The 72,089-nt window shown below is 36.0% G+C and overlaps 1 protein-coding gene across 2 annotated transcripts; it reads right to left on the bottom strand.

The window, feature by feature from the left end:
- Positions 1–26,666: 26,666 nt before the first annotated feature.
- LOC145266601 (fructose-bisphosphate aldolase A-like) lies at positions 26,667–64,719 on the bottom strand. Of its 2 annotated transcripts, XM_080122467.1 has the most exons (5): positions 64,588–64,653; positions 64,023–64,133; positions 46,497–46,721; positions 36,149–36,239; positions 26,667–27,442 (listed from the first exon to the last, which is right to left on the bottom strand). In XM_080122467.1, the coding sequence occupies exons 1-5, from the start codon at positions 64,636–64,638 to the stop codon at positions 26,766–26,768; spliced, it is 1,155 nt and encodes a 384-aa protein (XP_079978593.1). In that variant the 5' UTR covers positions 64,639–64,653; the 3' UTR covers positions 26,667–26,765. The 2 variants fall into 2 exon arrangements, with proteins under 2 accessions (XP_079978593.1, XP_079978602.1); XM_080122476.1 differs by lacking the exon at positions 64,023–64,133 and having other exon boundaries at positions 64,588–64,719.
- Positions 64,720–72,089: the final 7,370 nt, after the last annotated feature.

The following is a 72,089-nucleotide window of genomic DNA, read 5'->3' as shown; positions in this document are numbered from 1 at the left end:
AGTCATAGCTAGTCATAGCTTGCAGCATCTGAAGAACAGATACTACACTTTGATCTTGACCAAAAGGTTCGAAATGTGTAAATTTTTCATATTCAAATCTTGTCCAACTTTTAAGATGGTGAAGAGTAAATCCAACCTGCTACAAACCGTAGACAACAAAATGTTGTGATTATCTTGTGGTTCCGATACTTCACCCTTATATTGGCTAGCATATAAGGTTGAAATAGAAAAAAGAGTTTTACATGCAATTTCTGATTACAGTGTGTGAGTCACGTTGATAACACAGCTAGCACTGCAAAGTTGTTTCTCGTGCGTTGGGCGTTGTTGCATGGAGATTGTTCGCTTATACAGTTGAATGGAGGCACGTTGGTGTATGAGTGCACTAGTTTAGAGGGTGGTCGGTGGACGGATGTAAATTCCGTTCCTTCTGTAATTTTTCACATTAATTTGAAGCCCGTAGCTGATGCGACTGAAATGTAGAGCCTTCGACTACTGGAAAATACTAAGGACACGAATGAGTGATTGAGCGAGGGACAATCACGAATAAGTTTGGGAATTTTATTTCTTTCAAATCTCGCTATCATTAAGCAATACAAATGGTAGGGTGGGGTAGCTTTCATCAGCAATCACCCCTAACCCCTAGCCTCTCGCTAGCATGGCAGCAGTCAGGTTGACAGCAATGTACATGCGGACTTTTTGTGACGGTCTTCAATTTTTTTCTATGATTTCGCCAGTACGAAGGCGTTTTATTGCTCCGTTGAAATCTAAACGTCATTTTGTTTTATTTCTCTTTTAATTAAAAGGAAAAAAGGCCTCATTCGTTATTGTTATTTTTATGGAAAACGAATTCCCGTTCTTTTTCCTTTGGTATCGCCCGAGGCGAATATTCTTTTATACCCATTTTCTGTACAACCCCTTACAGATTACAAAGATGAAGCATTAGTTTGCAATGGTGATCTGTCTGGATTGATTAAAAAAAAAGACTGAATTGCTTGAAGAAAAGGTTATAGCAGCACTAAAAAATTACAAAGAGATACTAATACCGTTAGAAAACAACTGGTGACACTGGAAGAAAAAAAGGCAGCGAAAATGGATGAATATATTAAGAGTATGAAGAAACAAGTAGCGGAAAGAAAAAAATGGTTATGGATGTTTCCATTCTTGATATGCGACGATGTATGTATGCAGATAGAGTCGTAATTCCGCGAGCGAATCTTAAAAGAATTTCATATGGGCAATCCTGGAATCGCCAAAATTAATGCATCGATGAGACACTTATTGGCCAAAACCTGGACGAAGACATTAAATGTTTGATAAGGCAATGTAAAAGATTCCAATCAACAGCAAAAGCGCCATCAATAAGGACTCAATCTTAGCCGAAAACAAATGTACTGTGGACACGGATTCATATTGATTACGCAGAACCATTGAATGGATGCTATTATCTAGTAATCGTGAATAGTTTTTCGAAAAGGCTTGAAATTTGTAGATACAAACACCCAACAGCTTCGAACACTATAAAGGCGTTAGACGAAGTATTTAGTCATTTTGAACATGCAAAAATACAATTGTAATGGGCAATGATACAATGGACTACTGTGATACTAAGGATACTACAATGATACTAAGGACTACTGCGAATCGTTGACAATTGAACACGTCACAATACCAGCGTACAACCCTAGACGCATCGACCTAGCTGAAAGGTTTGTAGATACCTTAAAAAAAGCATTGACAAAAATGACTATATCGACACGGAAGAAAAAGGCATTCAAACTTTAATAATTTATAGAGTAACACCTAATCCAAATAATAACGCAAATTTATCTTCAACTGAAATAATGTTCGCAAGGAAGTTAAGTGTTCGATAGAATATTACCAAGTAATAGGAAGAAAAATTAAAAGTAATAAAAAGTATAAAACGTATGAGAACGGCGATAAAGTTTTTTTGGGTGTTCAGGGAAGTGTTTTTTGAAGGACGATATAGTCTACAAAAGAATGGAACAAATGGTCTATATAATAACAGGAACTACATTTTTCCATAAAAGACATATAAATCAATTGAAACCCTAATACATGGAAACAATAGAAAACAATACTGACTTACCAATGGAAATGTTATACGACACTTTCCAGATTACACTCCCTCCATTAATAATGATGTACCGATGGAGTTAACATCAACGCCAAGATTTGCAGATTCTTCAAAAACTAAATGGACACAAGTTCAAATTATGAGGAAAAGTGAGAGAAAAAGAAAAAAGAATGAATGTTTATTTTTAAATTTAAAGAAGAAAAATGTTAGAATTTTGCTCGGAAGAAAGTGTTATAATGAAAAACCTAGCATCCCTCTAACACTCATTGGAACGACGACTCGACTGACAGGAAGCTAGAAATGAAGAGAGTTTAACAAAAATGGGGAAGTAACTCTATGCGTTTTGTCGGTGAAACGATATTTTAACCTTACCCACCGATATATATATATATATATATATATATATATATATATATATATATATATATATATATATATATATATATAAAAAATTATCGCTCTAGAAAAAAAGGATGTGATTCCATTTCCGTTTGATGAAAACCGGTTTTCTTTTCGTTGCATAACATCTATTAGTTGACCAGTCATGTACAAATCCCAAGAGCGTTAGGAGCCTTCTATCATGTCTGAAAGTGACACAATGAGATCGAAGATGCGCCGCTGTACAACTCATGCTCTCTACCGATTCAAATTATGACAACAGAATTATTGCCAACACTCCCAAAATGCAAATCCTGACAGTTCAACGCTTGAGAGCACAGCTCAACGAAGTTTCCGGCCACGGTTATGGTCTTTGGTGTTGTTTCAAGTGAGGGCCACAATATGCCACCTCACATCTTCGAAATCGGCTTGAAAGTCAGCACCAAAATGTACCTGGATGTGCTGAAGAGTGTGGTGATCCCCCTTCTCCCTCGAACTGAACCCGCTGGTATACTTCGCTTGGTCATACGTCGAGAACATCTCCAACATGACTTCCCACAACACCAAAGCCAGCCTGATCGCCGCCATCTGCCGAGTATTCGCCAAGCTCCAGTCAGCGCTTGTGGAAAAGACATGCTCCTAGTTCCGGATTATTATTTGCTTATATCGAAATCCACTATATATGTGAGGTGAGAAACCATTGCTCCAAACAACAAGGTACTACAACAGGGCTAACTGTGAAGCCATTAGAGAACACATCCAATTTGCCCCATGGACCGATATCTTCCCTCTTCCTGCTAAACAGTGTGCCAATGAGACGAATGAATGGTGTAAAGCGGGCATCGAAGCACATGTTCCCACGCAGAGTATTATAGCAAGCCCCATTCATCCCCATGGTTTACTACAGATTGTGCAGCTGCCATTGCACAAAGACAGCATGCATTCTGCTGGTTTGTACGTCATAAGTAAAATACAAATAGGCAAAAATTAGTAGATGTTAGAAATCATTGTAAGAGTGAAATAGCAACAGCCAAAAGAAAGCATACTGAAATAATCAGGGAACGCATTGAATCGCCAAAGATAGTAACTCGTGATTTCTGGAAAATCTATACTATTTTAGTGAATAAAGGACAATCAGTAATTCTTCCACTGAGCAACAACCAGAAGGTTGCATGCACGACAATGGAGACGGCGGAACTGCTTGCCCAGCGATTCGCTTCCAACTCCACCTTAGAGTCAACAAACAACTCCCTCCCAAATTTCCCTATACAGACTGAAGCCGTATTAAATAATGTAAAAATCACTCCATCTCATATCCGTGATATCATATAAAAACTTAGACACCTTGAAGGCGTGTTGGCCTGATCTCATCCTTGAGAATTAAGAAATGTTCAGCCGAGTTAGCCCCCATACTTTCTAGCTCTACAATAAATGCCTTACTGAATCTTGCTTCCCTAATAGATGAAAGATGGCTTCTGTGGTATCAGTGTACAAGAATTCTGTTGAAAGAACAGACCCTTTCAATTATCGCCCCATTAGTTTCCTTCCACTATTCGCTAAAATCTTTGAGACCTTAATTAATCAAACAGTAGTTCACCACCTCGCAAAAGCAAATCTTTTTTCTGACAAACAGTATGGATTCAGGCAATGTCGTTCTACTGCAGATATTTTAACAGTTATCTCTGAACGCATTTATTGTGTACTGGATAAAGCCCTTGATATATTGAAGACTTTTGACAAAGTCTGGCGCAAAGGGATGCTCATGAAAATTAAATCGTACGGGATAACTAGACATATGCTAAATATAATTAGATCCTTCTTAGACAATAACAGTATACACTTTGTCATTGAGGGACGTACATCCAAGCAGCATAACATTAATGCGGGGGTGCATCAGGGATCGATACTTGGACCATTATTATTCCTAAACAACGTCCCTGATAATATTGTGTCCGAGATGGGTATATTTGTTGATGATACAACGCTCTATAATATGCATGAGGGAAGAGGAGATGTACATAAATCTAAGACAATAGCAGAATCGTTAGAAAATGACCTCCAGACTGTAGTGGAATGGAGCCGCAAATGGATGGTAACATTTAATGCTAGTAAAACTAAGCTGCTCTCCTTTAACAATTACAAGACGCCTCTCCAACCCCCTATATCCACGACAAATAGCACTCTACCTGAGAATTCTGCCTTCAAACTCCTCGGCCTAACATTTGCGGGCAATATGAACTGGAACAATATATAGAGGACATTGCAAAGGCTGATGCAAAGAAGGTGGGTTCCCTCTATCGAGCTAGAAGAATAATCACACCTATGATTATCCTTTACCTCTACAAAGCCACCATTCGCCCATGCATGGATTATTGTTGCCACATCTGGGATGATGCATCTACAACTAGTTTTTCCCTCTTTTTTTTTTTTACACCACTTATCAAGGCCCGGAAGCCACACGGGGATAAGAGTTATTGTGTGTACAGTACGTTAGTTTTGGAGATCTGATGAAGTGTCTTACTTAAGGAGGCGGTTAATCAGGAATTTGTTAACATTGGCCTTGAAGACATCCAGGTTGTAGTCAGGAGGGAAACAGGCAAGCGGAACAGAGTTCCACAGGCGTGCACTTCTAAGAAAGAAGCTTTGTTCATGGAATCTACGTTTTCATTTTGGCACAGATAAAGAGTGGGGAAAAATTTTTGACAGTGGTTTCAACTAGATGGGTGTTTTTCGTGAAAGATTGGCGGGGGAGGGGAGGACAAGAGATTGGAGTTCAGACGAGCACCTGACATGGCTGTAACGATAAAACAAAGACAGGCTCGCAACGTCTCTCCTGTGGGAGAGAGGTTGCAGGGAAGAGAAAGGGACATCACCCACTAGGCCACAAAGCCTATTTTGTACTCTGTCAAGGCAGGATAGGCTGTTTTTAGCAGCTCCTGCCTAGATATGGCAGCAGTACTCCATCTTTGGACGTACTTGGCTTTTATACAGATAGAGAATTGCATCAGGGGTGAGATATCTTCTGGAGCAGTAGAAGGATCCCACCATTTTTCCAGCGATCTTGGCAACTGACTTGATGTACGTATTCCATTTCAGGTAAGGGGTAAAGGTCAAGCCCAGAAGCTTGTCAAAACATGGAGCTTCCCCTAGACGAGAGCCACCCATATCAATTGATGCCAGATGGGGATCAGAGCGTTGATGATGTAAAGATAGGAGCTTGGTTTTAGATGCATTAAAAGTAACCAGCCACCTCCTCCCCCACTGTACCACGCACTCAAGATCAGAGGAGAGAATCTGAGAGAACTTTGTCATTTATGGCCTTTGATGTATTGCCATAGATGGTCGTGTCATCAGCATAGATGTCAACGAATGATTTAAGTATGTGTTTTGGGAGATCATTGATGTATATCAGGAAGAGAGTTGGGCCCAGGATGGACCCCTGAAGGACTCCAGCATTAATATTGATGGCCTCTGATTTCTGCCCATCAACTACTACTCTTATGAGCCTATCGGAGAGAAATGATTTTATGATCAAGAAAATATTTCCAGTTATACCGTAGCTGGACATCTTGTGAAGTATGCCCTTATGCCATATCCTATCGAAGGCCTTTGATATGTCAAGAGCAATTGCCCTAGCAATTGTCAAGAGATTCGCTAATCCTATGAGATATAACAGTTAGCACATCTGCTGTAGATCTGGCAGAACGGAAACCATATTGCATGTCACTAAGAAGGTTATTTCTACTGAGGTGGTTGACTACTTCTCTATTTAATATGGATTCCAGCAGCTTACTCATGACACACAAGAGACTTATTGGTCTGTACTGAGAGGGAGAGGACTTATCACTTGAGTTCTTAAATACAGGGCATACTGATGAGGTTTTCCAGTGTGTTGTGAAGCACTTCTCTTTAAGGCAATGCTTAAAGAGTTTTGTAAGTATGGAGGCAAGTTCTAGTTGAAGCTTTTTCAGCACAATGATTGGAATGCCATCAGGACCAGTTGCTTTACGGGAATCAAGGTCCTTTATTAACTTGGCGACATCACGCACAGATATTTGTATGTTGCAGAGCGTGTTGTCCGTTATAGGAGGAAATACGGGGAGTTGATGGCCTTAGATAGGGTCCAAAAAAGATTTGTCAATCTAATCGGTCCCACTTTATCAACTAAGCTTCAGCCCCTGTCTCATCGCCGCAATGTTGCATAACTGTGCCTGTTTTACAAATATTTTAATGGAATGTGTTCTGATGAACTCGTTTCACTTGTACCCCCTCGACGTACATATCCGCGACAAACACGCTTAGCAATAAGATCTCACCTCTTCACTGTTGATGTCTCTAAATGCCAGAAAGCTTTCTATTCTAATAGTTTCTTCCCTCGAACAGCTACACTTTGAAATTCCCTTCCTGTTGCCTGCTTCCCTGGCTGTACTGATATGCAGAAGTTTAAATATAACATAAACAAATATCTTGTTAATCTTTCCTCGACATGGCCCCAAATAGTAGCCCCTTACATCCAAGTGGCGATATGCTTTGTAAGGGGTGAGTAAAAAAACAAATGTGGGTGTGTACACTAACTATTGCTTACACAACAGCATTACTTCCATCAAAGCCTTCATCAGATGATGACTTTTGGGTCCGAAGCATCAGTTCCACTAACCCAGAGTGTCCCAGCTGTGATGTATTGTGAGATGCTGCTGGACTGTGTTGGATTGTCATCTTTTTATAGGATTGCCATATCCACGCTGATGAAAATAGAGCCTTGTCTTGTATTTTCTTTATGTTTTTTCTCGTCTGATACAGAAAAGACCAAGATTATTTAAGAACGTTTTTGTTGAGCCAGCAATTGACACCATTAGCGATTACTACGTTACCACTTTACATTCATTAACCCTCATCCTCAAATGGCTTGCGGTCCTTGATAAGTGATTCCAAGTAAACAAAAAAAAAAAAAATTAAAAAAGTAAAATAAAACCTCGGCAGCCGCCTCGATAGGGAAATACGGTAGTTTTTTTTTAGCAATTATTCTCGTAGGTCTTCATATTCTCCCAAATTGCGCTAGTGTGTGCAGTCAAAATCAAGAAATGATTATGAGTTGTTTTTTTTTTTTGTTTTTGTGTGTGTGTGTGTGTGTGTGTGTGTGTGTGTGTGTGTGTGTGTGTGTGTGTGTGTGTGGAGAACTGATAGCAAGAGAGCTAAAAACGGGGTTCGTTTGTATTTAGACGTGGTATTCAAGTGTTATCAGATACGACGTTTAACTCGACTCTTCAACTGAAATCATAAATATAGCATTAAATTTACGTATAGTCAATCTTTTATCTTATATAGTCAATCTTTTATCTTTTGTGGTCATTGTTATATAGAAACAGTCTCCAACCAAATTGTAAATTGTTTAGATGTTGCTTTCAATAAAAATCTACACGTAAGAAATTTGGCGACAAAAAAGACTACTTGAAGATAAGAGTGAATGAGTCTGCCACGTCGACCGTGAGACAACACTGTAGGGATTGGCCACGATGATTGAAACCAGGCAGAATCTGCTTCTTTAACACAATATCAAGTGATATTTATTTAGCAAATGTGTGGAAAGATGATACGATTGCCAAGGTTATTGTAAGACAATAGCACTTGAGTCAAGTGTCAGTAAATAAATTAGATCAGAGAAACTACAATGGTCAACTGTGACAAGTGGATTTATGTAAGTTTTGCTTAGAAATAAACCAACTAGAAAAATGTTCATCGAATTCGTTGGATGCAATTGAAAGCAATGATGTGGAGTAATTAACAACACACACATTGACTCCGGCTCATGTAACTTTTTTTGCGTTGCCTCCTGCCTCAAAGTTTTGGAAAGTAGAAAAAATAGGAATGGAGTATACAAAACGAAGAGGAAATGCGGTTATCAGTAGAACAAAGGAATGGAAGTTGTTAATTAGGGTTAGGGTTAGGGTAGACAAAAGAACTCTGGAGTGTGGTTGTAATAACGATGTGGCAGTAACGGCAACACAATACTATAAAGTTGCGTCCCGGCTGACTATGATATGGTCGTATTCAAGTCCAATGTGAACAGGTTCTTTTTTTTTATTATTTATTATTCCATTTTCACCTAAAACAAGCCACAATGCCACTTTGATGTAAGGGGCTACTATTGGGAACAAAAGTTGCAGGAATACTATGTAGGGACTTGAGCAGCAAGATGTCTGCTCACATTACACTTGAACTTCTGCATGTCAGTACAGTTGGGGAAGTAGGAACCTGAAGGAGAGTTTCAGAATCTAGCAGTTCTGAGGAAGAAACTATTAGAGTAGAAGGCCTTCTTACATCTAGGGATCTCTACTGTGTAGGGGGTGGGACTTTGCTGCTTCTCAGGTTTGTCGGAGGGTATTTACATCGAGATGTACAAGGGCTTATAGTTCGTCAGAGCATCAACCATTAAAATATTTGTAGAGCAGGTAGAGGGATGCAACAGAGGTTGAAGGTTTGATTGAGAAGGTTTCTTATAATTATTGAAGGAAACAAGTTTAGTCTTAGCAGCATTGAATGTGACCATCCATTTTTGTCCCCATTCCACTACAGATTGGAGGTCATTCCCTAGTGTCTCTGCCATTTCCTAAGATTTGTATTCATTTGTTTTCCCCTCGTGCCTGTTATGGAGCGTGGTGTCATCAACAAATATACCCATCTCAGAAACAATTTTATCAGGGAGGTCATTTATGAATATCAGGAATAATAAAAGTCCAAGGACAGACCCCTAAGGTATTCCCGCATTTATATCATATTGTTTAGATGTATGATTTTCGAGGACAACTTGGATTCTTCTCTTATTTAAGAAAGATTTAACTACATTATGTATTCTTCCAGTGATAATGTATGATTTGATTTTCCTGAGAAGACCATCGTGCCATACCTGTCAAAAGCCTTAGATATATCTATGGCTAACGATTTATCTTCACCTGCTTTGTCCAGTGAATGGTATGTATGTTCAGAGATTAAAGTTAGGATATCTGCTGTGGAATGGGCTTACCTAAATCCATATTGTTGGTCGGTCAGAAGTTTAGCATCTGTAAGGTGATGGACTAGAGCTTGGTTAATTATGAACTCAAATATTTTGGTGAAAAGCGGGAGGAGGCTAATGCGGCGATAATTTAGTGGGTCAGTTTTTTCGCCAGGATTCTTGAAAACTGGTACTACAGAAGCAGTTTTCCAGCAGTCAGAAAAGCAAGATTCGTTAAGGCATTTATTGTAAAGTTTGGAGAAGACTGGAGCAACCTCAGCAGAGTATTTTTTAAAGATCACATCCGAGATGAGACTGGGTCCACATGCTTTTGAGGTGTCTAGTTTTTTTATGATATCATGCACCTGACAAGGGGTCATTTTCAGATCATCTAGTGTGGCGTCTGTCCGCAAAGGAAAGCCATGGAGGAAGTAGTTTGCTGGGTCCTATGTAGAGTTTGAGGCAAACCGACTAGCAAGCATATTAGCCTTCTCGGTTGCCATGGAAACAACTTTATGATCGTTGCATAGTGAGGAAATTGTTGATTGTCCATTATTTATTGCACTGTTATAGATTTTCCAGCAATCACAAGTTCCTAATTTCTGTGCTTCGATGTGTTTTCTGGTGGTTTCGGTATATTCTCTCTTAACTGACACTATTTTTTTTTCTTACAATTACTTCTAACTTTAATAAACCTTGTCATGGACTTATGCATGCTGCCTTTGTGCAATGGCAGCTGCACAAGTAGAAGTAAACCATTGGGGAGGGTGGGGATTGCTATAGAATTTCCACATGGGAAATGGAAAAGTCATCATCTAAAGTAAATAATTATCAAATGTCCATTATGTTAACTATTTATCCTTTGTTGTGTTGTGGGGTGGGAGTGTTTATAATAGAAGAGATTTATTGTAATGGAGTTCTATTAACTATTAACCCTTATCCTTGAGTGGCTTCCGGGCTTTGATAAGTGGTGATTATATGAAGTAAAAAAAAAGTCGTAAAATGGGATTGGAAAATCAGTGCTCCAGGAGGGGAGCAACCTGACCTGCAAAAAAAATTCTTCGGCACCCCCGTCAGCGTTCCCCGGTAGGGGCGCCTCAGGCGATCAGCGATAAACTAATTCATTCTGAAAGAGAGAATGCAAAGCCTGAGAGGGTGGACCTCCTAGAACTGCACAGGACCAGCATCATGCCACAATCAACATGGAAAAGTTCATTACAAGAATGGTCTAAACACTGTTGATTTTGGTGCCATGGCAAAAACATTAGCAAATGTAAATTGTTTAGATGTTGCTTTCAATGTATATAGTGATTGTTATATAGAAACAGTCTCCAACCAAATTGTAAATTGTTTAGATGTTGCTTTCAATAAAAATCTACACAAATTTGGTGACAAAAAAGACTACTTGTAGATACGAGTGAATGAGTCTGCCACGTCTACCGTGAGACAACACTGTAGGGATTGGCCACGATGATTGAAACCAGGCTGCTTCTTTAACACAATATCAAGTGATATTTATTTAGCAAATGTGTGGAAAGATGATACGATTGCCAAGGTTATTGTAAGACAATAGCACTTGAGTCAAGTGTCAGTAAATAAATTAGATCAGAGAAACTACAATGGTCAACTGTGACAAGTGGATTTATGTAAGTTTTGCTTAGAAATAAACCAACTAGAAAAATGTTCATCGAATTCGTTGGATGCAATTGAAAGCAATGATGTGGAGTAATTAACAACACACACATTGACTCCGGCTCATGTAACTTTTAAAAGATCCGTTTCGCTTTGGTTGCGACTCTAGCATAATAATTCGCCTTCAATTCTAGCAATAATTTATATATCTATATAATAAAGTTAAGCCGGTTGGATTTGCAAAGTCTGTCAACGATGTATTTTCTCCTATAAAACCAGTATTTCGTTCTGAATGATCAGGAAATTACGGAAATTATTTGTCCGTGTTTTTATTTTTTTTATTTTTTTTTGTATTTAGAAAAAGAGAAATAATTAACACAGCAAGCAGCTTATGTGTTACACTAACCTGTAAAAATATATTTGGTAATCAAATTCCTAGATGGAGTTGAAAGCAATGACGTGGAATCGATAATATAATCCAATGTTTCAAGATATTCATTTGAAAGCAAGAATATTCTAGCTCAAAAACTTTACTAAAACTCACGAAATTTGAAAAAGTTTGACTTTTTCTCAGATTTCTGAAATTTTGAAAGGTTTGATTCGAACTTAAGAAATCTGTTAGTTCTGTGTATTTGGTTCGCTTTTTTGTACCCTTAATGTTCACCCTTTGAACTGTTGGAACGGCGAAATCTACGATCTGGTAGTTTTTTTTTTTCTTGTTAACTATTGTAACATCCGGTATCTTATCTTGGATGGATTTATCCGTTCGTACTTCCATAGTATTTTATGATTTTCGTTTTCAAGTACTGCTACCGGTTTGTGTTGGAATCATTTATCTGTGTGTTCTCTTACTGATCAGAATTTAGTATTAACTATTTTAATTTTTTAATTTAAAGGTGATCGTCGTATCTTTTAAATCAGTTTAGTAAGATATATATATTTTAGTGCACCGTTTATTATGTCATCAGATAATGCTATTTAGATGCATTTTCTCTTGTTAAGCTATAATATAAATCTGACTTGTCTGTATAAATGTATGTATGTATGTATGTATGTATGTGTGTGTATGTGTGTGTATGTATGTATCTCTGCCTAAAACTTTTGACAGAAGCGACAGATTTTCACGAAATTGGTATCGTTTTGAAGCTCGACCCTTCAGACGACAAATATCGAAAAATTGGCTAAAAACATTAATTTCTTTCACCCTCAACCGGGCAGTTTTTACACCGATATTTTCGAAAGTCATCCCCTCTTTTCGATTGACTAGCCTTAATTTAAAACTTCGCCACTTCTGGTTTTCCGATGAATGCAACAGCATTACGTCACGTTTTTTTTTTAATGCTTTTTTCTTCCTTCTCAGTACGGGTTCAAGCCTGCCTGCCTACAACCACTTTTTTTTTGTTGCCTAACACACACCTCCAAATCCCTGGGCAACATCGGGCACCTAGGCTAGTATGTAATAAGGAGTATACCAAAAGAAGAGGAAATATGTTTATTAGTAGAACAAATGAGAGGAAGTTGTTCACTGGAATAGACAAAGGAAAACTCAGATGCAGTTGTAATGAATTATTTAAAAAATCATCGTTTACGTTTTTAGAATTCCACGTTAATGGACGAAATGTAAAGAACCATGCAAAAATGATGAAATAGCAACATTTTGGTATCAAATATCCTTTTTAACTAGAATTTTTGAGATAAGGATTAATCATATGCATTGTTTAGATTTATTGGACTACTGTTCTCATCTTGAGTGTCATTTTCACAATGTTTTGATTGATCTAACCTCTACCCTACTTCAGGTGTATATTTTCGAACTCGAAAATCTGCACGGAATTTCAAATGATACCTTTTATTTAATCCACGAGGATAGCATGCTCTCATTCCGTCAACTATGACTGAGTAGAATTCTTAAGTACTGAGGATTGAACCTCCTCTAAAAAATTCAGAAACATAGCCAATTTTAGTTAGAATTAACTAGTTTTATTCGGGGTTAGCTAATTTTAGTTATAGTTTGTTACTTTTAATCATAGTTTGTCAATTTTAATCATAGTTTGTCAATTTTAATCATAGTTTGTCAATTTTAATCATAGTTTGTCAATTTTAATCATAGTTTGTCAATTTTTATTGATTCTTTAAGCAATGAGTTTGCTCTGACGTCAACTCTGACACATTGAAAAAAAAAAGATTACAAAAAACAAGTATGGACCGAAATGACATTTAAAAACTTTATTTTATTTGTTTCTGTTGAGATGTGAAAGATTTTGGAACATCCCGTTTAATGTTTTTCTTTTTTAATGGAAAGTTTGTTACTATACTGCTCTTAACCTAACCCTAACCCTAACCCTTAGCTAATGTCAAAACTAAAGGAAGAGATAGTGTCCGAGAGAACGTTCTCATGACAACAGAACATATACTACACTATCCTCTTAAAAGCAGACATAATGGTGCCATGATGAACGAACATATACTACACTGTAGTTTTGGAGGATGAAATCATGACAACAAATAAAAGAACAGATACTACAGTCAAAATATCATGTAACCTTGTACTTGTTGTAGCATCCATTCTGGATGGGTTGAGCTGACTTCCAGCACAAGAGGAAGTTACTAGAGAATATAAAATTTACAATCGGTTCTTAGTCGTATGGACAGCATATCCCAGATGTTAGTTTTGTAGTTTTTCTTTGAGGGAGAATGAAGAAATATATCACTGTTGGCCAACATAGAGCGCCTGGCATTCCTAAGTGTCACTCATCTAGTATTGACTAGGCTGAACATTGCTTAACTTTGGTAATCTAATGGAAATCAATGTGTCAACATGATCATGCCACAAAAATATCACTTGGTTCGTAATAAATGGAAGATTCCCTTATAATATAATTTATAACATAACGATTACCTTTACCAAGAAGGTTATATATTCGATTACCTTTACCAAGAAGGTTATATATTCGATTTGTTTGCATCAATTGCTTGACCAATTGTCAGAATACTTGGTTAAAATATTGCCATAATGGGAATCTTCACTCCACCTCCTCGCTATTGGTAAATACTCAGAGCTAAGAGGAACGTGAAGTAAAGATGCTTTGTTATCAAAACCAAAATGCTCCACTGGATTTTGAGAATCTCTCTCTCTCTCTCTCTCTCTCTCTCTATATATATATATATATATATATATATATATAAGTGGAAATGTCTGTGTGTGTGTGTGTGTGTGTCTGTCTGTCTGTGTACATTTCCCTTCCAAATAACTCTGTCAATTTTCGGTCTACAGACTCGAAATTTGACATATGGGGTATTGAGATTTGGGAAATCTTTTTAATCGGATTTCGGTCAGAAATTTTGCTGTTAAGGGGCCAAAGTTCAACGATTTGACCTTCGAGAACTCCTTAAAACTCCTCCGCCAATTTTGGGTCTAAACACTTAAAATTAGATTACTTCGATATGGATCTAATTTTATAATCTGATTTGTGCCCAAAACAATAAACGTTAAGGGGTCAAAATTGGGGTCAAAGTTTTAAAAAAATTGATCTCTGCGGTTTCTAGCAAATAAGTCAGCCAATTTTTGGTCTAAACATTTGAAATTTTACATAAAATGTATTCAGACATAGGGCAAGCTTTTTAATCATTTTTTTTCTGAAAATTTGATTTTCAAGGGGTTAAAGTTAAAAAAATTTTTACCTCTGCGGTTTCTAGCAAACTATTAAGCCAATTTTGGGTCTAAACATTTGAAAATTTACATAAAGGGTATTCAGACTTTCAGCAAGCTTTTTAATCAGTTTTTAGTTGGAAATTTGACTGCCAAGAGGTCAAAGTTGAAAGAGTTGACCTTTGCAGATTCTACCAAACTCCTCCGCCAGTTTTGGGTCTAAACGCTTGAAATTTTATATGTAGGTTACTTGGATATGGATCAAACATTTTCATTTGATTTGAGCCCAAAACAATAAATATTAAGGGATTAAAATTAGGGTCAAAATAAAAGAAAATTTGACCACCGCGGTCTCTAGCAACTTTTCACTATGGTAGGTATAGAAAGGCATTACCATACATATTCACACTTTTTAATATATACATATGCACACTTTTTAATATATACATATTCACACTTATTAATATATACATATGCACACTTTTTAATATATACATATGCACACTTTTTAATATATACATATGCACACTTTTTAATATATACATATGCACACTTTTTAATATATACATATGCACACTTTTTAATATATACATATTCACACTTTTTAATATATACATATGCACACTTTTTAATATATACATATGCACACTTTTTAATATATACATATGCACACTTTTTAATATATACATATTCACACTTTTTAATATATACATATGCACACTTTTTAATATATACATATGCACACTTTTTAATATATACATATGCACACTTTTTAATATATACATATGCACACTTTTTAATATATACATATGCACACTTTTTAATATATACATATGCACACTTTTTAATATATACATATTCACACTTTTTAATATATACATATGCACACTTTTTAATATATACATATGCACACTTTTTAATATATACATATGCACACTTTTTAATATATACATATGCACACTTTTTAATATATACATATGCACACTTTTTAATATATACATATGCACACTTTTTAATATATACATATTCACACTTTTTAATATATACATATGCATATAAAGTTATGAATAGTACATAGGGCCCGAGCAAAGCCGGGCTGAACTGCTAGTATATACTATGAAGAAATAAAAGCCAGATATGGCTTTGTCCCATCCTTATATTTTTAGACACTCTCAAAATATTCTACTGGAATTCTCTTTCAATTTCATATAGTGAGGTAGTTTCAGGTCTTTGGTTAAAACAAGTTTGGGTTTCCGTTTTGCAATATTTTGTTGTATCGTTTATCACTATCATTATTTGTACTCACGAGGAGTTTTCACACAGGTCATTATCAGAGATTGCTCACTGACAACAACCGGTGGTGTTCCTTTGGGTCTGGGTGGCAACAAGCATCCCCAAATTTCCAGTACTCCCCACCCCTTTTGATAACCTCTGCAAATGAATTTCTCATATACCTTCCCAAAATCCCAATCCTCTCTGCACTCATCCAGTAGAGGCCTGGTTAATGCTCTTTCTTCTTGGTCGTTGCATCCTCCTTGACCCTTCTCGTCTATTTGGTGTGATACCAGTTGATGCTGACACAGCAATTTTATAGTTGGGAGGGGATGACGGTAGATGATTTAATTTTGTGATTTCACTTTTGTTTCCATGTGGTGCTCCTCTATCTTTTTTATTTTACTTCTGTTGTATTTTCTAAATGGTCGATTAGCGTTTGTAGCTCATGTGGATTAGTTTATGCACTCCAGGGTTTTCCTTAAGATTTCAGCCGTTTTCATTATTGTTATCTGTTGTATCTTCTCAATCTTCCCCTTGATTCCAATTTCTCCCATTCTGTTTTTTTTTTTTAAGTTTTTTTTCAAGATTGTTTCTAATACGCTTATGATTATTGATGTTATCTTGCCTTTCTTCATCTTCCACATCCCTTTCAGTTCTGTGTATTTTCTTCACTTCTTTGTATCCTTAATATTCACCCTATAGTCGGCTGAGACGGCCAAATCTACGATTTGGTAATTTTTTTCTTTTAGTTAACTATTATAACACCTGGTATCGTTGCTTATACTTCCATGTCTCATAGTATTTTATGATTTTCGTTTTCAAGTGCTGCTATCGGTTTGTGTTTGTACCATTTATCTGTTGTTTGCATAATTCCCAGTGTACTGCCTTCCTACCTTGTCATGTCTATTCTTATATTTTTTGGGGGCTTCTTTGCTGCATTCACTTAATATGTTGTTTATCGTTATGTCTCTTTGTCCACAGAGTTTGCATTTGCTGTTTTCTTGCGTCTTACTGATTTTCGCTTTAATATAGTTACTTCTAATCGTGTTATTGTTGTGTGGTTGTTATTAGTGATTCAGTTTCTTTGTTTAGGTGTCCTTTCGTAGCCATATTCGTTTGTGTAGCTGTTTCTCTTCCCATTTTTCTTTTCTTGTCTTATACCTTGTTCTATTTTTTGTTCTTCACATTATTCTTTCCTGGAACTGCCCGCCTGTTGCTTTCACTGGCCTGCCTCCCTACTAATTACAACATGGTAGCCTCCTATTTCAATGTAAACAAGGTATTTTGGAGCCGTCTCATTAAATAATCCAAATTCTACCCAATCTACATCATTAAAGATGACTATATTCATTAACCCTTATGCTCGAGTGACCTTCGGGCCTTGATAAGTGGTGATTCTCTTGTAAAACAAACTATTTTAGATACTATGCATAACAGAACCTATGACAAGTTTTGTGAGTGACTTCAGTTGCTAAACGACTCTGGACGACTACATACCAATTGAGAATCCATTCACGGCAATCAGTTTGACAGAAACTGAGATATTTCGGTCACTTCATATCTGTTGGCTGCTCAGATTATTCTTTCTTTAGAGGTGCTGGCTTAATTCTCCTCAACTTTCCGACCTTGGTGCATATCTTTCTGCGATGAGAAGGAATTACATACTAGCGGTATTTTTAATTGTTGAAAAAAGACTTCAAACTGGTATATAATAGTCAAGAGTCATTTCTCAACAATCAGTTTGGCAGAAACGAGGCCATTTTGGTGACATTTTATCTGTTAGGCTGAGGTAGTAGACCTGGGTAGTGGTAGGAGGTCCACCATCCCAAGTTTGTCTTTTCTTTTTGGGGAGGAGATAGTTTGTTGCTAACTCTCTAAGGTACCTTGACTGGAGAATATCTAGTTTTGGAAAAGTTTTTTTCACATACTATTCTAGATATCTATAAATATACCACCATGTTGTCTTATTTATTATTGACCTTTCAAGGTCACAACATTAGCGACGAACACCCGGTCTCATTGGGACACAAAATAACCTGAATTATGTTGCACTGGTAACGACAACTTGGACTTATGTCATGTACAACATAACCATTACTAGAATTGCAGTGTTTGGTTTTAGATAAAAACACTTGAGTGGTGTGCTTGAAAAAAATGTTGATTTAACAGTAATTTAAATTTGAAAATCAAATTAAATGAAATTAACTTCATATTGCAGACGAGGATTTTTATAATACAGACTCTGGGAATTGGGCCAATTTAAAAAAAGGTTTATTTGCTATTAAGAAAGTTTGGTTTGGTTGACCATTCCAAATTCATCACTTACATATTGCCACCAAAATTACAACCTTACATTTGTTGAAGCAATGCAATTATCAATTAAATTGTTTAGCGCCTCTTTTCCAAAATAAGGAACATAAACGATAATTTAGCTAGTGAACAAATTCTGCGATTATTTCAAATTGTCAGAGTTGAGAGCTAACAATTTTAAATTTCTAATATTCACACAGGGCTTAGTATCGAATACAGACGCTGAAATCAGACGAAGGATTCTTAACAAACTATCAATAATAAACTCAGGGACATAAGTTGAAGGGATACTATGTAGGGAGTTGAGTTGAAGGGATACTATGTAGGGAGTTGAGCAGCTGTCTGTTCACATTACACTTGAGCATGTCAGTACAGTTGGGGAAGTAGGAACCCGAAAGAGAGTTCCAGAGTCTATCAGTTCTGGGGAAGAAACTATTAGAGTTGAAGGCCTTCTTACATCTAGGGATCTCTACTGTGTAGGGGTGGGACTTTGCTGATTGTAGGGTTTGTTATTTACATCGAGGGGTGCAAGAGCTTGTAGTTCGTCAGAGCATCCACCATTAAAATATTTGTAGAACAAGCAGAGAGATGCAACATTTCGTCGATGGGACAGAGGTTGAAGCTTAGATGACAATTCAGGACCTATCAAGTTGGTGACTCTCTTTTGAACTCTATCCAGGAGTGAGAGACAAGTAGCAGATGCACCATCCCAAATATGAAAACAATACTCCATACATGAGCGAATGGTGGCCTTATAGAGGTACAGGATACTTTCGGGCATAAGAAACTTTCTAGCGTTGTAGAGAGAGCCCACCTTCCTCACAACAGCCTTACCAATGCTCTCAATGTATCTGTTCCAACTCATGACCCCCGCAAGTGTTAATCCGAGGAGTTTGAAAGAAGTACTTTCAGGTAATGTATCTTTAGCCATAGCTATTGGTGATTGAGAAGGTTTCTTATAATTATTGAAGGAAACAAGTTTAGTCTTAGCAGCATTGAATGTGACCATCCATTTCTGTCCCCATTCCACTACAGATTGGAGGTCATCCTCCAGTGTTTCTGCCATTTCCTTAGATATATGTTTATTTGTTTTCCTGTCGTAACTGTTATAAAGTGTGATGTCATCAGCAAATATACCCATCTCAGAGACAATTTTATCAGGGAGGTCATTTCTGAATAATAAAGGTTCAAGGTTCGATACCTGAGGTGTGCCTGTATTTATATCATATTGTTTAGATGTACGACCGTCGGGGACAACCTGGATTTTTCTCTTATCTAAGAAGGATTTAATTATGTTAAGTATTCGTCCAGTGATAGTATATAATCTGATTTTTCTGAGAAGACCATCGTGCCATACCCTGTCAAAAACCTTAGATGTATCTAGGGCTACCGCTCTACCCTCCCCTGCTTTGTCTAATGTATGGTATACGCATTCAGAGATTACAATTAGGATATCTGCTGTAGAACAGGCTTGCCTAAATCCATATTGTTGGTCGGTCAGAAGTTTAGCAGCTGTAAGGTGATGGACTTGGTTTATTATGGACTCAAATATTTTGGCAAAAACAGGAGGAGGCGAATGGGGCAATAATTTAATGGGTCAGTTCTTTCACCAGAATTCTTGAAAACTAGTACCACAGAAGCAGTTTTCCATCAGGCAGGAAAGCAAGATTCATTAAGGCATTTGTTGTAAAGTTTGGAGAGGACTTGAGTAACCTCAGCGGAGCATTTTTTAAATAGCACAGCCAGGATGAGATCGGGTCCACATGCTTTTAAGGTATCTAGGTTTTTTATGATATCATGCACCCAAAAAGGGGTAATTTTCAGATCATCTAGTGTGGCGTCTGTCCACAAAGGAAAATCAGGGAGAGAGCGGTTTGTTGGGTCCAATGTAGAGTTTGAGGCAAACCGACTAGCAAGCATGTTAGCTTTCTCGGTTGCCATGCAAACAAACTGATGATTGTTTGATAGTGGGGGAATCGTTGACTGCCCATTATTTACGACACTGTTGTAGATAGTAGACAAATTTTTGTATTCCCATGCATTTTCTGTTTGTTTCGGTATATTCTCTTTTAGCCGTCACTATTTCTTTCTTACAATTATTTCTTGCTTCTATAAACTTTTTCTCTGTTTGTAATGGACTTATATCAATTAAATCTGTGGTACACATGCTGCCTTTGTGCAATGGCAGCTGCACAAGTAGAAGTAAACCATTGGGGAGAGTGCGGTTTGCTATAGAATTTCCGCGTGGGAACATGTGCTTCAATTGCAGTTTTCAATTGCAGAATACAGAATAAATACACATGAGGATTTACAGATTTTGGGATAGAGTTTAGGGGTACAAAAATTGGAATAATGTTTATCATGCAAAACAGACACAGGCAGTGGTCTGGAGGCTAAGTATCTATTGGACATAATTGGATAGCAGCGCCATTTGATTAGTTTGGAGAGAACATATGAAACATCTATTCAGTATAGATTTAAGTAGCGATATAACTATGAAAATACATTTCTATGCAGGTATAACTGGAAGTAAGGTATAAGCTATCGAAGATCCAGTATAAGTAATTTGATATAAAATAGTATTACGGACATACTTATAGCATATACGAAATTGTAGATATTAAGTATATTACTTAATAAAGTTATTCTGCACTTTAACGTTTAAAGATACTTCTCGTTTTATTAGATTCAGAAATGTATTTTGCGTAATCATTATTAGCAGTTTTTTTTTCTTATATTAATTGGCTTAGAAGAAATAGTTTGTACTAAGGATAAAATAAAATTGTTAATGTACATCAAAAGGATGGTACTAGGGCATTGGTTAGCGCAGAGATTTGGCCGTGACTAATCAGTTTAAAAATAGGAAATTAATCTATCATGATTTCTATCTATTTTTGAAGGATGCACAAACTGTGGAATTGTCTTCCGTTTTCCTGCTTTCCAGCTGATTACAAAATGGTTGTCTTCAAGTCTAACGTAAACAAGTTTTTGATGAGCCGTTCCATGTAAGTTAACAAATTTACCGAATCTCCATTACTAACGATTACTATATTGTCCAATTTCTACTGTACCCTCTTTAACCCTTATCCTCGAGTGGCCTCTTGGCCTTGATAAGTGATGATGCCCATGTAAAAAAAAAAAAGGGAAGAAAAAGTGGGGCCTTAATGACCATGTGCGTGCTTTTCAATGGGTAATTTTTTTCCTTGTATTTAATTTGAAGGATGATTCTTGACTTCTTTTCTAATGCTTTTTTTTTTTTTTTTTTTACATAGGCATCACCACATTATCAAGGCCAAGAGGCCACTCAAGGATAAGGGTTAAAGAGTGTACAGTAGAAATTGAACAATATAGTAATCATTAGTAATGAAAATTTGGTAAATTTGATAACTTATATGGAACGGCTCATCAAGAACTTATTTACTTTAGACTTGAACACAACCATATTGTAGTCAGCCGGAAAGCAGGAAAACGGAAGACAATTCCACAGGCGTGCAGTTCTAAGAAAGAAGCTTTGTTCATGGAATCTACGTTTAGGTTTAGGCACAGATAAAGAGTGGGGGGAATTATTGATAGTGTTTACAGCTAGACGAGTGTTTCTTGTGAAAGTTTGGCGAGGGGGGACCATAGATTGAAGCTCAGTCGAACACTTTCCATGAAAATAACGATACATCAGAGACAAACTCGCAACATCTCTTCTGTGAGATAGAGGTTGCAAGAAAGAGAAAAGGACATCTCCTACGAGGCTACGAAGTCTATTTTGAACTCTATCAAGACAGGCCAAGTCTTTTCTAGCAGCTCCTGCCCAGATGTGGCAACAGTATTCCATCCTTGGACGTACCTGGCTCTTATATAGATAGAGAATAGCATCAGCAGTGAGATATCTACCGGATCGATAGAAAGATCCCACCATTTTTCCAGCTGTTTCAAAATAGACAAACTCGGTTTCCACTGTTAATAAATGCTAGCAAAAGGTAACACATTTTCTCTAAGTCGAGAGACGGAAATCTGGAAACAGTTAAAAGCAATTAGGCAGAAGAAAATATAGAAGAACTAAGATAAAATTTTAAAAAATTATATTTGAAATATTTACCGTTCAGAAGTTTAGCTTAAAGTAGGAATAATAGTGCGTTTTTTTAATTTCTTTTCTTTTTTTTTATCCCCAAACCAGGTACTTCTGTGACCTCGCATGGGCAGTTATGATTTGTTGATTTAATACTAGAGGATATATACCTGTTGATATGTTACACTCCTCTAAATAATTGGAAAGGATTTAACAATGCTTTCTATTTCATCGTAAGTTGTCTAGGAAATTTTTCCCTTGGAACGATGAACAGGTCCAAAACTTGAACCTCAAACATCTATATGTCAAAGTCAAAGTCAAAGTTAAAACAGTTAATTAAACTGAAGCACCTGTTAAAACTATACAAGTAAAGGGAAAAGACGGGGTAAGTGAAAACACGTCTATTGAAAGGATATGGTTTTGCAACTGGTTAATTTTAGAGGAGTTTTTATAATTAAAATATTGTTCATATATTAGTTTAAGAATAATTTAAAATGATTAACTGTTATGCAAAGTGGTATTTGGAATTAAAATAAATATCCAGAGTCATGTATCAAATTTGAAGTCGATAAGAGCGAAAAGTAAAATATATCTATTCAATATAGGTTTAAGTAACCATGTAATTATGATTAAAAGTACATTTCAATACAGGTAAAAACGGGAATAAGGTATGAGCGATGAAATTTCGTTATAAATAATTAAATATAATTGGTCATATTTGCAGTAGATACGAACATACAGAAATTGTAGATATTAAGTATATTATAAAGTTTTTTTTTTTACTTGTTTTGTTTTAAAGAAAAATCCCCATTTCATTAAAGTTTGGAAGCGCACTCTGGAGAACATAAGCAGCAGCGGTTTCTTTATAATAACTTGAATTAGTGAAAGTATTTCGAACTCGGGTAAAGAAAACAATAATGTATATTAAAACTTCAAGAAGATGTCGTTAAGGTATGATTAATGGATTACAATGAGTTAAGATAAGGTCGATATAGCATAGAAAATATATGCAGTGATTTGAAATCAATAATTTTCAAGCTAGTAAAAATGTTTCCCGATTTTGCAGTGACAGAATTCAAAATTGCAGGCGTTTAGGCAAAAAGATAACGGCAGAAAACAATCTTTTAGAATGCATAAAAGACACATACAGTCAATATGTATAATTTGAGTACAAAAATAAAATAAAACATTGTTTGTAATGTTTAAGAATTAAAAGATTTGTGGAAAAATAAAAATAAAAATGAAATGAATATTTTTATTGTTGTTGTTGTTGTTGTTATTATTATTATTATTATTATTATTATTATTATTATTATTATTATTATTGTTTTTATTATTGTTTTTATTATTGTTGTTATTATTATTATTGTTTTTATTATTGTTGTTATTATTATCATTATTATTTTTTATTGTTATTATTATTATTATTATTATTATTATTGTTATTATTATTATTATTATTATTATTATTATTATTATTGTTATTATTATTATTATTATTTTTATTGTTATTGTTGTTATTATTATTATTATTGTTGTTATTATTATCATTATTATTTTTTTTTATTGTTATTATTATTGACTCACAATGCAGCTTTCACGCAGGTCATCAAAGATTTCTACTTTGAAAACAATCTGTGGTGTTCACTGGAAGCTGAGTGACAACAAGTCTCCCCAGATTTCCAGCCTTCCCCACCTTTTTCGATAACATTTACAAATTAATTTGCATTATCACAACAGCTGCTTACCATTGATTTCTCGTTGGCACCGGACATTGGTCTTCACTGGAATTTGAGTGGCAATAAGCCTCCTCAAGATCCCAGTTCTCTTTGCACTTGTCCAGCCTGTGCACGTGGCTCATGCGTATTAATCTCCGCATTTTCCTCAATATTTCAGCTGTTTGTATTATCATTATTCGTTGTATCTTTCTAACTATTCCTCTGATTCCAATTTCACCCATTCTTTTTTAAAAGGTTTTCAGGATTGTTCCTAGTGCTCCTACTATTATAGGTACTATCTTGATTTTCTTCATTATCCATATCCCTTTCAGTTCTCTGGGTAGCTTTGTGTATTTGCTCCGTTTCTCCTTTTCTTTGATATTCACCCTGTGGTCAGCTGGAACAGCAAAGTCTACGATTTATCAGGACTTTTCTTTCTTATTAATTATTACAACATCCGGTCTTCTTGCTTGGATGGGTTTATCAGTTTGTATGTCCATGTCCAATAGGATTTTGTGATTCTCGTTTTCAAGTACTGTTGCTGGCTTATGCTCGTGTGAAGCCATGGAGCGATCCCTTCCCAGGGGATTCCTTTGTCATTATTATTATTATTATTATTATTATTATTATTATTATTATTATTATTATTATTATTATGTGCATTTTCATTGTAAAATTGTTCACAAAACTAAAAATGGTGTCATGATCTGGAACATAAATTTAATATCTGCACATTGTTTGGATGTCAACTGTGTTGGACATCAATAATAAATGCTATTGAGATATTATATATATATATATATATATATATATATATATATATATATATATATATATATATATATATATATATATATATATATATAAGAAATTTATTACTGTGAATCCAGAATGAGTTTACATATTGTTTCAACTAGAGGAAGATCCTCAAAGAGAGGAAATATCCAACTAGCATCGTCAGAATCCATAGATGGACTTTTCTTTCTTATTAATTATTACAATTATGAATTCTGACGATGCTAGTTGGATATTTCCTCTCTTTGAGGATCTTCCTCTAGTTGAAACAATATGCAAACTTATATATATATATATATATATATATATATATATATATATATATATATATATATATATATATATATATATATATATATATATATGGTTAAAACGGCAAACAAAGCCATTACTGACAATTATGTAAGATAGATCTTTTGATTGGTAATTACTTCGACGTAAAAATAGTTGGCCAATGAATGTTTGTCAAAACGAATCCAAAGATGATGATGATGATGATGATGATGATGATGATGATGATCATCATCATCATCATCATCATCATCATCGATTTAACATCCATTTTAAATGCTGGCATGTGTTAGACGGTTTTAAGTAAGTAACCTATCTTGAGCCTTTCTCTTTATTTATCCCAGTTTTTTTTTTTAAATAAAGAGGAAGAAATAGCTGACCAGTGATATTTTAGTTTGGAAATCAATTTAGAAAAGCTGTTTATCACCATTAGTTTAACATCGGTTTTATACACTGGCATGTGTTGGATGGCTTTTCTAAATTTAGTTCCAAACTAACATATATTTGAACAGACTTTTATTTATCCCTGTTTCTCTTTTTTTTTTTTTTAAAAAAAAGGAGGTATAAATGAAGACCTGGTCAGAAAGAGGTTACTTTTGAAGTCAATTTATTAGAGCCATTTAAACACATACCAACATAGAAAACGTAGGTTAAACTGATGATGATGATGATGATGATAATGATGATGATGATGATGATGATGATGATGATGATGATGATGATGATGATCTCTGATCTCTGTTCTTATCTCTTAATTCAACCTTCACATCCTTTCTCCTGACGATAATCTTTCTCTTTCCCTCATGCATGACTTAAGTTAAAGTCACACACAATTTCTTCACCAGATTTTTTTTTCTGTCCCATTTCCTTATCAACAGGCAATTCATATTCATAATTAATCGAGACCCTTACAGGTTGATACAAGCATGGCACTCTATTCAACTGAAACAAGCAACGGTATTTTCTTCTTCTTCTTCTTCTTCTTCTTCTTCTTCTTCATCATCATCATCAAAGAGACGCAACTCTTTGTTTTGTATCAGAGTTATGCCCCTTGCAATTCAGTAATAATCAGTTATGCCTCTTTCTCTAAGGAATTTTCATGTTCAGAGAAGGAGTCCCAGAACTGGTTGACCTTAACTCTCTTGGTCACTATGGATCGTCGTGTGTGGTCTGCATTCATCCAGGATGCTGTACGACTATGGCTGACGTGTCAGAAATCGACAATAAATGATAACAAGCAGTTAGCTAGAATTCTAGACATGATAGAAGGCTCCTATCGCTTGTGGGATTTGTACACAACTGGCCAACCAGTAGATGGCAAGCAACAAAAAAAGAAAATTGGTTTTCATCAAATGGAAATGGAATCATGTCATCTTTATTAGGGCAATAATTTTATCATTCCACCCTGTATTCTTATAAGTGAGATACGTTTTTTATATTTTTATGTCGTATAGATTGATAGGAAAAAAATAAACAATTTTACTTTTTTTATTCAAAGTTAATGATTTACAAAAGCAATGGAAAAGACGTATTTCCAGTTTTGTAAATGACCATTTCACCTAAAAACAATGTCATTCGATGTCTTCACAAATAAATTTCCCTTTCACTGCTCGTGTAATGTCTTTTAGTCTCTCGAGAAGAAGTTTCTGAGCGAGTCTCAAATTGTCTGGTTCTCCTTTCCATGTTCTCAGGAAATTATTTTGGATGACGTAACCAAAACAAAAAGTGGTTAACCACATTTTCTTTAAACTTTTGCAGATTTTGCAAATATTATTTAAAGTAAATATGGCATCGGCTTCATTCATGTTTCCTGACGCGAAAGCTATACCGGCCACAGCGGGAGGTACCGTCCGCATGAGAGCTGTGACTGTCGCATTTGCAATGTCTTCGTATGTGAACTTCTGATGACAATTCAGTCCAGCGATGACCATATTCGTGCTGAGTATTGTCCCTTCCAAAAAAATATGATGGTCATGAAGAGCCTTGTAGAGCGAACTTAGAATCATTTCCAAGACTTTTTGAGCGGTCATCAAATCATGGTCTCCGTCCGATGCTACTTCGACCATAATTATAGGTAGGATCCCATGTTGCTGACAGACGGAAACATAACGGCCTAAAATGTTGCAATTTTCCGTTATTGCTAAATACGATGGTGCATACTTGCGGATTTTGAAGATACAGTGCCACTTGGCGAAAGATACCCCGGTACTTTTGTAAATTGAACATCTTTCCATAAAACCATCGAGGCCTGCAAAATATTTTTTAAAAAATCATTTTGATATGATTATGTAGTTTGCTTGAAGCATTGTGTATAATTTATAAGTAATTTAATGGAAGACTATATAACAATGTGAAGTATACTGGATTGTGAAAGAAAAACTAAATATTGATTAACAAAACGATTTTGTTGTCACATTCCAGATTTTTACACGGTCACTAAAGTGTTCAGAATTTCACAATATTTCAAGGTATATAACCTCTTTTTCAAGTGTTTCTGTTTCTAGGATTACTCTTTAATAGAAACACTTGACATACCCTTAAAATATTGTGAAATTCCAATAAAGATGTAAGGTTTACTGGGGGGGGACGAAATAATCTTGTTATTCAACATTCATTTTCTTATCTGGTTGATACCATTGGACCATTGGGCGGATCAGGTGATTGCAAGGCTGAAAAGAGGATGAGAACTTTTATCATTACTAACCAGCAGAGCATTACCATCGTTGACCGAGGTATACAAGGCGTGTGTACACATGTAATGATGTCTGGAATTGAAATTACTTGGCCAGTGAAGGTTGAGGACATGTGTTGCATGAATAAAAATAAGAATACAATAATGGATATGCAATGCGAGTAATAAAGACAAGCTTAGATCTGATGACTTCAGAGGAAGATTAAATCTAGACAGTATAGAGGGATGTGTATAGAACAAGAGACTGAGACTATCAGATGTAAGACATATCATTTCTCTACATGCAACACATGTCTCCAATCTTCACTGGGTAAGGCTTCACTTTCATACGTCATGCATACACATGCCTTGCTTAATGATAAGTTGTGATTTGGTCAGCAAAAAAAAACAACAAAAAAACAGTCACATCGAAACTTACACATTGATACACAGGCAATCAGCGAATATCAGTGAACACGTGTAATTATGATTTGGATGGACACTAAATACAACAGTTCTAGTTGATATACAAACCTGATCGAAAGCCTTTTTTTTTTTTAACTTTGGAGTCACCACTTAATAAGGCTTGAAGGCTACTCGAGGATGAGGGTTAATGAATGTAAGATGGTAGTATAGTAATTGTTAATGATGTAAATTGGGTAGAATGTGATTATTTACGGGGATGGCTCAACAAGAACATGTTGTATTCAACTGGGAAGCAGGACAGCGGAACAGTGGTCCACAGGTGGGAAGTTCTGGAAAAGAAACTCTGTTTATGGAATTTGTGTTTAGATTTAGGCAGAGATAGATAGCGGAGGAAATCATTTTTAGTGATTGTAGTTAGTTGATTGGTCTTTGTGAAAGCTTAACAAGGAGGAACTTGCCATGAAAATAGCAATAGAGCAGAGACAGGTTCGCAACGTCTCTTCTGTGGCAAAGAGGTTGCAAGGAAGATCAAAGGAAATCACTTAGTAGGTTTCAAAGCCGGGTTTGAACTCTAGCTAGGCAGGATACGGCACAGCTCCTGCCCAGATATGACAACAGAACTCCATTTTAGGGTGTACTTAGCATTTTTACAGATAGACGATTGCATTGGCAATGTGGTACCTGCTGGAGTAGCAGAGTGATCCAACCATTTTTCCAGCGATCTTGGCAACAGAATTGATATATGTGTTCCATTTCAGATAGGGAGTGAAGATCAGTCTCAGAAGCTTGTCAAGACATGGAGTTTCTTCAAGGCGAGAGCCATTCATTTCAATTGGGGTGTGATGGGGGTCAGAGCGATTATGATGAAAGGAGAGAAACTTGGTTTTTGATGCATTAAAATTAACCAGCCACCTTTTTCCTCATTGGACCATGTTCTCAAGATCAGAAGAGAGAGAATCAGAAAGATCTTGCTCATTGCTGGCCTTTGAAGTGTTGCCATGGATTTTGATGTCATCTGCATAAATGATCTAAGAATGTGATTTGGGAAATCATTGATGAAGATTAGGAAGAGTTTGGCCTAGGATTGAAAAAGAATTTGTGGGGGTAAGATACAACTTCATGCTCAAAATAAACTCTATTACATTTGTACTGTGTTACCTTCAACTCATCTTGTTTACGTTTCTGTATTCTTGTTACAATTAAATTAAAGACATCTTTATATTGTTGCAGAGAAGATCTGGTGTTTTTCTTTGAATTCAGGTGACCCGTTTTCTTATTCAAGTCAAATATGTAGAGACACGGCCGACCCTTTAGACTCCAAGGTTTTTAGCATTTGTTGCATAATTTTAGTTTTCCCGTCGTTTCTGATTTCTCTTATTTCTTTTTCCAAGTTTTTAGTTCCTCCATCCATCTATGCTTCCATTCAGTCTTGAAAGACAAAGGATGCCCCCTTTTTTTTTTTTACATGGTAGTCACCACTTATCAAGGCCTGGAGGCCACTCGGTGATAAGGGTTATTGCGCGTACAGTAATCAATGGGATAGTATCGTAGTAATCGTTAGTATTGGTGATTTGATGAAGTGTTTTACTTAAGAGGGCGGTTCATCAGGAATTTGTTTATGTTGGACTTGAAGACATCCAAGTTGTAGTCAGGTGGGAAACAGGCAAGCGGAAGAGAGTTCCACAGGCATGCACTTCTAAGAAAGAAGCTTTGTTTATGGAATCTACATTTTGGTTTTGGCACAGATAAAGAGTGGGGAAAATTATTGACAGTGGTTTCAGCTAGACGGGTGTTTATCATGAAAGATTGGTGAGGAGGGACCAGAGATTGGAGCTCAGACGAGCACTTGCCATGGAAGTAACAATAAAACAAAGACAGGCTTGCAATGTCTCTTCAGTGGGAGAGGTTGCAGGGCATCTCCCACTAAGCCACGAAGTCTATTTTGTACTCTGTCAAGGCAGGATAGGCTGCTTTTAGCAGCTCCTGCCCAGATATGGCAGCAGTATTCCATTCTTGGACGTACTTGGCTTTTGGATTCACTGGTTCTCATCTTGTGTGTGATTTTTCACAACATTCGGTCGATGTAAGCTCCAACCCTCCTCAGGTGTATCTGGTCAAACTCAGAAATTTGGACGGAATTTCGAACGGAACACTTTATTTACTTCATCCTTAGGGGCAGCATCATGTGTAATTGTGAGGCAAGGGTTGCGCAATCCGCAACCACACCTCTCCTGAATCGACATTGTTTGAGTCCAGTGGCAAGGAGAAGACCAGGACGACTGGAAAAGATGCTGAGATAAGCAGAGAGCACATACAACACCTGAAAGTCCTAAATGGTCGCCCATTTAGTAGTGACCAGGTTCAACGTTGCTTATCTTCGGTAATCCAGCAGGAACCGGTGTGCCAACATGATTATGCCGTAGACTGTTCCTATTGCTCCTACAATTATTGGTATCGTATTGATTTTCTTTATTAATATTATTTACTCACTAGGAGTAATCACACAGGCGATCATCAAAAATGTCTCTTTGAGAACTACTTGTGGTATTCTCTGGAGTCTGAGTGACAACAAGTCTCCCCAGATTTCCAGTACTCTTCAACTCTTTTAATAACCATTGCAAAGGGACTTGTGTTATCATAACAGCCGCTTACCATTGATTTCTCATTGGCAGCAACCATTGGTTTTCACTGGAATTTGGGTGGCAAAAAGCCTCTCCAAGGTTACAGTCCTCTTTGCACTCATCCAGTGGAAGTCAGGCTAGTGCTTTCTCTCTTCGGTCTTTCCATCCTCCTTGATTTTCCCCACTTGTTTAGTGTGACATTAGTTTTTGGTGACACACACACACACACACACACACACACACAAAAGAATTAGGAGGAAGGTAGGGAGTTAATTTACAAATATACAATTCCAGTTTCATTATTTCACGTGATATTTGTGTTTTACATTTGTAGCATTTTCTGCATGTCCAGTTTGTGCCTGTAAGTCATGTAAGTATTAATCTATAAGATTTTGTGACTTTCATTTAAAGTACTGCTGCTTGTTTGTGCTTGTACCAGTTGTCTGAGTAACAACCAGATTCAGTTGTCTGCATATATGCCTTTCCTACTTGATCGTGTCTTTTTTTGTATTGTTCTTTGGGCTAGTTTGCTGCATTCACTTATTATGTGGTTTATTGTTTTGTCTCTTTGTTCGTAGAGTCTGCATTTGCTGTTTCCTTGTGTCTTGTTGACCCTTACTTTTATGTGGTTGGTTCTAATCATGTTGTCTTGTGCATCTGTTATTAGGGATTCAGTTTCTCTGTTAAGGTTTCTTTTTTTTGTATCCATGTCACAGTGTTTCGTTAGTCTCATTTTTTGTCATCCTTATGAACCGACCATGTAGTTGTTTCTCTTCCCATTTTTTCTTTTCTCGTCTTATTTCTTTTTTATTTTGTTTCTGTTTTGATTGTTTCTTCCATGTCTCTTGCTGCAATAATTATTCTTTTAGTGTTCTGCATTATGTATTTTTCTAATAATTATTCTTTTAGTGTTCTGCATTATGTATTTTTCTAATAATTATTCTTTTAGTGTTCTGCATTATGTATTTTTCTAATAATTATTCTTTTAGTGTTCTGCATTATGTATTTTTCTAATAATTATTCTTTTAGTGTTCTGCATTATGTATTTTTCTAATAATTATTCTTTTAGTGTTCTGCATTATGTATTTTTCTAATAATTATTCTTTTAGTGTTCTACATTATGTATTTTTCTAATAATTATTCTTTTAGTGTTCTACATTATGTATTTTTCTAAAAATTATTCTTTTAGTGTTCTGCATTATGTATTTTTCTAATAATTATTCTTTTAGTGTTCTGCATTATGTATTTTTCTAATAATTATTCTTTTAGTGTTCTGCATTATGTATTTTTCTAATAATTATTCTTTTAGTGTTCTGCATTATGTATTTTTCTAATAATTATTCTTTTAGTGTTCTGCATTATGTATTTTTCTAATAATTATTCTTTTAGTGTTCTGCATTATGTATTTTTCTAATAATTATTCTTTTAGTGTTCTGCATTATGTATTTTTCTAATAATTATTCTTTTAGTGTTCTGCATTATGTATTTTTCTAATAATTATTCTTTTAGTGTTCTGCATTATGTATTTTTCTAATAATTATTCTTTTAGTGTTCTGCATTATGTATTTTTCTAATAATTATTCTTTTAGTGTTCTGCATTATGTATTTTTCTAATAATTATTCTTTTAGTGTTCTGCATTATGTATTTTTCTAATAATTATTCTTTTAGTGTTCTGCATTATGTATTTTTCTAATAATTATTCTTTAAGTGTTCTGCATTATGTATTTTTCTAATAATTATTCTTTTAGTGTTCTGCATTATGTATTTTTCTAATAATTATTCTTTTAGTGTTCTGCTTTATGTATTTTTCTAATAATTATTCTTTTAGTGTTCTGCATTATGTATTTTTCTAATAATTATTCTTTTAGTGTTCTGCATTATGTATTTTTCTAATAATTATTCTTTTAGTGTTCTGCATTATGTATTTTTCTAATAATTATTCTTTTAGTGTTCTGCATTATGTATTTTTCTAATAATTATTCTTTTAGTGTTCTGCATTATGTATTTTTCTAATAATTATTCTTTTAGTGTTCTGCATTATGTATTTTTCTAATAATTATTCTTTTAGTGTTCTGCATTATGTATTTTTCTAATAATTATTCTTTTAGTGTTCTGCATTATGTATTTTTCTAATAATTATTCTTTTAGTGTTCTGCATTATGTATTTTTCTAATAATTATTCTTTTAGTGTTCTGCATTATGTATTTTTCTAATAATTATTCTTTTAGTGTTCTGCATTATGTATTTTTCTAATAATTATTCTTTTAGTGTTCTGCATTATGTATTTTTCTAATAATTATTCTTTTAGTGTTCTGCATTATGTATTTTTCTAATAATTATTCTTTTAGTGTTCTGCATTATGTATTTTTCTAATAATTATTCTTTTAGTGTTCTGCATTATGTATTTTTCTAATAATTATTCTTTAAGTGTTCTGCATTATGTATTTTTCTAATAATTATTCTTTTAGTGTTCTGCATTATGTATTTTTCTAATAATTATTCTTTTAGTGTTCTGCTTTATGTATTTTTCTAATAATTATTCTTTTAGTGTTCTGCATTATGTATTTTTCTAATAATTATTCTTTTAGTGTTCTGCATTATGTATTTTTCTAATAATTATTCTTTTAGTGTTCTGCATTATGTATTTTTCTAATAATTATTCTTTTAGTGTTCTGCATTATGTATTTTTCTAATAATTATTCTTTTAGTGTTCTGCATTATGTATTTTTCTAATAATTATTCTTTTAGTGTTCTGCATTATGTATTTTTCTAATAATTATTCTTTTAGTGTTCTGCATTATGTATTTTTCTAATAATTATTCTTTAAGTGTTCTGCATTATGTATTTTTCTAATAATTATTCTTTTAGTGTTCTGCATTATGTATTTTTCTAATAATTATTCTTTTAGTGTTCTGCTTTATGTATTTTTCTAATAATTATTCTTTTAGTGTTCTGCATTATGTATTTTTCTAATAATTATTCTTTTAGTGTTCTGCATTATGTATTTTTCTAATAATTATTCTTTTAGTGTTCTGCATTATGTATTTTTCTAATAATTATTCTTTTAGTGTTCTGCATTATGTATTTTTCTAATAATTATTCTTTTAGTGTTCTGCATTATGTATTTTTCTAATAATTATTCTTTTAGTGTTCTGCATTATGTATTTTTCTAATAATTATTCTTTCTTCTGTCATTTACACAGTCTACTATTCCTCCGTCTTTTATTTTCACATAGAATTAGTCAGTATCATCCTTCAGGTGTAGTGCATTGTGCATAGTCATAAGTGTCCGGGTCTTCTGGTTGATATTCCTCCGTCCTTCTTTGGTCCAACCTATAAAGTATCTAACTAGTGACACTTCCCATGTGTTTATACCTTTAATTAGGTGTTTGCAATATAGTTTAGTTTCAAGGAATTATCTTGTTTTTCTACGGTATTCCTTTACAATTTTCTCTTTCCTTTCTATTTCTTTAATGATGTCTACTTCCAGAACACTCGGTGCCCTCGTGATCATTTCGTTCAGTAGTTGCTTCTAGTTTTCCCCTTCCCATGATCAGCAGTGCACAATTTTTTTCCATACTGAATTCCATTTGGATAGACTAGTTGAAGATTCGGATTGCGTTTATTAGCGTCTCTAATTCCTTCTTGGTTTTTGAAAATAAACTTCAGGTCATCCATGTACATTAAGTGGTTCATTCATCTGTATTAGTGAACTTGTATTCGGGTCGTGGTCGTCATCATCATCATCATTATCATTATAATTATTGATTATTATTGATTGTTATTAATATTATTTATTATTATTATTATTATTATTATTTTGTTGTTGTTGTTATTATTGATTATTATTAATATTATTTATTATTGTAATTACTTATCATTATTCATTATTATGAATATTTTATTGTTAGTATATATTAATATCATTATTTATTATTATTATTCATTATTATTATTTATAATAATAATAATAATAATTATATTATTATTATAAATAATAATGAATAATAATAATAAATAATGAATAATAATAATAAATAATGGTATTAATATATTAATAATAATAATAATAATAATTATTATTATTTTTATTATCATAGTTATTATTATTAGTAGTAGTACTTATTTATTATTATTATTATTATTATTATTATTAATTATAATATTATTATTTTATTATTATTATGTATTATTTATTATTATTATTATTAATATTATTTATTATTATTGTTTATAATTATTATTGTTGTTATTATAATTTATTATTATTTTTTATTATTTGTTTTTATTAATTATCATTCATTCATTATTATTATTATTTATTATTATTGTTTTAGTTATTTTTATTATCATTATTATTATTAATATTATTTTTTATTATTTTTGTTATTTATTATTATTATTATTATTATTATTATTATTATTATTATTTATTATTATTATTACTATTTATAATTTTAATTGTTGTTATTATTATTATTTATTATTGTTATTATTATTTATTATTATTGTTGTTGTGATTATTATTATTATTATTTTTATTATTATTATTTATTATTATTATTCATTATTATTTATTATTATTTATTAATATAATTTATTATTATTTAATATTATTATTTTTATTATTATTAATATTATTATTATTATTATTATTATTGTTGTTGTTGTTGTTGTTGTTGTTGTTGTTGTTGTTGTTGTTGTTTTTGTTGTTAATATAACATGATATTTTTAGAAATTCTTTTCACCCCAAACAAAGGATATTGTCACTTGAAATGTAAGGGAGTACTATTTGGGGTCATGTTCAATAGGAGACTATGGGGAGATGAGCAGCGAGATGTTTTTTCACATTACATTTAAACTTCAGTCATTTAGTACAGTCAGGGATGAAGGAAAGAAGGAGGGAATTACAAAGTGTAGCAGTCCGAGAGAAGAAACAATTAAACTAGAAGACTTTCTGGCATCAAAGGATTTCAACAATGAAAAGGGGAATTTTGTTGCTTGTCGGATTAGTCAAAGGTATATTTAGGGGGCACAAATGCTATGAGTTCTTCAGAGCACATTTCATTAAAGTTACTTGTAAAACAGATATAGGGATGTGATAGAGGTTGGAGATTGATCAGCAGTGTGGGACCTATTAGATTTGAGACTCTATTTTTTGGGACCCTGTCTAAGAGTGAGAAAAGTTTGGCAGGTGCATTGTATCTCCGTTTAATGAAATGGCATAATCCTTACCTTGGGTGACATATTCATTAATGGTACCATTTAATGGAATGACTCCACGATCCATCTTTATTCCAACCAACTTTCCTTTGCTTCGTATAAACTAAAAACATAAAATGCAAGCATCAAAATAATACGTTTATCAATTATTCAATTAATCAAATGTAACTTATTTCTTTATTAGGCTTCAGCAATGATATTATTATTTATTTATTTATTTATTATGCTACAAGTTAAAATGAACAAGTTTGTAATGATCAGAGTTATCTTCCCTTGGAGGGAAATTATTTTATACACTTGAAATGTGCTTCTTAGTAAAAAAAAAAGTAATTCCGAATCCGTTGGCAAAAAAAGGATAATCCCTGTTGTAGTATCAGTCGTAGCAGCTTCATTCCATCGCCCTCCTCCTCCTCCTCCTCCAATATTCTTCCACTTCCAGTTTGTAGACCGCAACAATAAAATGCCTCATTCCAGTCTCATTGCGTCTTCATCTAATTCACCAAATCGTGTTGTAAGTGCACATGTTGTATAGTCGGTTCTCTCTGTAACGATTTATCTGTCCATAGTTGTCACATATCTATTAATCATGTTGCACTTCTACAAAGATGTCTGCTGCTAAAAAATACATACACTCTAGCTTAATCCAGCCGTGTTGACAATCAAACACGGAGACGGTTTCATAAGAAAAATGTTTTTTATTTAATTATCATTTGGCCTGTCAGTAGTTGTAGGATTTGTTGAGCAAGGGTATTGAAAGGTGAGGTTGGGGTTAACGAGCTAACGGCGTCATAATCCTGTGTCTCTCTCCATCTCTCTTTTTTTTTCCTCCTGTGTTCATCAGACCTCTTGCTTTTATTGACAATTTCTTCCTTTATTCCATCAGAGGTCAATATATGTGTACAAGTCTGACCTGGTATTTTCTTTGTTCCGTCAGAGGTGAATATGTGTGTATAAAGTCTGACATGGTATTTTCTTTGTTCCGTCAGAGGTGAATATGTGTGTATAAAGTCTGACATGGTATTTTCTTTGTTCCGTCAGAGGTCAATATGTGTGTATAAAGTCTGACATGGTATTTACTTTGTTCTCTGCTAATCTGGAATTTGTGTGTGTGTACAATCTCCAAGTTCTTTTATCCAACACAAGATCACATAAAGACTCTCGTAGCAACATGTGGTTGAAACAGAAAAGAACTTTTCTTCATTTTGCTGGTTAGACATCACCCTTGGGGTGCTTTGTCAAACATAATATATGCCATAAGGAAATGTAATCAAATGCTTTTGTGACTAGCAGATATACTTTTTATCTCATAATGAACAGCCTTGTGCATTCTACTATGATTGGGAACAATGTATTTAATTGTATGTTTAATACCTGTATACATGTCTTCATGAGAGTATAGGGGGCTTTGGAAGAGGTAGCACCTTTGTAGTTCGGTTGTTACACACTCTGGCGGTGGCTGTCACTGGTTCTCAACCATCTCCTAATCTCTCACATACAGCTCCACGTTGCCACACCCTGGTTCCTTACTTTAGCAGACAAGCCAAATCATGTGAGGGATGCCACTGCCTTGTAGTAAGCTGTTGGCTCAGCAAAGGCCAAGAGAAACAACCCCTATAGAAAATTCCACGTGTAGCCCTGCAGGCAGGTCAGTGCGGTACGTCTTACTGTCTCTAGCAGCTGCTGCAGTTAAGCTGGTGCCAGACATACTGATCCTACCATTTCTCTGGAGTACACTAGTGAGATCAGAGAGGGGATTAATTTCTCCATACCAAGCCCACGCTTGCGTTAATAACAATGTGTCTCGATTATTGTTTTCATAATTTTTTACAGACAAACTATTAATAAATGAACTATTATCCTTAACGATTTTTTAACCGTTTTTATTTTCTGATACATGAATTACTGCCATAAAACACATGACATAATCACTTGGATTCACCAGTTCCCATTAGATCATCAAAGTTAACTGATACTAAGCCTTGACGGTACTAAACTGGGTGACCAGCTGGTAATACAAGGTGCTGTATGTGAAAGAGCTCTCTACTTAGCATTATTTCCAATCGTCTTGGACTTCTCTTTGTCACTGGAATCAAGCAGTGTTGATTTAAGAAAGATGTGGTTGGGGATTGTACAACCCTTGCTTCACAATTGATTTCTCATGCAGGCACCTTTACAGAGGGGTATCTGTTATCTCTTAAAAATGGAAGCCAATAATACAAAGCCATTCTTACATTCTTTATCTAGTTTTTGTGAGTCATCAGTTCAATATTGGGAATCTAGGAATCTGGGAAGAAGTAATAGCTATATTTGAACGGCTGTTTGAGAAGCTTTGTTGAGATATTGTCAAACTTTGTCCAACCTTGGAGAAGGAGTTGCTTGGTCGTCAAGGGCATTTGCTACTAAACCAGTGGTTTTCACGCAGCGTGCCACAGCACATTGTTGTTTTGTAGAATGATTGCTGGTGTGGTGCAAAGAGGTTTGTTGTTACAAGTCGTTATATGTGGACGAAGCTTTCACATCGTTATAATCGGAATTATTTGCATTAGCAAATACTCATACATTATTAGTTATGTGATGCATAAAATGATAGAATTAGAAAATAAAATTTTAAATAAATTGCTTCTTTAAATATTTTCAATATTTTTAATTTTCCATAACAATAAACATTGGTCAGTTTTGTTATGGTTCATATAATCTACGATGTGCCGTCAATAAGTTTTCAGACTTTTTTTTTGTACAGGCATTTAAAATTGTCGTAGACCCTTGAAAATTCAGTATGTTATTGCTGTACATCTTATGGGGTGACTGACCAATTTTTGTGATCTTAGGTTAAAATAAATAGCTACAGCAGGAATTGGAATACATCCTACTAAAACCAGATTGTCATGGAGCTTTCTAGAAGTTGTTAGCATGGTACAACAAGTGCGTTGTAGTCGGAGGAGATTACTTCAAACGGGACTAGAGTTTCATGCATGTGCTATCAATAAAAGGATTCATACGAAAAAAGTTTAGAAATATATTGAAGGCACTTTATATATCTTTTACAATATTATTACATTTTTTGTAGGTACTTCTTATCTGATATTTATGCATTGTATTTAAGGTTTGATTGGGAAAAATTTAAAAAAAACATGATTTAATATGAAAAAAAAATCATTTTTGATTTGATTGTTTGACAGTCACTCTATATTCCAGTGGAGTTGAAAAAAGATAGGAGCTCAGCATGAATTGTTTTTTTTTAGGCTGGATCACATGACTCCTAAGGAAGCATGGATCGGGTTAGCTAAAGAGGGAGGAAAGACAGCTATTGACCAATCAGTGAGTTATGAAATTTCAATAACATATCTATTGGTATTTTTTTCTTTAAAAAAAAAAAAATAAACAAATAAATTTTTTCAAAACATGATTATTTTTACATTAAATTATCAAAAAAAAAAAAACAAATAAATTTTTTCAAAACATGATTATTTTTACATTAAATTATCAAAAAAAAAATAAACAAATAAATTTTTTCAAAACATGATTATTTTTACATTAAATTATCAAAAAAATAAACAAATAAATTTTTTCAAAACATGATTATTTTTACATTAAATTATCAAAAAAAAACATGATTATTTTTACATTAAATTATCAAAAAAAAACATGATTATTTTTACATTAAATTATCACAAAAAAAAACATGATTATTTTTACATTAAATTATAAAAAAAAAACATGATTATTTTTGCATTAAATTATCAAAAAAAAACATGATTATTTTTACATTAAATTATCAAAAAAAAACATGATTATTTTTACATTAAATTATCAAAAAAAAAACATGATTATTTTTACATTAAATTATCAAAAAAAAAACATGATTATTTTTACATTAAATTATCAAAAAAAAACATGATTATTTTTACATTAAATTATCAAAAAAAAACATGATTATTTTTACATTAAATTATCAAAAAAAAAACATGATTATTTATACATTAAATTATCAAAAAAAACATGATTATTTTTACATTAAATTATCAAAAAAAAACATGATTATTTTTACATTAAATTATCAAAAAAAAACATGATTATTTTTACATTAAATTATCAAAAAAAAACATGATTATTTTTACATTAAATTATCAAAAAAAACATGATTATTTTTACATTAAATTATCAAAAAAAAACATGATTATTTTTACATTAAATTATCAAAAAAAACATGATTATTTTTACATTAAATTATAAAAAAAAAACATGATTATTTTTACATTAAATTATAAAAAAAACATGATTATTTTTACATTAAATTATAAAAAAAAACATGATTATTTTTACATTAAATTATCAAAAAAAAAAACATGATTATTTTTACATTAAATTATCAAAAAAAAACATGATTATTTTTACATTAAATTATCAAAAAAAAAACATGATTATTTTTACATTAGATTATCAAAAAAAAAACATGATTATTTTTACATTAAATTATCAAAAAAAACATGATTATTTTTACATTAAATTATCAAAAAAAAAACATGATTATTTTTACATTAAATTATCAAAAAAAAAACATGATTATTTTTACATTAAATTATCAAAAAAAAACATGATTATTTTTACATTAAATTATCAAAAAAAAAACATGATTATTTTTACATTAAATTATCAAAAAAAAAAAACATGATTATTTTTACATTAAATTATCAAAAAATAACATGATTATTTTTACATTAAATTATCAAAAAAAAAACATGATTATTTTTACATTAAATTATCAAAAAAAAAACATGATTATTTTTACATTAAATTATCAAAAAAAAAAACATGATTATTTTTACATTAAATTATCAAAAAACAGAAATGCAAAGAAATGCATCAGATTTGTTTAAATTAAGGCTGGCTGCTCTTTTGAAATTTTCGTCCCTGCTCTGTAGAGACTAGACAACAGTGACAAGCAAGATATGGTCTCTTCTGATTAAAGATTATTTTCCTCTCAGATAAAATGAAAGCTTATCCCACTCCCCATATTAAGAATGGCTTTCTTGTTGATCTATAAGGTCTAATTATCCAGATTAATCATGGCTGATGGAAAGAGAGCATTTAACCTCTGGATTAAATAACGAATCCCATTCGAATTTCTGTGCAAATTCCTGCATTCAACAAGATACACTTGAAGAAAGTCAGAGGTTACATCGGCTGAAACACTGTGCGAATAACACTCGAAACGAAAACAGTAGTTTGATTAATACAAATAATGCATCTCCAAAATCAGAAACAATTGTGGTGTTCAACTTGTTGCGTAGAGTGATTAAGCGGGATGGAAAGGGTGAAAGTTCTTTTATAAAAAAAACACAAAACAAAAATAATTCCTTTAAATGTAAAACATGTGATAATATTCATTATAAGCAAAAATGGGAAATCAAAAAGCCAATCTTAACTATAACCAACAGGTCGATTATAATTCGTTAAAGATCATTGGCTTTTTTTTCTTACAACCTGATCAGTAGTTGTAATACTTTAACGTCAGAAATAAATCTTCCCTTTGTTTTGTTTTTTTTAATCAATGTAAATGTAAGAGTATCTTGTGTAGTTTCCGACGTGTAGGAGACGGGGAGTCTCGTCGTGGGCGACGAAGCGTTTCCACTGAAGAACCACGGCAACACTCAGCGAACCAACAAACAATGACAGCCACGGCGCGAAGGTAATTAACAAAGCTCAGCTGACTGCACGAATATAAACGGAACCCAACGGTCACTAACGGAACCCAACGGTCACTGTACTGATCGCCACGAATGTCAGAACCCGACTGCCTCGCACCTCCAATGGACCGATTTTTATTCCTCAAGATGGCCTAGCTAATTTGCATCCCTGCGAGATCTCGCGCGATCCTGCGAGATTCCGTCTCTAATAAAAGCAGGCAGGCGCCATCTTGAAACTCTTTCTTCCGCTGCCCCGACCACAGGATCAGCCACCACCCCGCACGCCAGGCACACACGGACCCTCTTGCGCCGAGGGCTATGGTTAGTCTCACACTCCCCCCTGGTCTCCAGATCACATACGTGACACGGCGGACGTGGCCATTTGATTCGAGCACTCCTGCGGAGGGGTATTGCCGGGACTTCCTCATCGGAGCTCTCAGAAGTGGCATCGGAAGCATCAGCATCAGCATTAGAGCTCGCAGTTGAGTCATCAGGTTCGTGGGGCACAGGTTGGATCCATCGCTCATCGTCGGATGACTCGCTCCTTCCACTGCTCGCAGTTGAGTCACCAGGTTCGTGGGGCACGGGTTGGATCCATCGCTTATTGTCGGATGACTCGCTACTTCCACTGCTCGCCGATTGGTCAGCGCTTAGAGCGGGCCGGACATCCCTTACGTGGCGCGGAGTATCATCGACTAGTATGGCCTGTTCACTGATGACGCCGGTGACCCGCCCCCTCCAAAAGCTGCTGGTGCACCGGCCGCCGGGTGGCTTCATCCAGACGGTGTTTCCCACTTGGTACGTCCCCTGGGGTTCTCGTTGGTCGGGTAGACACACTTCAACGTCCTTGACGCGCATGTGGTAGTGATGAATCGCATCAGCGGGCGCACTGCCGCCAGTCACGGCGTCCTTAGGCGTTGTGTTGTATCTGTAAACCGCCTCCGCGATCGTACACTTCTTCCTGGCCGCGATCCTCTTCACGGTTCGGTGGCACCGCTCCGCTATGCCGTTGCCGCTCGGCACATACGCGCATCGGTGTCGAAGGCGGATCCCCCTGTTGTCCATAAAATGCCTGAATTCTCTGCTGCAGAACGCCGTGTTGTTATCCGTGAGGATCTCCTCAGGCGGCCCCCTTTCGTAGAATATGGATTCCAATTCGTGGATGACACTGGTGGAATCCTGCCTCGCTAATTGGCGCCAAATCGCGAACCTCGTTGGCCCGCAGTCTATCAGCGTGAGGAAGTGTTGGCTGCCGTAGTGGGTTATATCCATACCCAACCGACTCCAGGTCGCGTCCACTCCCAGCTGTCCTTTCCGCCATCTGGCTGGGGCGGGGTCAATGGACTGGCACGTTTGGCACTCCCTGACCACTGCTCTTACTGCGCTTTTTGGTATTGATGGTCTAGCCAACTTCACAAAGTAGTAGGTCCGTTGTACTCCGGGGTGCCCACTGTCGTGATGTATCTTCCTGATTTCGTCCTCCTCGACGGAGGCAGCACACAGAGGCAATGGCTTAGCTTCTTTCTTCATAGCCTCATACCATCTCCGTGGTACCCGAGTGAGCTTGTCGGCGAGTTTGTAGTCCGAGGTGACGAGCACTACGTCTACGGACAGGTTGTACTCCGTCACCAGTTTTTTCACAGTCTCCAGCCTCCGTCTTATCAGCATTTCGCTGGCTGCCTTGGTGCGTGCCCTGGCCTTGTTCGTGAGTGTGTCCGACACCCAGTGGTGCACGCAAAGTGAGTCAGTGTGCACACGCAGTTTCTTCACTTCCAATTGAAGTGCCAGGTTAATGCCCTTTATTATAGCGTCGAGTTCTGCCAGGTTGATATGGGCAGCATCATTCGCCGGTCGCAGCCAGCAGGCATCCTCAACTACGGCCCCATCTTTCTCCAAAACTACACCGATCGCTAGAGAACTTGCGTCCACCCACACGCTCAGTTCGTCTCCCTGCACGCACCAGTCCCCTGTGGCAGGGTCATTCTTTTTCACACTAGCGACAGTCTCCTTTAACATTCGAACCAATAGTTCGTCGGTTATCTCATCGTCCCAGCCTTTGGTGACCGCATTTGCCCTCCTTTTTATGACGCCTGTCGCCGCACGAACCCATCCGCATACTGGAAGGTGCCCCACAAGTTTCCCGCACAGGGAGAACACGGCACGTCTTGTGTAAACGTCGGGTACGTCGGGAACTGCGGTTCCACGCCTCCACTTCAGGATCCCTCGCTTCTCTTGAACGCTCAAGCCCAATACGCGGGCGCCATCCTCAAGCCGCTCAGAGTCCTTGCAGTTTAGACCAAACTCGGCAAGTTTGGATCTTACGCGCGAAGATGACACGATATCTTCGTTCACGTATATATCGTCAATGTATGCCGATGTTCCCTTTCTGATCCATTCTTCTTGTGACAACACGGCATTGACGATAGCCTTCATTATCTGGGGTGCTACGTTTAGCCCAAATCCGAGCCGCGTAAGACAGTATCTCTTCCCGGAAAACATCACTGTCTGGAAAGACCACATCGCCTCGCCGATCCGGACCTGCAAGTATGCTTTTCTCAAGTCCAGTAGGGACACATTGGACCCCTGCCGGCGCCACTCTCGCAGCTTGCTGGCACAGACGTCGGCGTCCGCTGTGAATGCATCAACGTGCGCATTCAACTCGCGGTAGTCCATTACCGGCCTCACCTTTGACTTGTTAGGTTGGGCAACTGCCATCAGCGGTATCAGGCCCTTGGGGGGTCCAAGTTTGTTGTAGGGGTATGGAATCAGCCAACCATTCTTAATCCATTCACGGAGCTCGCTTTCGTATGCAGGCCTTATCTGGTCGGGCATACGGTACTCTGCCACTTTGTTTTGTAGTTTGGCCGGTTCCTTGTCTTCTGACCACCTCCAAGTGGCGGTCCACGCTTTCTGTTGGTCGTCGAACTCCGCACTGAAGTCCGGCTGGTCGACTCTTAGTGCTGCGCACACCGGGGGCCTATCCAGAAACTCTACAACGCCAGCGCGCGTTATGCGCATGCCGCCCAGGGCTTTGATGGCATCGTAGCCTAGCAACAGGTCGAAACTCAGCGGCTTTTCGCGTGTCACCAGCGCTTCAACGTTGGCCGAGTTTCCAGTTCTTGTGCGAATGTGTACCACACCCACGCCGCAACACATTCGTATTTTTCCAGTAATGGTAGTTATCCTGACGTTTTTCTTTTTCCACGCCCGACAGAAGTCCGCACACACTATGGTGCGGAAACAACCGGAATCAAGGAGGGCTGAACATAACGTGTCATTAACTCGGACCTGAATGACAGGGAGTGCCTTGTTTATTTTCTGTTTGGGGAAGAGGTCGGCACTGGCACCTTGTCCCTGTCCCCGTCCCCGTTTCCCGCACAGTCTCGGGCCATGTGCCCAGTCTTGTTACAGCGGTAGCAGCGAACAGCCGTTGACCGCCTTCTACAATTTCTTGCCATATGGCCCCGCCCGTTGCATCTGTAGCAGATGACATCACCTTGCGGGCTGGGTCCCTGAGACGGTCCTTCGCCACTTGGTGGGGCCTGTGCGACGGCGACTACCGGTTCCTGCACCGTCGAGTCATCCTTCATTATTGTCCTGGCTCTGTCCACTAGGTCACTCAGCGGTAGTGAGGACATGGTAGAGGTTGCTCGCAGGAGCTGCTTTGCTCCAGCGGGGAGTCCTGACAGGAATTTGTAGGCTAGGGCCCTCTCGGGAAGACCGCCGAACAACACCGTCAGCTTCTTAAGCTCGGCGAGATACACGTCCACAGTTTCGCCCAAGCGTATAGACCTCATCTCAAACTGCTCCCATGCAGTGGCGGGGTCAGTAGCGAACGCCCTGTACAACGCCGCCTTGATACTCGAGTAGTCACACTTCTCCTCAGCACTGAGTTGCTGATATACAGCGAAGGCCCCGCCGGTCAGCCGCAGAGGAATCACGCGCTCGATATTTTTCACGCCGGACAACTGACAATGTAACTCAACCTTCTCAACCCAGCTGAGTACCGGGTCGGATCCGTCGAATTCCGGTATCAACTTTAGATCGAATCTATCCGCCATTGAAGAAAAGAAAACCAAGTTCGGAGTGGGGGGGCCGAAATAGCTTGTAAGAGTATCTTGTGTAATTTCCGACGTGTAGGAGATGGGGAGTCTCGTCGTGGGCGACGAAGCGTTTCCACTGAAGAACCACGGCAACACTCAGCGAACCAACAAACAATGACAGCCACGGCGCAAAGGTAATTAACAAAGCTCAGCTGACTGCACGAATATAAACGGAACCCAACGGTCACTAACGGAACCCAACGGTCACTGTACTGATCGCCACGAACGTCAGAACCCGACTGCCTCGCACCTCCAATGGACCGATTTTTATTCCTCAAGATGGCCTAGCTAATTTGCATCCCCGCGAGATCTCGCGCGATCCTGCGAGATTCCGTCTCTAATAAAAGCAGGCAGGCGCCATCTTGGAACTCTTTCTTCCGCTGCCCCGACCACAGGATCAGCCACCACCCCGCACGCCAGGCACACACGGACCCTCTTGCGCCGAGGGCTACGGTTAGTCTCACAGTAAATTAAAATTACATTCGACACTAAAAATTATATTATTTGGATTATTCAAACGACTATGGAAATTACGCACTATTATATGGATAAAAAATATATATACTTCACCTTTATAAAAGAGATTTTGTCGGTTGTAATTTGAAATAAAGTTTCATTCGATAAGATGACTCCTGATATGCCACTGCTACAAGATGCAATTAAATGCTGATGATAAATGCTTCGATTCTTTGGTGTATTTTCGTAGTTGACACATAGGAATCTTTCTCCCAAAGTCGTTGCATTTTCATCAATCGCCAAAATACCGTTATTATTTGATAAGAGTTTATGAGCAATCTGCGGAAATTAAAATAAAGAAATGACGATAAATTTTTTTTTTTTTTAAATGTAAGGAAAATATTTGACAAAATATCGACGGTAACTTATGATTTCTTTTATTTGAATTATGCGGATTATTGTTTCCATTTTAACTGTTATTTTCACAATATACATATATCTTGACTTATTTATCTTTGTGTGTATCAGTATATGTGTCTGTGTGTATCTGCGTGTGTATTTCTGCATGGGCTGTGTGTGTTTGTGTGTTTGTATGCATGTCTCTCAGTCTGTGCGTCTGTTTCTACACGTGTGTGTGTGTGTGTCTGTCCGTGTGTCTGTGTATGTCTGTGTGTGTCTGTGTGTTTGTGTGTCTGCGTGTGCGTATCTGCATGCGCATGTCTGTGTGTGTCTGTGCATGTTTGTGTGTGTGTCTGTGTGTGTTTGCATGTGTCTCTATGTGTGTCTGCATGCGTATTTCTGTGTGTGTCTGTATGCATCTGTGTGAGTGTTTGTATGTCTATGTATGCCTGTGTGTATGTGTTTGTGTATGTGTTCGTGTGTGTTTGTGTATGTCTGTGTATGTCTGTGTGTGTATGTGTGTCTGTGTGAGTCTGTGTGGGTGTCTGTGTGTCTATGTGTTTCTCTGTGTGTTTGTGTATGTGTGTGTCTGTGTGTCTCTGTATGTGTTTGTATGTGAGTCTGTGTCTATGTGTGTGTGTCTATATGTGTATATGCATGTGTATGTATGTTTCTGTGTGTGTCTGTGGGTGTCAGTGTGTGTGTGTGTGTATGTGTGTGTGTATGTATGTGTGCGCCCGTGTGTGTGCGGGTGTGTGTGTGTGTTTATGGACTCTGAAACGACTGTGCCAATTTTTAAAAAATCTCACAAAAATGTACTTTATGTGTCTGGAAATGTTCTTTGATAGGTTTTGTATCGGAATGCCCTTCAGTAAGTATCAATAATCAATAATCGAAAAAATTTGATTACAGAAGGACCAAAGTTTATTCCCTTTCATCACAAGTGCATTTGAGAAGTTTTATCACCGCACAAGCAGGAGAGTCTTGCATATAAAATCAACAGTAGATTTTTAGGTGATACAGAAACACATTCAAAATGAATTTTTCCGTTTAGAGCACAAATGAATGATGATATATTTCTGTTGCATTTTAAACTTTAATTCAAGCCATTACATAAAAAATATTTTTATAAAATCAACAGTCGGTTCTCTACTGTGCAATGTAGATAACAATGTATTGTGGACTAAATCACTGTAGGGAAGCATGTGAAGCTTCCTCCTAGTGCATTATGGTGAGTCCCCAATTAAAGCAGGCAATCAATTGATTTGATTGAAAAATTTCACCGATTTTGATGACAATAAAAATAGTGGAAGTGTGGAACATTTGTTGATTCTCATTCAATCCCGGGCAACGTCAGGTCTCCTTGCTAGTATATATATATATATATATATATATATATATATATATATATATATATAGTCATCCACATACAGTACTGTTTCGCTGTTTCACAGCTCATCAGTGCGGCTAGACAGGCAACCACCTCAAGCCAGGATTGAAACCCGACTGTCTGTATATATATTTATTACTCTCCAAAAGCTGGCTGTGATGGTTGGGACATATCAGGAGGCTGGACGCAGAACGCATTCCTAAAGCATTTTTCTACGACATGCTGGCTAAGGGCAGAAGAAATGCAGGGAACCCCAAACTAAGAAGCGTCTTAGATGTTTGCAAGAGGGACATGAAGCAGTGCGACATCACCGTCTTCATATGGGAAATCTGGCTGACAATCGCTCTGTTTGGCAACTAGCAATACGGCCGGGCACGTTTAATGCAGAAGCTGTGCATAAGGAATCAATTGCAGTGAAGAGAGTCAGACATCAGCAGCCACCACCTCCTTCTGCACCGAGTGCGCAGGGACTGCCAATCTTGAGTTGAACTGTACAGCCATTCTTGGTAGTGCATATGGAGACCAGAGCTACACTATTGTCTCCCGAGACTGACAGTTGCCAACAACAATATATGTGTGTGTGTGTGTGTGTGTGTGTGTGTGTGTGTGTGTGTAATAGTAAGTGGAGATCTATATTGATAAGTAGTAAAATTGTGCATCTAAAACCAAGAATATGTTTAAGGCTCCCACAATTCATGTTAAAATTGCCTGTAAGGACCCATGGCATAACAGATAGAGTATTAGTTAAAATTCAGTTGTAAGTGACACTCTTCTGGAGGTTGAAGGTTCAATCTTCAAAATACAATGGTGAATTACTTAAGATTTCTGCCTAATTATGGCTATGGAAAGAGAGCATTTTACCTCCTGGATTAAATAAAAGGTTCCGTTCGAAATTCTGTACAAATTGTGTTCGACAAGCTACACCTAAAGAAAGTCAGAGGTTACATCGACCGAAACGTTATGCAAATAACACTCAAGATGAGAACAGTAGTCCGATTAATTCAAATCATATAAATTATTATTCCTCATCTCAAAAATTAAGAAACAATAACTTGTGATGTTCAACTTGTTATGGGGAATAATTATGTAGGATAATGTAGTGAAAATTGAGTGTGACTGCAGTCACAGAGGTGGGCTGCATGTGCGAACTCTAAACCTGAGCGATGAGAGACGAGAAGGCGACGAATCAGCAGGTTCGAATGCGCATTAATTTGCATAAATGAGGCCGGGATTTAAGATGTTTGAGAGAGTCGAGCTGTTGAGTTCCCGAGAACCGGATGGAACCTGGTTAGAGCGAAGAGTTTCGCTGAGAATTGAGTCCAGGTTTTTTTTTTTTTTCCAATTAGAAGCGATTTCGGCGTTAAATATGGAACCAATGCGGCTGACATGAAATGGGAAATTTTAAATGATTCGCATCAAACCTGAAAAATTAAAAGGCGCATTAAAAATTAAAAAGCGTTGTCAAAGAGAGAATTGAATGTGTCGTGTCAAACTGCGAAGGTTGAAGATATGAAGTGAGTCGGACTTTTTTTGTCTTTTTGTTTGTTAATCCCAGTGGGATTTGTTGGATTTCTTTAACTACCGTCGTCAAAGGAACGTATTGGAATGCAGTTCGGTCTACTTGTTTGTATTAAAGTCGTCGTTTTTAAACGTGGAATTTGGAATGAAATTTGCTTATATTTGTTAAAAAAAAACAAAAAACAAGTCGTCGCTGTTAACAGAACTTAAAGGTTCGATTCGAACCACCTGTGTGTATTAAAGTTGTCGTTTTTCAATGAGGAATTTAGAGGGAAATCCTGTTGTATTGAAAAGAAAAAAGTTTTTAAACAAAAAATATTTTACTCGAGTACAATTCGAGTCGGATTTTATTGTGTTTGAAAAAGTCATCGTTGTTAAAAGAACTTGAAATGCGGTTCGAATGGCTTGTATGCATTAAATTCGCTTTTTAACGAGGAATTTAAAATGAAGTCCTGTTGTGTTAAAAGGAAAAGGTGTCGTTGTTAAACGACTTTCATTTTAATGAAAGTGCAATTCGAGTCGGATTTTATTACGTTTGTAAAAAGTCGTCGCTGTTAAAAGAACTTAAAATGTGATTCGGACGACCTGTAGGTATTCAAAAGTTATTTTTAAATATGGAATTTAACATGAATCGTGTCGTGCTGAAAAGGAGAGAAAGGTGTCGTTTTTGAACAATAGTTATTTTGGTGAAAATACAATTCAAGTCGATTTTATTTTTGAAGAAAACGTAGTCGCTGTTAAAAAGAATTACAATGCGATTGAGTCGACTTGTATGTAGAGTCGTTTTTAAATGAGAAATTTAAAAATTAATTTCTGTGTCTAGCAAAGACGGATACTATGTGGGAACATGATGAGAATTGGCAGCCAACGGGATGCTAACGTATCCAGCATAAGAGACAAAATGAAAAATCGTTGTTTGCACATGGCTCCACGCATCGTTTCCGTTTGGAAAAAGAAAAATAAGATAGCCATAAAAGAATTATCAACCAATGGCAGAGCTCCGCGCCTAAAATAAAGGCCTAAAATATCACAGTCACTGGGAGCCGGTTTGCCACTATAAAATGAGGGGACCAAAAAGGAAGAAAGAGGAGATTTGCCCTGCTGCGTCAGTGAACGCACGGACGGATTCTCCCACCCGACCTAAAGAGATGAAGAAGAAAAAGAAATAAGGCACCAGTGAACTGAAGCCGACTACGCTCTCATGTTATGGGCTAAAACGCCTTCAATTATAAACAATGCCTATTTCACACAAACCAAAGAAAAAAGGAGAAAAACATAGGAGGCGAAGACGCTGTGCTGCTAGCTGTTGATGAAAGAAGTCGCCGCTTCTAAGTTAAAAGCCAGGACACATATCACCAACAGTAGCACGACCGGCCACCCACTTACCACACCCATCGTCCGAAAAGATAAGTACGCTTACGAACATTCATTCTTTGTTAAATTATACAAGCCTACAAAAGTTCATTCCTTATCAATGCATACATACCTACAAACATCCTACGAACACTTTACCTCTTCTAATTAAAACTGTCATTAATAAATAAAACCGGTTCTCATCCTTCAATATTCGTCTGTCTTTAATTGCATGGAGTCAGATTCTACATACTTCCAACATTGTCAATTAAATGTATTCTTTGTTGTGACCTCTATGGCCTCATTTCCTTCACCCCTTCTCCATCTATAAACCAACCAAAAGAAACCTCCGGGCCATAACTACTTCCCTACCCAGTTTATGATCATGAGATCGGGGGGGGGGGCGTGTAGTGAAAATTAAATGTGACTACAGTTACGGAGGTGGGCTGCATGTGCGAACTCGAACCCCGAGCGATGGGAGACGAGAAGGCGACGAATCAGCAGGTTCGATCGCGCATTAATTGGCATAAATGAGATGATATAAGGCCGGGAGGTAAGATGTTTACTTAAGAGTCGAGCCGTTGATTTCTCGAGAACCGGACTGAACCTGGTTAGAGCGGAGAGTGTCGCTGAGAATCGAGTCCAGGTTTTTTTTTTCGATTAGAGATAGAAAGGGTAAAAGTTCTTTTATATGAAATAAAAAACAAAAAATAATTCCTTTAAATGTAAAACATGTAATAAAAAATATAATTTAAACAACTACTATAATATAAAACATAAAAAAACGAAATTAATATTAAAAAAAGAAATGAATCAAGGGAGGTTATTTATGTATAATGGAGTTATCTCCTCTTCCATTGTGAATAGTAATTAACGACAGACAAAATGGAGGTGGGTTGTAAGGTTTGTTTTGACGGAGTTTCTCTTTAAAAATCTACCAAAAAATCATTTGGGCTCGTGCATCTGCTACTAGTCTCTCACTCTTAGACAGGGTTCAAAAAAGAGTCGCCAACCTAATAGGTTCCGCACTGTCAGCTAGGCTTCAATCTCTGTCCCATTGACATCCCTCTGCCTATTTGACAAGTATTTTAACGGTAGGTGCTTCTTCGATGAACTGCAAGCCGTTGTACCCCCCTCGATGTGAATACCCCCGACAAACCTGACAAGTAATTAAAACCCACCCTCAGACAGCTAGACTTTGAAATTCCCTTCCGAATCCATGATTCCTTGACTATACTGACATGCAGAAGTTCAAGTGCAATGTAAACACACATCTTGCTGCTCAATTCCCTACATAGTATCCCTGCAAAATTGTCCTAGAAAGTAGCCTCCTGAGTCAAAGTGAGACTGTGCCTTGTTTAAGGTTAAAATGCAATAAAATAATTTTTTTTTTACATTTCTTGCAGGAAGATGTTAACGTACTCCTTCATACAGCGCCTGGTATTTCCAAATAGTCACCCATCTGGTACTAACCAGGTTCAACATTTATTAACTTTAGTAATCTAACGCTGTGATTGTGCCGTATATAACTATTTGTAAGCTTCATTATTTTAAATAATTGTATCATCGATTTTGCTTCATCGTTTTGTGTCGTCAATTTGGTGCTTGTCCAAAATCTTCCCTATCTTAAAAAAAAACAAAAATAAATAAAAATATGTATGATGTATGTACCCATGACGGAAAGAAAATATCATATTCCAAAAATCATGTAAATTGATCAAGTAATTTTATTCTTATAAAGAAAATCATTTGTAAGCGAATTTGAGATTTTCAAGGCCTTTTAAAATCTTGCAGATTTGAATTATTTGGAGTTATCTCCCTCCTTTTTTCAGGCTGTTTCCAAAATGGTATCACAAGATCATCTCTTACTTAGTTTAGATATGAAATTTGATTTTCTTATTAAAAAATAAAAAAAAAAACTACTGAATCAATTTATATGATTTTTGGTATACAATATTTCCTTTCTCTCATAGGTATGCACATAACACAGCTTTTTCTTTAGTTTCTTTCCTTTTTTAATATAAGATAAATTCTGGACAAGCACCGCCATTTTTTATTTTAAGTGGTCGTTTATTTCAGGTGTAAAATATAAACTGCTTTTTCATTATTAGAGCGAAATTTGAAAATCGAAATATAGAATTTCAAATAAAATTCATTGTATCTACTTAATTGAGTTTTGCTAAATTGACCTAAGATTTTCAATTTTCAGAAAATAATTACCTCCCTTGTTACGATTCGAACTCTCCAGTTTCTTTTTTGAGTAAAAGTCAATTTTCATTAATTGTCTTCGAAAACTATTTTCATTACTAATTAATTATCGTTTTTCGTAATTTTTAGATATGTTCATTACTGTGAAATAACAATTAAGTGATACCCATTGCTTATATTTGAAATTCAATATTTCAATTTTTGAATTTCACTCTAATAATGGAAAAGTGCTTAATCTAATATATAAAAAGACTATACATCTGTCTGCCTGTTTCCTTCCATATTTTCAAACTCTATCTCCTCCGAGACTAAAAGTCACAGAGCAGCGCTAGGGGCCTCAAATGATTGGATTTTTTATGGGCTGTTCTTTTATGGGTCTTTAGGTGATTAAAATAGTTTTTAAGGAGTCAAAAATAGGTCAAAATTGAAAATATCGTTATACATTTTGTACATTCATCTTAGTTTATTTTTCATTTTTAACTTTTAATCAGTTCACGTGCGTGACATGTTGGTATAGTGGTAACGTCACCAGTTTTGAATGCTACACTCTTGGTTTCGATTCTAGACGATGACACCCAAATACTATTTTTTTACTTTTAAAATCGCGACTCTATAATAATATATACGAAAGATGAATAAACTGAAATATCATATTTAAGCATATTTTACGCCCGGGCAAAGTCCCCGCCCCCCGCTAGTATAAATACGGAGCCACTAACTATAAGCCGAAGGATGGCTTACAGTCGTATTAGAATATATTTTCTTTATTTCTTTTAAACATGAAATAATAACTACAATAATTTAAACAACTGTCATAATATAAATTATATTAAAAAGAAATAAATCAAGGGAGGTTATTTATGTATAGTGAAGTTATCTCCTCTTCTACTGTGAATAATAGAAAACATCGACGGCCATTTTGTTTGATGAAATCAGTTAAGCGAGAGTAATAAGGACAAATTTTGAAATAAAATTTACAAATGGTGATATATATGTGCGTTATTTTGGTAAAATGTTTTTTTCAATTATATTCCGCTCTTTTTGTATACCAATGCTTTTTGTTTAGAAGCTCAATGTATGTTAAATATAATAACAAAACACACACACACACACACACACACACACACCTATATATATATATATATATATATATATATATATATATATATATATATATATATATATATATATATATATATATATATAAATGATAATATAGTTACATTCCTAGATCCAAATATTTATTTTCATGCAATTGACATAATAATAACCATTTGTTTCTGTATAACAAAACGGATTTTTTAAAAATGTAAGGAAATTTGAACATGTTGAAGGAACTGTAAAAATTTGGATCTTGGAATGGAACTATACAGTTATTTTTTTTTAACATTGTAATTTTGCATACCCCTCTCAGCAGCAGCAGCAGCAGCAGCCACGGCAAAATAGCATAATGGTAAGACTGTTGCCTAGGCGGTTGAGTTTCAATCCTGGCTTGAGGCTAATCTACCTGCACTAATGAGCTTTGATACAGCGAAACAGTACTGTATGTGGATGAATATATATATATATATATATATATATATATATATATATATATATATATATATATATTGTGGAGAAAGTGGCTTAGCGTTAAAGAGACTGCGCGTTTGTGCCTGCAGAGCACAAACTAAGAATCAAGATAGCGCCCGCATGCGTTTATGTGGAAAAAAGTCTCGTGGAATCTCGGAGAATCTCGGAGAATCTCGTACCCTGATTCCATAAATAATGAGGAGAGAAAAGCGGGAAGAGTGACGATTTTGAGTCACGAAAACAAACGGACGTGTGTAAAAGAAGAGGGAGAAGAAAAGAGTGTGGTGAACGAAACAAACAACGACTCGGTTGAAAGTAGAGTTGTAACGAACACAAGCTATTTCGGCATGATGTCAGGATTTGACCCCAAGCTAATTCCCCTGTTTGATGGCAGTAGCACTGATCACTCAGTGCAGGAATGGGTGGAAAAAGCAGAATTAATATGTCAGCTCAGTGGGGTGAAGCATATAGAATGTGTGGTCCCAATGCGCCTCACTGGGGGAGCATATGCAGTATACCAGCAGTTGGCTGATGAGGAAAAAACAGATTTTGCCTGCATCAAGCGCGCCCTTTTTACAGCATTTGCATTAGATCCAATTACTGCATGGAAGGAATTCATAGCCCGAAAATTACATCGCGGGGAAACGGTGGATGTGTATCTGGCTGAGGTAAAAAAAGCTATCGGTCCTTTTTGGAGGGATGTCAGACAAAGGCTTGGTGTGCGCCTTTGTTGCAGGATTACCTAAGAGTGTGGAAGATCTGCTCTGTGCCTCATCCCAAGTGGACGAGATGGACATATCGGAAGTATTGGCACGGGCACGAGCAATACTAAAGAAAAGCCCTAACACTATAGACCAAGTGGCAGCTGTACAACCATCACAGGTTGGATTGCAGGACCTGGGCGCAGCTACAGCCTGCTATAAGTGTGGAGGACCCAACCATTTGGCCCGTGATTGTCTTTCGTCACATCAACCAACTCGGAAACTTGACGGGCCGCAGTGCTACAAGTGCAAAAAACGCGGACACCTGGCCCGCACCTGTCCGGGAAACGGGCAAGGGGAAGAAGCTACAGCGCCAGTCTTCTCCCCAGATCGTCATTGAGCAGGGCGCTACCCACTGTAAGCATACACATTAATGGAAGTGAGCGCCTTGCGCTTGTGGACACTGGGTGCACCCAGACTCTCGTAAGCAAGATATGCTGTGCCACTTGGAAAGCAGAGAGAATTCCGGTACTAACTGTAGGCGGGGGTTCACTAGCCTCTTGTGGGGTGAGCATTATCCGCGCAAGCATCAACGACGGGCCTGCAGTAGCCGTGCGAGCCCTGGTGATGGAGGGAGAGCTTCTCGGGTACGACCTACTCTTGGGTATGGACTTGATTACACAACTGGGTGGAATTACCGTGGACAGAACCGGCAAGGTACAGTTCTCCTGATGTGAGGAACATGTTTGTGCTGCCATAACTCTCGACGAGCCTGATTTTCATGCAGAGTATGATAGAAACACCAATGCATGGACGGCGTCTTGGAAGTGATCAAACGATCAGCCACCAATATCCTTGTGAAACCGGTTATCGGAATATCCCCCACCCATGTGGCTAAGGGAAAAGTATGAAGAAGAACTGCAAACGTGGATCGACAATGGCTGGCTTCTTCCATACCCAGAGGATGAGCTTGGCCCGCGAGGGCTGATTCCCTTGATGGCCATCGTACAAGAGACCAAACAAAAGGTCCGCCCCATCCTAGACTACCATGAGCTCAATGAGCATGTTGACCCATATACAGCAAGGGCTGATGTGTGTGCACTCAAATTAAGGGAGTGGCGACAGCAGGGATCGAACATGGCAACTCTGGACCTACGCAGGGGCTATCTGCAAATACGCATTGAGAAGAAATTGTGGCCATTTCAGACTGTGGAAATTAGAGGAACCCGATATTGTCTAACCAGGCTAGGGTTCGGTCTAAATGTGGCCCCAGGCATTATGACAGCAATCATGCATGCTATCCGGCAGCAAGATGAGGCAGTGCAAAAGGCAACATCCTCATACATCGATGATATATTCGTCAATGAGAACCTTATGTCAGCGCAATCGGTTAGAACGCACTTTGAAAGCTTTGGACTGACATGTAAGGAACCAGAGCGTCTGTGCGATGGAGCAAAAATTCTCGGCCTGCACGTGCGCAATAGCAAGGAGGGACTTTGCTGGAGAAGAGGAAGTCACGTTCCCAAGGTCCCAGCAGACATCACTCGACGAACAGTGTTTTCGCTTTGTGGAAAAATGGTAGGCCATTTCCCTGTGTGCGGTTGGCTCAGGGTGGCCGTGGCAGCCATAAAGAGACGTGCAACAGCCGTGTCGTCGGGATGGGACGATGCAGTACACGATGTCAACCTAAGGAGCATGTTGACAGAGACTGTGTCCAGAGTGACCAGTGATGACCCCGTTCAGGGAAAGTGGTGCGTCAGCGGGAATGAGTTCACGGTCTGGGTGGATGCTAGTTCACTGGCCCTTGGAGTTGCCCTTGCAGTTAATGATTCCATTATTGAAGATGCCTGTTGGCTTCGGCCAGAGAATGATTCGAGGCACATAAACCTGGCCGAACTTGATGCCACATTGAAGGGTGTTAACTTGGCGCTTCAATGGCATATCATGACTGACTCGGCATGCACTCATCGGTGGATAACCGATGAATTAAGTGGAAGAGCACGGCTGACGACACGAGCATCGAGTAAGATGTTAATTCGAAGACGGCTTGCCACCTTGGTCGACACCATCACAGAGTATGACCTGACCGTGGACGTAGTGTTGATCAGGTCTGCGCTCAACAGAGCAGATGCTTTGACAAGAGTCCCTCAACGATGGCTTCTGGCTGGTGCTCGGAGAGATGCTGATAATCTGCAAAACACATGTGCAGCAGTTGTGTGTAATGTGGATGCAGCGCGCATCATGGACATTCATCGACAGTGTGGACATCCTGGCATCAAGCGGACACTGTACTTTGTCAAGATGATTGATCCAGGAGTAGGAAAAAAAGATATCCGAAGAGTGGTGGAAAGTTGCGAGGCCTGCCAATCCATCGACCCAGCTCCAGCACGATGGAAGAAAGGGGAGTTAGGAGTGAGTGGTAAGTGGCAGAGAGTGGGCATGGACATCACACACTACGGTGGCAACCACTTCCTTACCCTCATCGATTGTGGGCCTACACGTTTCGCAGTTTGGAGACTCTTCGGGCGCCAGGACTCTTGCAACATTATTCGCCAGCTGTCATCCGTGTTCTGTGAAAGAGGTGCGCCCGATGAAGTGCTGACAGACAACCACCCAGCCTTTTGCAGCCATCAGATGAGGCAGTTCTTACAAGAATGGGGTGTGCGGCTGCGGCTTAGATGCGCTTATGTGCCTTCTGGCAATGGTATAGCTGAGAGAAGCCATCGCAGCATCAAAACAATTGCAGCCAGGAAGCAGTGCACCATCGCAGAAGCTGTGTACTGGTATAATCTCATGCCAAAGGATGGCGTCTCTCCAGGAACGGCGCCTGCAAACGCAATCTATCAGTACCGTGTCCGAGAAAAAGGAATCCACCCCGATACAACTGTGGCCACTGAGATAGAACGGAATCGATATGCCAAAGGGGATGCTGTCTGGGTGAAGCCGCCAGGAAACCGATGTACTGACAAGTATAAACGAGGCACAGTGACCGATGTGGTGAGTCAGCAGTGTGTCCAGGTTGATGGCGTACCCCATCACGTTAGGGACCTATGGCCGGCAACACATGTACAACCTCCAGTAGACGATGAGAGTGATTCTGACTCTGAGATGAGTGGGCCATCGCTTTGGTTTGCACCATCCCTATCAAGCAGTGACTCTGATATAAGTACCCTCCACGGAGATGAAGCCTTCCCCGACCATCAGGCGGTGGATGAGAGCACATGCAAAGACGAGAGCAGCACTGTCCCCCTTCGCAGAAGCACCTGACGGCGGCGATCACCACCCCCCTGTCGTCTCTGTGATCATGAGATCAGGGGGGAGTGTGGAGAAAGTGGCTTAGCGTTAAAGAGACTGCGCGTTTGTGCCTGCAGAGCACAAACTAAGAATCAAGATGGCGCCCACATGCGTTTATGTGGAAAAAAGTCTCGTGGAATCTCGGAGAATCTCGGAGAATCTCGTACCCTGATTCCATAAATAACGAGGAGAGAAAAGCGGGAAGAGAGACGATTTTGAGTCACGAAAACGAACGGACGTGTGTAAAAGAAGAGGGAGAAGAAAAGAGTGTGGTGAACGAAACAAACAACGACTCGGTTGAAAGTAAAGTTGTAACGAACACATATATATATATTTTATTACCGTTTTATCTGTTTTAGTTACACATGTTTCGGTTACCAGATCGTATTGACGATCCAGCAACTTCGTCAGACAAAGTTGCTGGATCGTGAATATGATTCGGTAACAGAAAAATGTGTAACTAAAACAGATAAAACGGTAATAAAATATATATATTTGCTCTGCAATAGTATTGATCAGTTTCTTCAGGTTTTTACTAATTGCCAGTTTTGCTGAATATATATTAAATCCCCGAAACAGTGTTTCATAGTAAACAACTGATAATCCCTTGAAAAATAAATTATTGGTATTATAGTAACTTCGAAAGCGAGTTGATGCAGTGATTGCAGGTGATTAAATGACTTACTGACTAGATGGTTTTCTAATGAATGATAAAAAATATTTTCTTTTTCGTATACTTTTAAAGGTTAAAAACTTCAAAGACTATATATATATATATATATATATATATATATATATATATATATATATATATATTCAGGCAAACATTATTAAAATCAACAGAGATACCTTGCTTAATGATTCTTTTTTTCATTTTTTCGATCTTTCGTAAGATTTTTTTAACTTCAAGATGGAAGGAATTTACAAATGTTCGTAACTATATATTTCACTTCTATTTTTAATATTTTATCTCCACCTGATGATGATTCAAGAAAGAATCGAAAGCGCTCGTGTGAACCATGGAATATTTGTAAATACCTTCCATCTTGAAGTTAAAAATATCTTACGAAAGATCGAAAAAATGAAAAAAAGAATCATTAAGCAAGGTATCTCTGTTGTTTTTAATAATGTTTGCCTGAATGAAGGAATGCTGCCTAAATACACTAATATATATATATATATATATATATATATATATATATATATATATATATATATATATACAGTAACATCAACTCCATGCAGTAGCCTGAGAAGTCCTTATAAGGATGAAATAGAAAACATCTGTGTAGCTTAATTGCCATATATATTTTCAGAACTTACTAACTTACTATATATATATATATATATATATATATATATATATATATATATATATATATATATAGTAATTTATAAAATATATATGGCGATTAAGCTACACTGAATATTCAGTGTTTCATCCACTATAGGATTCCTCAGACTTATGCGCATAATCGCCATATATATTTTATAAATTACTATATATATATATATATATATATATATATATATATATATATATATATATAGTAATTTATAAAATATATAAAAACGATACACAACCACAGAACTCGCGCATAAGCCTGATGAATCCTAGAGTGGATGAAACACCGAATATTCAGTGTAGCTTAATCGCCATATATATTTTATAAATTACTAACTAGCTCTACCTACGTATTGAGCACTTTTGAAGGAAATACTTAAAGTTTACGCATAAATATATACTTTCGTATATAAATTTATGTGAGTAAATGAAGTAGTTATATATATATATATATATATATATATATATATATATATAAAATAAGTATATATATACATATATATATGTATATATATATATATACATATATAAAATAAGTAAAAACATAAAAAATTAAAATATATATATATATATATATATATATATATATATATATATATATATATATATATATATATATATATATATATACTTAGGGGATTAGAACAAGAATCTAAAGAGCAGAGTATATTTTAATGTATTAGTAAATTCAATAATACAATTAAAATAAAAGAAAAAAAAACAGTACTCGTTGTAATGTAGATATATAATAAGATCGATAGGTATATATATCCTAAAGCTATTTTAATATTGAGTAAGATGATTGATAATTTATAATTAAAATTAAAAATCTGTTTCACAACGAAGAACAAACAAAGTCATTAATTGTACGAAAAAATCAATAAATTGTACGATCGTTTCGGAAACGATGTTTTATAAGGATTGGAATATATTATAAGAAAATATATTACTACAGAAATATATATATATATATATATATATATATATATATATATATATATATATATATATATATATATATAAATTAATATATATATAGAGAGAGAATGTGTTAGAGTACGTGTGTGGGGACACACATATATATGTGCCTATGTGTGTGCGTTGAATATATATATATATATATATATATATATGTATATATATATATATATATATATATATATATATATATATATATATATATATACTTAGGGGATTAGAACAAAAGTCTAAACTGCAGAGTATATGTTAATGCATTAGTTTTTATAAAATGTTTAAACGTATTTCGAAATTTTTAAACGTTATTCGCTATAATTAAACGAAAGATTAAAATTCTTTTAAAAAGTTTGAACGTATTTTAGAAATTTTTAAATGAAATTCAATATAATTAAACGAAATTTTAAGTTTTAAACCGATACCAATATAGATTTTAAGGTTTTTTTATACATAAGAAAAATTAGATTTTTAAATTAATTTGGGTTCAAATTAAAATTGATTTATATAAGAAAGCATTTTTTTCGAAATTAGATTTTAAATTTAAATAATTCAAAGTTTAAAGTTAATGAAATCATCATCATCCAATAAATAAACATGGGGGGGGGGATTTAACAAAACGAGATTTAAATGTGAACTCGCGAGGTATATATATATTTCACACTTCCGGTTATAAAATAGACAAATATTGGCTGAAGAGAGCTTGATAAGGATACCTTAAACGGTCCTTATTAACGGGCTTGAAACCGACGGTACCAATGATTGGTCTCATCTAACAACTTTCTGTACACAATATATATATATATATATATATATGTTTTTTTGTACACAATATATATATATATATATTCTGTACACAATATATATATATATATATAGTAATTTATAAAATATATATGGCGATTAAGCTACACTGAATATTCTGCGTTTCATCCACTGTAGGATTCGTCAGGCTTATGCGCATAAGCCTGACGAATCCTACAGTGGATGAAACGCAGAATATTCAGTGTAGCTTAATCGCCATATATATTTTATAAATTACTAACTAGCTCTACCTACGTATTGAGCACTTTTGAAGTAAATACTTAAAGTTTACGCATAAATCTATACTTTCGTATATTAAATTTATGTGAGTAAATGAAGTAGTTATATATATATATATATATATATATATATATATATATATATATATATATATATATGTTTTTTTTGTTGTTTTTTTTTTTTAGGCGTATTAAAGAGTTCTAGAGAAATTTGGAGCAATCTAATTTAGTTTTATTTAATGCTGGTTTCATCTAGTTATTTTGGTTAAAGCTTTTTCAAATATTTATACATGGTGTTATTTATGATGTAAATACACATGTTTTTCACAACCGGATGTAGTTTTATGCCACATCAGGAACAGATTTTATCTCAACTATAAATGATGCTAATGTTTTCCTCCATAGTTGTCAACTGACTTCATAGACTCAGCAACCAACATATCTGCCTTAAAAAAGTCTTCAATACTGGATATTTATTCAAGGGTAGTAACTCATCTATCGCCTACCCTTGGTCAAGATCAAAGTGTAGTATCTGTTCCGGCAGATGCTGCACTTAAGATAATTTGTACCAGTCAATGGAGGGGAAACCCTCTATACTGGGACAATTATTATTTTTGGTAACCAGAGTGCCCCCTTTTTGCCTACTTTTAGGGGAGCTGGTTTTTACCTCACATTAAAAACGGCCTTGTGCCTAATTTGCTCAGTGGGGGAGCAAATAAATACCATCTGTTCCGGCAGATGCTGCAAGCTATGACTAGCTATGACTAGCAAAGACCAGATGTGGGGGCAACCCCACATGCCTGACCATTAACCAGCTCCCATTTCCCACCTCTCGGGAGCTGGTCCCCTTTTCCCTTCCCCCTCCCTTCACTCCTCACATTAAAAATTGGCCTTGTGCCTAATTTGCTCGGTGGGGGAGCAAATAAATACCATCTGTTCCGGCAGATACTGCAAGCAAAGACCATATGTGGGGGTAACCCCAGATATCAGACCTTGGTCAATGTAGGGGCAACCCTTCATACCAACAGTTACTATCCAGCTCCCATTTCCCACCTCTCGGGAGCTGGTCCCCTTTTCCCTCCCCCCTCCCTTTCTCTCCACATTAAAAAATGGCCTTGTGCCTAATTTGCTCAGTGGGGAAGCAAATAAATACAATCTGTTCCGGCAGATACTGCAAGCAAAGACCATATGTGGGGGTAACTCCACATATCAGACCTTGGTCAATGCAGGGGCAACCCTTCATACCAATTGTCACTATCCAACTCCCATTTCCCACCCATCGGGAGCTGGTCCCCTTTTTCCCTTCCCCCTCCCTCTCTCTCCACATTAAAAAACGGCCTTGTGCCTAATTTGCTCAGTGGGGAAGCAAATAAATACAATCTGTTCTTCAGATGCTGCACTTCCATTTCTTGTTCTCTTTCGGTGGAGGAGAAATCCTTCACAACTGAGACAATTTTTATTTTTGTACCTTTTCTCCACGTTAAAAAAACGACCCTGGTGTCTAACTCTGTCCTGTGGGGAGGCATAGTAAATAGGTACCCTAACCTGTGCTAAAATTTCAAGTCGCAATGAACCTGGGAGTAATGAGAAGAAAGAGATGATTCTGAATTCTCCAATGCTCCCAAATTTGAGTCTCATTATTGGGTGTATTTTTGTGTTTTATCCAGGACGTTGATATGGTTGGGAAATAGCCTGGAAGCATTCTTTTCAGTTTGGTAAAGTAGAATATAATTTCTTCAAGAATTATTTTAGGGTTTTGTTTGGATGTTGTGCCCAAATATTCTTGTCATTCAACATAAATGAAATTTTTTTTAAATGATTGGTAAAGAAATATTTCCTACTTGCCATCATCCATAGCCGTTTGGCCCAATGGCCAAAACATTTGACACCAGACTTTATCAAAAACACTGAGCAGGAAATAGGTAAAAGTCCAGAATAGTTAATACTTGAGAACCTCTAAATTAAAAAAATAACACATAATTTATATAAACCGCATTAGAATAAAATTCTCTATTAAACATGATTAATCCTAACATGTGGAAATATTTTTTAACAATGAAATTACAGAAAAGTTAACATTTGAGAAGTTTTAAAAACAAAAATAAAAAAAAGAACAAAAAAAATGGAGGAAATCGCTACCATTTAAGTGTGAAAACGAGTTAAGATTTATTTTTTACAAATCGTTTTTACAAGTTAAAATTATGTTCAGTAAAGAATTTCGTTTTAATGCGTTTTACATAATTCATGTTTTTTTTTTTTTTTTTTTTGTTATTGTTGTTTACAAGTTCTCACAAGTGTACAATAATTTTGTAATAAATGACTTCTGATCTCAAGTATTGCAGTCCTATATGGATGTGGAGCATATTCTCCGATTGTAAATCCAATATTGAATTTCTGACAAAAGGTTTACCATCTGTAAGGTGTCTTCCAAACTCTTAGTTAATAAAGAAAAATTATTCATGTTAAAATGGATGAAAAAGAAAACGAAAGGAAGATCAATATAACTTCTTCAAGTGAAAAATAAAAAATGTTTTTGTTTTTAAATGATTGCCTATGACATTATGATTGACGTCATCAATGACATCACATGCAATAAAAGTAAATGACATCACATAATAACACAGAGACTGCAACGTTTCTAGTTATTAGTTTTTGTTATTCAAGAAATTATGGCCCTGCTTTAGCCTTATTAAGACGTGACACAAACTCAGAAGGCGGGGATTTGAAAAGCCAGCACTCAAGTCTACAGAAAAAATGCCTGAGTATTCCCGGGTAGGCAATAAAAACCAATGCTATCTATAAGTTTAAATGTCTGTTGGGAGCGTGTAACTAACATAAAAATGATATTGAAGTTAATAGCTACGTTGGTTTTACAATTACTACCCTATTCTGTTGCCTCACCATGCATCTAGTAAATTCTAGCTTAATTTATCAACATCTACAAACACATAACTGTCTCCCTCTCTCTGATTTAAACACATTTTAGTTAGTAACACAAAAATAATACTTTCCAAAACAAATTTTAAAAGTTAAAAATATTTGAAACTATGCATATAAAAACTTAACACACAATTAATAATATCGCCTCGCAAATGAGTAACAATATTTTAAAATGCGATAGTACTCTTTTCCAGTGATTCAGATTCTGACACACAGAATTGAAACTGCTAAAGTTTCTCCCAAAACTCTGGCATCAAATTGTCTACAAATTGCCACAATTGCTATTGAGATTTTTGGCCTTTTCCAATGTTTCTTACATTTGTTTATTATTTATTAATTAATTTTACTATTATTGTGGGGAAAAGAAGTAAAGAGAGCAAGACAGAGAGTCGAATTTACGATGTTCTTTCGTAGAAAATATATCAACAAAACAAATACAGTTAACTCTCAATTTATAAAAAAAGATTTATTACTTTTAGGAAATATTTCAATGAAAATAATAGTTCATTTATGAGTGAACAAAAGGGGGGAATTAGTTGAGATTAAGGAAGTTTTAAAATAATTGTTTACATAAAATTAATTAAAAATGAGCATGCGATAGTAGAAGGGGGAATACAAAAGTTAGTTACTGTGTCTGTGTGTTCGCCCACATTGTTTTATCAGCCGACTCGCCTGCTACGTTCACAGTGTTGTCGCGTTAGTTTTGAGCTGCAGACAGTAGTGATATATATATCTTCCAACACTATCTCTGAATTTTGTTAACTGCGCTTTTTTTTGGAAAATACAGAGGTTTTTAAAGATTTTCACCGGCTCCCAGACACATAATTTTCGACAGCCCGGAAAACTCTCTGATTGGTCAAAAAAAATCAAAACATTGAACCTCCAGAGCAATTCAGTAAAAAGAAAAAGGGCGCCTCTAGCCGCTTGCGCAGAAAACGTCTCGGGGCACTTGAATTTCCGGCAGCGAAAGAGTGAACATCGTAGCTCACCATATAACTTTCCGCCCAGTAAACGGAGTTTAAAGGTTCATCGTTCATGATAAATAGCTTTGGGGTTTTTTTGTGAAGGAAAGTTTGGTAGTATATTTACATGTAAATGTAGGTTGGGAAAAAAAAAATTTTTTTTTTTTTTTGTTTAGAAAATTTTTACATCATTTTTATTTTTAATAATAAAAATATGTGTTGTCCTTCTTCCACCTGATGGTTCTCCCGGACTTTGATTTAGTTTGTTTCTTTTCAACCTCTGTATCAGAGGAAGATACAAAAGTGTCAGATACTGGAAGGGGTGGAACAAAATCTTTCGACGTTGTTGAAGAATATGCAGGCTTCAATCTATCTATGGAAACGTTACTGTGTACATCATCAGACATTTTAATAGTAAAATATTTGCCATGACGATGTACTACTTGGAATGGACCTGTATATGGAGCTTCCATAGATTTTCGAATTCTGTCTGTTCTCAACCAGACGCTGTCACAAATTTGAAGATCCTTAGGAATGTACACAGTAGGTAAAGAATGGAGGTGTCCACTGGATAATCCGTCTGTGTCAAATTTCCGCATCTCCTCAGCTAGAGCTTTTATGTGAGCATCTGTTATATCAATGTTTGCATCCTCGTACGCATCGATTAACAATCTAGGTATCTGTGCATTAGCACCCGTAACTGCAGTAAATGGTGAATAATTGGAATCGTTGGGTGTAATCCTGATACCTAGAAGAACTATAGGAAGAGCAGATAACCAAGATTCTCTTCTGGCAATAATTGCTGTCTTTAATGTTCTGTGTGCTCGCTCGATCATTCCGTTTGCTTGGGGATGGTACGAAGTCGTTCTCAGCCTGTGGAACCCTATAATTTTTGACAGTTCTGAGAACAGCTCAGACTCGAATTGGCTACCTCTGTCTGTAACGACATGGAGGGGCACACCAAATCGCGATATCCACAGATCAACAAAAGCAGTTGATACTGACGCTGCAGTTATTTCGGTCAATGGACAAGCCTCTACCCATCTCGTATTTCTATCGATGCATGTTAATAAATAACGATAGGGAGAGAAATACGGGTCTGTTTTGCTCTTGACTGGTGGTAGAGGGCCAACAATGTCAATGTGTACAGTTTGAAATCTGCTGGATGGCAATTCAAATGGATGCACGTTACTTTTTGTGTGTTTGTTTATCTTTGCTTGTTGGCAATGCTGACATTCCTTGCACCATTCCTTTATTGACTTGGCCATTTTGGGCCAAAAATATCTGGAAGTTATCATTTTAGTTGAAGCAGCAATTCCAGGGTGTGACAAGTTGTGTAAACTGTCAAAAACAGATTTCCGGAGCTTTTGTGTGACAAAAGGTCGTGGAAAAGGTAAAGACACGTCACATAGGATTGTATTATGTTCATTAATCTGATACGGCTTCAGTTGATCACATAGAGTTTTTGTTTCTTCATCAGTGGTTTGGTGATTGGCCATCTCCTGTAAGTCACAAATATCAATTGTGATTGCATACGCTGGTCGCGATAAGCAATCAGCTACAATGTTCTGTGAACCTTTTATGTGTGAAATATCAGTCACATATTCACTCAAGAAACAAAGGTGACGCTGTTGTCTATCGGATTTTAAAGGTGTTTGGCTTTTAAAGGTGCCGCAGAGCGGTTTATGATCTGTTAATAACAACAAGTTTCTGCCTTCCACCTGATGTTTAAAATACAAGACTGCTAAATAAGCAGCTAGCAATTCTCTGTCAAAGGTAGAATATTTTTGTTGAGTTTGTGATAACTTTTTTGAAAAGAATCCAATAGGAATTGGTTGATTGTCAATCATTTGATGAAGTGCTGCTCCAACAGCGTAACTGGAACTGTCCGTAACAAGCTGATAATTAGTAGCTTTTGAATCGGGATAAGGTAGAGCGGTTACACCTGATAAACTTGTTTTTATCCCTTCAAAGGATTCAACTTCCTCCTTTGTAAAATCTATTTTCTTAGATTTTTGATTCAACCGAATACACTCGGTGAGTGGTAAACTGATTTCACTGAAATTTGGAACTAATTTTCTGTAAAAATTTGCCATGCCAAGGAATCGACGCAGTGATTTTGAATCGTTTGGTTGAGGAAATTCATTTAATTCGCGGATTTTCTTGTCACTTGGCTTAAGACCATCAACAGATATGTGAAATCCCAAAAATTCAAGTTGAAAAACATTGAAAATACATTTAGAAAGGGAAATTTTAAGGTCGTACTCGCTGAGTTTCTGTAAAACAGTATCGAGGTGTTTGGAATGCTCTTCTTCACTATTTGAGAAAATAAGAATATCATCGATGTATATAAAAATACAATCGATGTCGCGGAAAATATTGTCCATCATCCTTTGGAAAGTACTAGATGCGTTCCGCAAACCGAAAGGCATGTAATTATACTCATATAAACCGAAGGGTGTTGTGATGGCTGTTTTGCATACATCATCCGGATGGACTGGTACTTGGTGATAAGCAGAAGATAAATCAATTTTTGAAAAAACTTTCTTACCGTGCAGTTTTGATGACAAGGAATTTATGTTTGGCACTTGGTATCGATCGGGTTTTGTTATAGTGTTTAGTAACCTGTAGTCACCTACAGGTCTATAAGTCCCATCAGATTTATTCACCATGTGCAAGGCCGAACTCCACTCTGATTTAGAGGGGGATATAATTCCGGCATTCTGGAGTTTCCTGAATTCCTCTTTTGCTATGTTGTATTTCTGGGCTGATAACTGCCTCGTTTTAGAGAAAGATGGAGGGTTACTGCCAGTTTCAATTCTATGAAACACTTTAGGTTTTGTTGCATTGGAATCGCGATGTGGAGAAATTAAGTTGGGATATTTTTGCGAAATTGTGTGAACTGTTGTGTCGGCAACGTTATCCGAGCATAAAGCAATGTTCATAAGTATTGGTGATGGCTGTGCGTTTGAATATCTTTTGGTTGTTTGATCAATCAATTTGTTATTTGTGCAATCAACTATTAATCCAAAATGATTCAGAAAATCATAACCTAGGAGAGGTCTGGTAGTTTCTGCAATGAGAAAGGTCCAAGTGAAATCACGCCTCAAGTTATGAAGTGCCAGGTTTAATACTGCTTGACCGGAACATTCAATGTTCTGACCGTTAGCTGACACAATTGAGATGTTTGTTGGGTATATAACTATACCGCTTATATATTTTCTTGGGATTACAGATATTGCAGCTCCCGTATCCACAACAAAATTCAATTTTATAGCTCCTAACCGTGCGGCTACTTCAAGAAGCGGCGAAGATGTGGAAGCTATCACGCTTCGCCGGGTTAGTTTTCCGATGTTTTACTAAAAGCAGGGGAGGCAGGACGAGAACTGGGTTGCATTTGCACATTCCGTTTGTCTGGCCATTTACACCATGGTTTGCAATATTTTGCACTTCGGCAAAATATAGATGTGAACGGCAGATTTTGGGTCTCTGATCCTTGTTAAAAGGACGAACTCCATTTGGACAATTATATGATTTTTGTGACGGATTACTTTTTCTTTGAGATCCGTCATCACTCTGGTTACGATGGTTTTGGTTCCATGATATCTGTTGTATATGCGTGGCTTCCTGTCTATTAAAATATAACAGCAGGTCATCGGACATTTTACCAAGTCTTTCCAGATCGAGATCAATTTGTGCTGCTACCACGGGTTTGATCGAATGAGGTAGGGCTTGGATGAACTTATGTCGGACAATGTCTTCTCCAACACCAATTCTACCTGCTAACGACATGAGTTCGTTCAAATAAATCGAAGGACGTCCTGTCATGATTGAAGATGACATTAGTTTGTCCAGCATTTCAGGCTTTGATTTTTCATACTGATTAATCACAGCATCTTTTAACTTATCAAAGTCTTTTGATTCCAGTATGCTGTTTTGTAATTTTCCAACTATATCCGTTGGTAGTGACGCGAGAATATGATAAAATTTTTGTCTTGGTTGCTTAATGTTCATAATACTGAACTGGGCTTCCATTATTGAAAACCAAGCTAGTACATTTGAATCAATAAATGCCGGAGTTTTCATCGCAATTGACTGCACTGGTTTATCTTGTTCTGCTGCCATGTCGACTTCGTTTTCTGCCATTTTAGTTTTCCCTTTTGTTATTCACACTTTTGCTGTATATTGTCTTTTATAATTTTGTTATGAAGATAGGTTTTTATGTTAAAAATTTTTTTTTTTTTTTTTTTGAAAAGTAGATTTTTATATTCAGAAGGATTTGTTTTATCGTTTTCATACAAAAATTTTTTTATTTTTGTTGAATTTCCATAGTTTTTCGCGACCTTGGTGAAATTGTTTCTTGAGTTTTTTTATTTACTTTTGTTGAAATTCACATCAAAAGTTGGTTATTTGAAGTATTAGAAGGCAGTTTTTTTGTTTGTTTGTTGGTCCATGGTGAATTTGTAGTGAAATTATTTCTTGGGTTTTCATTTTGTTTAGTTTCATTGAAATTCACATCAGAAGATTGGTTACTTGAAGCATCAGAAGATAGCCTTTTTTTTTTTTTTTTTTTTATAGAAATGTTTGCGTGTTCAAAATAATCACGTCGGTGGGTCGCCAGTTTTGGCCTTTTCCAAAGTTTCTTACATTTGTTTATTATTTATTAATTAATTTTACTATTATTGTGGGGAAAAGAAGTAAAGAGAGCAAGACAGAGAGTCGAATTTACGATGTTCTTTCGTAGAAAATATATCAACAAAACAAATACAGTTAACTCTCAATTTATAAAAAAAGATTTATTACTTTTAGGAAATATTTCAATGAAAATAATAGTTCATTTATGAGTGAACAAAAGGGGGGAATTAGTTGAGATTAAGGAAGTTTTAAAATAATTGTTTACATAAAATTAATTAAAAATGAGCATGCGATAGTAGAAGGGGGAATACAAAAGTTAGTTACTGTGTCTGTGTGTTCGCCCACATTGTTTTATCAGCCGACTCGCCTGCTACGTTCACAGTGTTGTCGCGTTAGTTTTGAGCTGCAGACAGTAGTGATATATATATCTTCCAACACTATCTCTGAATTTTGTTAACTGCGCTTTTTTTTGGAAAATACAGAGGTTTTTAAAGATTTTCACCGGCTCCCAGACACATAATTTTCGACAGCCCGGAAAACTCTCTGATTGGTCAAAAAAAATCAAAACATTGAACCTCCAGAGCAATTCAATAAAAAGAAAAAGGGCGCCTCTAGCCGCTTGCGCAGAAAACGTCTCGGGGCACTTGAATTTCCGGCAGCGAAAGAGTGAACATCGTAGCTCACCATAGATTCCTGCCTTCCTTTTTTCACCAATCTTCATATTCATTCACTTTACTCACCTGAAGATGATTTGACATAGAATCGAAAACATTGGTGGTATCTATGAAAATTACATTTGATTATTTTTTTTAATTTTCACACAAAAAAGATACTAAAAATCGAAAAAATAAAAAAGGTTTAATTAAGCAGAATCTCAGTCATTTTTAACCATTTTTATTTAAATTATGTATGTAAGTTATATATATATATATATATATATATATATATATATGAACAAATGATTAATAAAACATGTTAAAAACATCTTGAAAAAGAGTTAAAAACATATTTAATTTTAAAAAGGAAGCACAAGATAAGTGGATAGTCCTCTAAGGACTATCCACTTATCTTGTGCTTCCATTTTAAAATGAAATATGTTTTTAACTCTTTTTCAAGATGTTTTTTTAACATGTTTTATTAATCATTTGTTCATATTATAAGCTCTATTTCCTTTTCGGTTTTATTGAGCTTTTACATCTGGTTGAGATTACTTTACTTGTAAATATTAATTCTTTAATATTTATAATATATTTTAAGTTTACCATTTGGATTACCTTGGTAAACTCATTGTAATTTTTATTTCTTTATATATATATATATATATATATATATATATATATATATATATATATATATATATATATATATATATATA

The sequence above is a fragment of the Euprymna scolopes genome, chromosome 4 (assembly GCF_053919585.1).
Source record: "Euprymna scolopes isolate OS-2025 chromosome 4, ASM5391958v1, whole genome shotgun sequence".
NCBI classification, from domain to species: Eukaryota; Metazoa; Mollusca; class Cephalopoda; order Sepiida; family Sepiolidae; genus Euprymna; species Euprymna scolopes.
Note: the sequence above shows the minus strand (reverse complement) of the source record. Positions and strands in the feature narration are given on the sequence as shown.

What these genes read in the sequence shown, in the direction of transcription:
- LOC145266601 (XM_080122467.1), bottom strand. Translation starts at nt 64,638, where the DNA reads ATGAATAATTTTTCTTTATTAACTAAGAGTTTGGAAGACACCTTACAG. An exon ending in TGGAAGACACCTTACAGATG is followed by an intron (nt 64,134 to 64,587) that starts GTAAACCTTTTG and finishes TTTTTAATTTAG; the next exon opens with AGGTTCTCAAGTATTAACTA. An exon ending in TAATGAATATGTCACCCAAG is followed by an intron (nt 27,443 to 36,148) that starts GTAAGGATTATG and finishes AATATTTTGCAG; the next exon opens with GCCTCGATGGTTTTATGGAA.